This window comes from Ochotona princeps, chromosome 18, assembly GCF_030435755.1.
Source record: "Ochotona princeps isolate mOchPri1 chromosome 18, mOchPri1.hap1, whole genome shotgun sequence".
NCBI lineage: Eukaryota > Metazoa > Chordata > Mammalia > Lagomorpha > Ochotonidae > Ochotona > Ochotona princeps.
The window spans coordinates 36,067,753-36,139,841 of NC_080849.1; the positions used below are offsets into that span (position 1 = coordinate 36,067,753).

Genomic DNA, 72,089 nt, shown 5'->3' on the forward strand with positions numbered 1-72,089 from the left:
ACCAACGTGTCCTAGTTCCAGGTGAGTTGCTGAATATCTTTGGTATTGGTTGTCTGATACATACATCATCCTGATCTCTGTATTCATTTTCATATGGCATTCTCGCTGTTTGCATGGCTGTCCCTATGACAAATTTCTCCTTTCTGTAGGAACACAGTCATATAAAGGAAGATAGATCAACCCATACCAGTGATCATTCTAACAATACCTAAAATGGGTAGGTGGCTTTGGAATCAGGCAGTGGGATGACTGCAAGGATTTTGATGACTGTAGGAATTCTAAACTAAAATATCCCTTCCTGGTATACCTGCATCGATATGAGATTGCTGATTCAAGTCCCACCTCCTCATCTTCTTGCATACCTTGCTGATAATACATCTGGGAAGGCAGCCGGCAGGCCAGACACTCGGGTCCCTGACATCGACATTGGATGCCTGGATGACATTCTGGGCTCCAGGTTTTGGAATGCCCCAGACCTTCTGTTGTAGATATTTGGGAACTGATCCAGTGAATGGAAGTTCTCTGCTTGTGTGTGTCTCTGTGTGTGTGTTTGCGTGTATGTGTGTGCCATTTTGCCTTTGAAATAAACAAATACACGTTGAAAAAAAAGACCTAGCTACTCCATATGGCAAAATTCTATTATTAATTAATGCAATTGAAACAGAGTCAGCAACCAGAGATGCTGTCTCCTCAGCTGTGAGATGTTGATAAGCTTGAAGTAAATGGGACCCATCACACAGAGACAGCCTACCCATAGAATATGACAACATAATCAAAGCAGACCTGGGAGACAGAGAGTCAGTCATGGACAACATAGTTCATGGATCTGTCTGTAGGTATTTTATATTTAAATTTGTCAGTTGATAGGTGCACTTTATTTAAAATACAGTGAGGCTCTCTTTGCCATGTAAAATTGTGAGAATTTAAATGAAACAAAAAGAAAAAGGGGCCAATATTGTGGTGTGGCAACTTAAGCCACGGCTTCAGATGCCAGCATTACAAGTGGGCATCAGTGCCTGTCTCAGCTGTTCTGCTTCCTATCCAGTTCTCTGCAAATGGCCCAGGAAATCAATGAGTAATTGCTCATTTGCTTGAGTCTCTGCTGTCTACATGGTGTACCTCGAAGAAACTCCTGGTTCCTGGCTTCAGCCTGGCTCAAACGCAGCCATTGTTGCCAACTGTTGAGTGAACCAGAAGATGGAAAAATCTTTCCATCTCTCTCTCTGTCTCTCTGTACCTCTGACTTTGAACTAAATATAAAGAAAAACAAAACAAATAGTAAAATGTTTGTTCCTGAAATAAAGAAAAATCTGTTTATTGGTGTATAGGCTGATAAAAAATAGGGCCTTGTACACAAGTCATAGTTTATAATCTTGTAACTTGATGCCCAGAAAGATATAGTCAGCAATGCAATAATTATAACTGGAGCTAGTGTCCAAATCCCTTTCCTGAGTGATAAGGCTTATGTTAAGTATCAGAGAAAGTTTTGGCTTTATTTTTAGTATCTTCGAATTTAGAGTAATGAGAGCTCATGGGGATTTATATAAAAGATTGGGCCTGCAACACCTGTTAGCAAGGTTTTTTCCTTATCCACATTATACTGCTACGTTGATACTGGAAGAGCCAATGTGTTTCTCCTTTTCACCAAACTTGGGTTTTTTCTTAGATTCTATTTGCGATTAATCATGTTAGCATACAAATGAATGACTCAACCCTTAAGGGGATTTAAAATGAGCAATAGGAGAAGTAAAATTATTTCTGTATTTTGATTGAAAAATATGAGTCAATATGAGATTGGGTATTGTGAAAGCCAGCAAGTCAAGGCTGCAGGGGGAGTTTGCCTAGCAATCTAAGTGAACGTCCTTGGACATTTCTCTTTCTTAAAATCAAATTTAGATTTTAAGAAGAATGTTTTTCCACTGAAGTTACTAAAAATAGAGCCTGATAATGTTATCAATGGATAGAACAGTGGGGTGTGATTGCTTACACTGACCCAAGATTGGGCGCAGAGGCTGTTACAAGCCAAACACAGAGTGGAAACATTACAGCCAGCCTCTGCATTCAGATTTGAGCTCATAGTAATTAGTTCTGTGGAAGCACACTAGTGGAAATCATCACTTGCGTGACCATTTCTTTTGGGTAAGCTTTGATGAAAACCATTCCTTTGCAACAAAAGGAGGCCTTATGATATTCCCAAACACAGTATTTCCTCCTTCCTTCTGCTCCCAGCCCCTAGGAATACTTTGAATCATTTCAGTTGTCCCTCTCTAAGGTGGGAAGTATGACTATGAAAATATACATTTAGTACAAAACTAATGAATCTTCACTTAGAATTCAATGAGCACTTGTAATTTTAAAATGTGAATTTTATTTAAAATGTTGAATTGCTTAGGATGAAATCTTTAAATGCCTGTAATAATCCATTTTAGACTTTCTCTAACAAAATGCTGATTTTCTGCCATGTTATTTCTAAGAAATACCATCATTCAGCTGGCTATTGTGTGGAAGACTTGTAATACTTTTTTTCTATGGAATGGCTTGATGCTTTACTATTCTAAAGCAGTTTCCTCCTTTTTAACTTAATAAGGAAAATTAAGGGAAGATAAAACCTGAGGAAAGTGATTATCCTGAGTTGGAATCAATGCTATCATTGCTATTCAAAGGCTGGAAGCAGTCAGACGTTGAGAAACCATTTTACTTGTAATGGATGGAACAAAAGCCAACAACAGGTAATGCATTAGGACTTGAATGAAACACAAGAGGAAACAAAAAGGTTCTTTCTTACTAGTTGCTTTTTACTTTTAATTGTCACCTCTGGAGTATTATATTTCTAAGATGGATCAGACAAACTTATAGGTGGGTTATATGCTGTCAGTCAGCATGTTGATAACACCTGTGAAGCTTCCTAGGCTAATGAAGCATGATCCTCTTTCTGATATGATAAATACTGAATTTTATTCCACTCAGGTTAAAGTATGAATGCTTCCTGTTTCTGAAAGTAGCTTCTTCTCACTCTCACTCATTCTTTTGTGTGCTCATTCATTTAATAAGTGTTATTTGAATGTATAACACATTTTAGATTAAGTTTTTTTAGGGTTTATTTATTTTGTATCGGAAAAGCAGATTTACAGAGAGAGGGAGAGACAGAAAGATCTTCCTTTTGCTGGTTCATTCCCTAAATGGCCCAATGGCTAGAGTTGAGCTGATCTGAAACCAGGAACCAGGAGCTAGGAGCTTCTGGGTCTCTCACATGGATGCAGGGTCCCAAAACTTTGGGCCATCTTCTGCTGCTTTCCCAGACCAAAGAAGGGAGCTGGATGGGAAGTGCAGCAGCCTGGTCATAATTTAGGTGCTCATATGGGATCCCATCAATTGCAGGGGGAGGATTAGCTAATTGAGCCATTGTGCTAGGCCCTACATGGTTAAGTATTAACAGTGAATAAAACAGAAAAATCCATGACCCCCAATAAAAGCTTGAATTCTAATGTTCCTAAATATCACTAAACTGCTAAATAATTTATATCCTAATTACAAAGTGTTTAGAGCACTCTATCTTGGTTCAAAATAAATTATTCTCATAGTTACTCCAAAATTGTTGAACAGCTGGTAAGCAGATTTTCCCAATTAGCATCTAGAACCTTTGAACTGGGCTACTGACCTTTTTGTCTGTACCATTGGTTATGTTCAATGTTACTATTTCTTCTGCTCTCTATTATTTCCATTTGCTACTTTCATTTACAACTGGCCATTTGCATTTTAAACTTCTACTACTGATTAATTTAAAAAGCACATTCTACTTTCCTAAACTGTTTTTTAAGTCTAGTTTTGAACATTAAGCAGTTCCCACATTCAGATGCAGTAACTGAGCCTCAGCATTGCTAAGCTCAAGGAGGCTCCGTTGCTGATACAGAAACCAAAGGACTAAAAAAGACTGACTGTGTTCACACATAGACAAACTCAGTATTGTCAAGATGTCAGTTCTGCTCAACTTGATTTATGGATTCAGTGCAATCCCAATCCAAATGCCAGGAAATTACTTTGTGAATATTGACAAGATGATTGCAAATGAACATAGAGAAGCAAAAGAACCAGAATAGTTAAGTAAATACTGAGAAAGAACAAAATTGGAAGACTAAGAGTATCCTATTTCAAGGTTTAACATAAATCTTCAGTAGCCAGGCAGTGTGATATTGATGCAAAATAGACAGATACATCAATGGAAGGAAATAAAAAGCCCAAAAATAGACCCACATACATATAGTCAATAGCTCTTTGATGAAAGAGAAAGGCAATACTATGGAAGAAACTATCTTTTAGCACATGGTTTCTAGGACGATTGAACACCTCATACAGACTGTACATAGTTCTCAAACACTAAGTCAAAATAGGCAACAGGCGTAATGTAAAATGCCAACCTCTAAAACCAGTTTTTTAGGTAAGAGAAAGTCAAGCTAACTCGGGGTATGATAATGGGTCTTCCAATAAAGCACCAATGGCATGATATGTAAATTAAAAAACTGATGCTCAGGGCATATGTGGCAAGCTAATCCTCCTTCACTCTATAGATGCTGCTTCAATCCCTGGGTACTCCAGTTCCAATTCATACTTCCAGCAGTGGCCTGGGAAAGCAGTGGAGGATGTCCCAATAACCCTAAGACCTGCATCCACATAGGAGACCCAGAAGAAACTCCTTCCTGGCTCGTAGCTTCACGTTATGACCATTGCAGCCATTTGGGGACTGAACCAGAAGATGTAAGATCGCCTTCTCTGTCTCCCTACTCTCTATCACTCTGTAACTATGGCTTTCAAGTGAAATGAAGAAATCTTCTTCTTTTTAATATTCCTGTAAAAGGCAATGTTAAGAGATGTACAGACACACTACAGAATGCAGGAAATAATTATAAAAGACATACCCGATAAAGAATAACTACAAAAGATAAACAAATTGGTGTAGCTCAACAATATGAAGCAAGAAAGCTCAATAAAATGTGCATAAAAGACTTCAGTAGACACTTCATAGGAGAAAATATACTGACTGCAGGTAAATGAACAAACACTCCTTAGATTGGTCATTGTGGTTCATCGGGTTAAACTGCTCCTTTGGGGTCCCCACCACCCTAATTAGAGGACACATTAAGAGTTGTGACTACTCTGATTCTTGCTGAGAATGCAATTTCTTGCAAGCATCATGAAAAGGAGCAGATGATAGCTGCTGGGTTCCTGGCATCCCGGTGAGAAACCCAGATGGAGCTCCTACCCCCGGCTTAGGTCTGGCCCACTGCTAGCTCTAGCAGACATTTGGGAGAGTGAATTAATGGCTGGAAAATTCCTGTCTCTGCTTCTTTCTCTGTTACTCTGCCTCTCAAATGAGTAAATATTTTTAAAAGTAGATGATCCACATCACAATCCATTATGGAGTTTCAAATGTGGACAAAAAGACAACAAGATGTGCCTTGTGGCACAGCTTGTTAAGCGAGTGCATTCAGTGACAGAGTTCCTTGTTCTGTTCTCAGTTCTTCTGCTTCCTAGACGGTTTCCTTTTAATACATCTTGAAAGCAGAAGAAATTTATCTAAGTCCTTTTCCTGCCATCAGTGTGGGAATTCCTGGCTCCTGGCTGTTGGAGTCATTTGTGGAGTGAACCTGCAGACGGAAGATTTATATTTTTCTGTCTCTCTCCTCTCCTTTCTCCCTCTCTCCCCTCTCCTGTCCTGTCCTCTCCTCTCCCTTCACCTCCTCCTCTTTCTTCTTCTTCTTCTTCCTCTTCCTCTTCCTCTTGTTCTTCTTCTTCTTCTTCTCTTGCTCTGTCTTTCAAAAAATTTAAAATGGGAGATACCATTGCACACTTGTTTCAGTGAACAAAATCTTGACCAATGGCAATCCTGAATGCTGGTGAGAATGTGAATCAATAGGCAGCAGGTAGTGAATGCTGGTGGGAGTATAGTATGGAGCAGCACTTGTGGAGGACTATTTGACATTTTCTTACAAAATTAAACCTACTTTTAACATACAACGCTATAATTATATTCCTTGGTATTTATCCAAATGAATAAGAAATGGGTATATGCACAAAAGCATGCATATAAATGCATGTAAAAACTTTCTTTCTAAATGAAAATATTTGGAAGCAAGTAAGATGTCCTTTAGCAGATGAATGGACAGCTAAGATGTGGTACATATACATGATGGAATATTATTCTATGCTTAAAATGAATGGGGTATGAAGCCACAAGGAATCATAGAAACACATAACTGCGTATTAGATGTAAACCAGGCCAATCAGAAAAGGCTACATACTGTGTGATTCCAACCATGCGACATTCTGGAGAAAGCAGAGCTTTCCAGACAGTAAAATGCCAGTGATTGCTGTGGGCTGGAGGAGGAGAGGAGCAACAAAGAGATTGAGCAGGAATTTTTCGGTCGTTGGAAATACCTTGTACACTGTTTCCAGAAAAGCTCAGTGATGCTTTCCCCAGTTTACTATAGAAATAAACAAGCTGGAATTGGTCATAGAGTTTCATTTGTAAAGTGACCTGGTGAATGTTGAAAAAAGAGGGAAGGGGAAAGCACCTCTCAGGAGAGGGCCGGGAGATCGGGTGCCTCTCGGAAGGCAGGAGAGAGACACCAAAGGCTTTGGAAGGGTCTTAGGATTTTAAGTGTTTGTTGACTGCTTCTTATCTCGGTGGGAAGCTGTGAAGAAGATGTTCCCCTTTGGTGGTCTCTTATCCAGTTGGAAAATGGCTGGGCATTTCTGTCACCCACTTGAAGGTATGGCCAAGATTTCAGCAGGCTTGGATGGTTTCATATAGTATTATTATGGTAGATGGATCTGTTTGAGTATATTTGTGAAAACCCAAATATTGCATAACATCATGTAAACCTTAATGCAAACAACATATGTTGAATGGTAATTATCCGTATATATTAACAACATATTATTGTGGCATGGGAGTTTGATGAAGGAGGCACTTAAATGAGCAGGGTGCGGCATGTATGGGAACTTAAACTTTCCACTCAAAACATCAACAATTATCAGCAAAACAAAGAATATGGTGTTTCTGTGAACACTAATACGGATTACTTGCTTCAAGATATTCTACAATTAGAGTTAGTATAGAAAAAAAATGTATTTTTTCCTTGGAAATATATGTTACCCTTCCAGCATCTTAATATATGAGCTTAACTGAACTAGACAAAAATTCTAACAAATTGTTAATCTAGGGCATACTTGGAACCCAAAATGGAAAATGTTGCATATGTATTCACATCAAAGAAATTTTACGTTTTTTTAAAAAATTATTTTATTTTTTATTTGAAAGTCAGATATACAGAGAGGAGAGGAGACAGAGAGGAAGATCTTCTGTCTGCTAATTCACTCCCCAAGTGGCCACAAAAGCCAGAGTTGCGCTGATATGAAGCCAGGTGCCTGGAGCCTCTTCCTGGTCTCCCACGCAGGTGCAGGGTCCCAAGGCTTTGGGTCATCCTCGACTTCTTTCCCAGGCCAGAAGCAGGGAGCTGGATGAGAAGCAGGGCCTCTGGGACACAAACTGGAATCCCTATAGGATTCCAGAGTGTGTAAGGCGAGGACTTTAGCTGCTAGGCTAGCACGCCTGGCTCCACAAAGACATTTGCTAACCATTATAGCATAAAATGTCTCAGATGCAATATTATTTCTATTTTATGATGGCATGAAAGGAATACTCATTCATTATAAATCATACTTAGGTTTTGATCACTTTTTGGGATAGTGATATACAATACTATCTTCTTTCCAGTACTCAACAGTGAATTAGAGCTCTTAGTAGTCACACTAGATTCTTACAGTTTCATCATACTGGGATGAAATTACATGGTTAATTTGTGGATCATCTATAGCATGACTAAGAAAACTATCACAGTGGACATGATAAGAGTGAAACAAAATAAATGCTGTTATAACAACTTATTTAAATATTAAATAATATTTTGTTATCAGTTCCTTCATGTGAATGATGTGTGACTTTGATATTATTTTGTTAAGAGGCTTGGACAGGGAAGCATCATTTGTCAAGACAAAATTTTAGAAAACTTGGAAAAGTAGCTAACTTCTTTCACAATTTGCATCTTTCAATGGAAATTGTGACTTTTAATGTACAGTACATGCCAGCAGTTTGGCTAAATGTTTCTGAGAAAAACAATGCATTTTCATTCTACCACATTTTGTGGTTTCAGTGCTCTCTTCATAGGTGTTGTGGCATGTATGAGAGAATCAAGGAGATGAATTTCAAGGAGAGGATAAGATTCAAGGAGTGTACGGACCTTGACTGCCATCTGTCACAAGGATTGATCTCATTTCATTGATAAGGAAGCTGTGACTGAGAGAATTTGGGTAAACTGCTAACGCTCACACAATCTGCAAGCAATAGAATCAGAATTTGAGTTCAGTTCCCTGTGATTCCAGATGTTCCAATTTTAAAGTTAAAAATAATATTCACAACTGAAGAATGCTGCAGTACAAACATAATGGGATGATTTTCTTGAGTCACACTGGAAATGCCAGTGATGGATTTTACAGTGAACACTGAAGAGTTACAACTTCCTAAGGAAACAGTTCATCATTTTATATATGGAATTCTGGGCACTCCTTTTTGAATAGTTACACCAGGGAAATAAAAGAATTCTGCTACATATAATTGGGGATGAATAATTGATTTTCCAAAGTAGGAAATATTGGATTAAGTAGGAGAAGAAAGCTTCCTGAGTAGATGGTATGCAAGTTTTATAGTTCACTTTCAACATGATGCCAAATGAAATCTGTAAGATGGATCAGAATTGAGAGTAGGGAAAGGACCTTGGGAGCTGCCAAATGCCTCTACGGTGTACATTCTTGATTATGCTACTGATAAACTCCCAGTTTTCATCAAGATAACAGCTACTACATCACTGTTTCAGATGTGATGTGCTTTGGAACACATGAGAGTGACTGTGTCAAAGTAATTCGAGAGGAACTGCTGTGCCAGAAGAAGCACCACAAGCCGAGAGAAGTGGAGCCAAAGAGAAACCTGTGATTAAACCTGGCTGACGTACTTTGACATAGCTAATCAAAAAAGACAGTCTAATGGAGCCAGTTAAGTACTTCCTCCTCATTCTTTTTCTGGGACTTCAGAGCAATTTCAATTTTCATCTGTGTGACAGGTGAACGCATGCAAGTCAGAGTTATTTAGCACTCTAGACAACTTATTTACCTGTGTTGGTTTATAGATTCATCAAGCATTGATTGAATAGTTTTCTGTAACATGATCGATTAAGGCAGAGTGTCCATACTCTGCGGTATGCATCTTTTTAGAGGTCATAAGATGAAATATACTTTATAGTTTAAAATTTAATCCAACCAATATTCAAGTTTTACAACTACCCAAGAACAATAAAAATGGCCATTTTTCATATTATATATCCTATTGTGTTTTGTGACCAATTGTAGCAGTCATTATTTAAAAAAAGTTCCAAATATACATTTTGAAAAGGAGCAACATATTGTCATAACCAATGACAGTGACATGATTTTGTCTTTCTGCTGAATTGTGTGCTGCCCAGATTTGCAGACAATATCTGTTTTCTTGGCATCCAGCACAGTCTCTAGTGCTAATTGCTCTCTCATTAAGCTTTGCTGAAACATATCAGCAATACACAGACATAGAAAAGGGTATAGCAAAAAGATCATGGAAACTTAAATGAATGTAAATGAGTAAATGAGCTGCAATTGCTGGTTCACTCCCTCAATTCCTAAGACAATAGGGCAGGGCCCAGTGAGGCAGCCTAGTGGCACAAGTCCTCACCTTGCATGCGCTGGAATCTCACATGTCGCAGCTGCCTGCTTCCCTTCTAGCTCTCTGTTTGTGGCCTGGGAAAGCAGTTGAGGATGGCCCAAAGCCTTCCTCTTTGCACCCACATGACAGACCCAGAAGAAGCCCCCGGCTCCTCACTTCAGATCAGCTTAGCTACAGCTCAGTTCCCGCTGTTGTAGCCACTTGAGGAGTGAACCAGAGGATGGAAGATCTTTCTCTCTCTCTCCTTCTCTCTGCAGATATGACTTTCCAATAAGAATACACAAGTCTTGAAAACAAAACAAAACATGACTAAGCCAGGTCAAAGCCAGGAGCTAAGAAGTACTTTTCTTATTCATAAAATAAACCCAGCTTTGTAAAGTTGCTTGAATAATAAATGTATTACAATAATGTACATAAAACAAAACAGTGCCTGCCTTTTAATTACAGTTTAATAGTTTAAGATATTAAAACTTTCATAAGGCTATTATAGGAGATTCTTTGGCTTAAACACGTTTGCATAGTAATCCTGCATAGCTGATGTGACTGAAGCTTCTTTTGTTCTACACTTTTCACAGAGTCATTTTTACACTTTGTAAAATTCTCCATAAACACAAAAAATTATCAAAAGCTAAAAAAGACAAGTGCCATTGTACTACATTTATGGGGGCGATGGAGAAAAGAATAACACAACAGCTACACAGACAACTTTAAAAACTGAACAACTAAAGAACTCTTCAGCCACTTCTACTTCCTCTTGTTTTGTTCTGCCTAGGTTAACAGTTTCATTCTGTTTTCTTTTTCCCTCCACTACACTCTCAACTCTGTACTTTCCACAGTCATGTCTGTTTTTGTGTCCCCTTTTCCCAGCCTTGTTTCAAAATCGCGCTAAGCACCATTCATGAAAAATTGCGAAACAACTAGATAAGCTACTGTTGCTGGTAAAAGTTCCCTGCATGGTTGGCTCCTGATCAGAATACTCCAGTGGTGGTAAGGAGAGAGGGGAAAATGATCCTCAAGGCTCTGAGAAGATAGAAAGTTCCTCAAGTGTGAATAAACAGGTGGCTGGCAGAGTGGCTTAGAGGCCAAGCCCCCACTGATGGCTCCAGCACCCCTTAAGGGCACATAGCTAAGTCCTGGAAGCCCCACTTCTGATCCAGCTTCCTGCTTATTATCTGGGAAGTCATGGGAGGAGGGCCCAAGTCCTTAGGTCTGTACCTATCTGGGACACCCAAAGAAGCTCCTGGTTCCTTGTTTTGGACTGGTCCAGCTTAAGCCATTGAAACCATTTGGGAGAGTGAACCAGTGGATGGAAGGTCTCTCTCCCTTTCTCTTTGTTTCCCTGTTGCTTCCTGTCTCTGTAACTCTGCATTTCAAACAAAATAAATGAAACTTTAAAAAAATGCGAATACATGGATGACCAAGGTTGCCAGCTACCACAAAGAATTAGTTCTTCTTTTTCTCAGGTTTTATTTATTTATTTATTTTTCTTGGGAAAGAAGATTTCCAGAAAAGAGATATATATAGAAAAAAATCTTCTGTCTGCTGGTTGCTCTCCAAGTGGCTGCAATGGCCAGAGCTCAGTCAACCTGTCTTCAAAAAGGGTGTTCAGGAGTTGGAGAAGGGTTTATATCGTAAGCAAGTTCTTGAGGTCAAGGGAAGAAGCATTTGGCTTGTATATCCAAGGTTTAGTTTTATGTCTGTGGTTTGAGAAAACTTTTTGTACTTGCAGGCCTAAGTTGGGGTGAGGGTAGGAGCGTGATAAAAACTGATGCATCTAAACTAGTCGGACGTACAACTAATCACTACTTGCAGGAAAACCACAAACCCAACTCGGAGCAAAAGCAAAAACTTGCTCCTTTTGTTTTGGGCCTGGATTCAACACAACCCACTTTCCCCTTTTGCTCGTAATCCACGGTTCCCTGCCACTTCTGAGGGTTGGAAGGAGTGAAATTGGAAAGAGGTGGGCAATGAAGAGTTAACATCTTGAAACATTAAGTAGAGTCTATTTCTGTGTACTCCCAAACCATATACACAACTGTAGAAATATCTGTTACACAAATTTATTACAGTGAAGTCTATTTGTGTAAAGTCTAACCACAGGTAGTGTGAACAGTGTGTTTGAGGGTGGGAAGCAACTGAACAGGATGCGTATCAGCTCTGTAATCAAGCTGTCTGCATTTCAATTCCCCTTCATCACGACCAATTATGTTACCTTTTTTTAAAAAAAAGATTTGTTGGAATTTTACTGTTCTTCTGTTTCTGCGGACCGCTCAGGGATCCTGGCTGTCGTTCCGATGACCCTGGATCCTGCAAGGCAGAGAACTAGGGAGAGGAGCTTCCTCTGGCCCTTGCCTGCTTCCAACTTTGGGTCCCCACCCTCTTTCGTAAGGACCATCAGGATCGCTTCAGAAACCCCTCATAACAAACAAACAAATGAACAAACAAGCTAGAATAGATAGACAGAGAACAACTAGGAATGCTTAGAAACAGACAGGAAGCAGCCAGCCGGGATGCACTTATAACTCACTGGGTGGGACACAAAGATCAGTTACTCCTCTCTGGGGTGTTGAGGATTTCTCTGCATACCCCTCCCAAAAACGTTCACCTAAACTGTTGACATTTGTCCTGTTAAAGTTATAAAGTTAGACTACCCGAAAAACAACCAGGTTCAGCAAAATCATGCTTCAATGCTATAAAATGCTAAATACTAACATTAAAATAGACAAGAGACAGCTGAATAGCAATCTATAGCCATTTTAAAATTTTTTTCTTTTTTATATACATTTTATTATTATTCTTATTATTTTATAGTACAGTTTCATATTCCCTTATCCCCTCCCCGTTCCCTCCCCCCAGTTCCTCTATATCATTACTAACATATAGTTCTTCATACTCAGTCATATGTCCATCATTGCGGGCCTGGACAATGGCAGAGAGTCCAGAATCCTATTGTCAAGAAATAGTAAACAGTTTCATTGTAAGTCCATCTTTGGAAGCAGAAATGCATACCACACTACATCCTCACATCTGAATGTTAGTCTCCATTTCACAGTTACTGTACATCCCCTTAAATGAAAAGTCATGTTTCAAAATCAACAATAGAAAGAGGAAATTTACAATGCCATGAAGTTAAATGACATGTTACTAGATATGACAGTCTCCATTACACAACTACTGTACATCCCCTTAAATGAAGAGTCGTGATACAAAATCAACAAATAGAAATTTACAATGCCTGAAGTTAAATGACATGTTACTAGATATGACAGTCTCCATTACACAGCTACTCTACATCCCCTTAAATGAAGAGCCACAAAACAAAATCAACATCTGGGAGAAAAAAGAGATTAACAACATCAAGAAGTTAAATAACATGCTGTTAAATGACTTATGTGTAGCTGAAGAAATGAAAATCAAGAACCTTCTTGAAGAAAATGATGCTACCTTATGATATACGAGTCATTGAATGATTTAATCAGAAGAAAGTGTTTTGAAGTGATGAAACTAACAGAGAATAACAAAACCCATGTGATATAGTTTCCACTAATCTTTGTTGAAGTGTGTCTCCTCCAGACAATAAGCAGATGGGTTTTGTTTTCTAATCAAGTGTACTACTCTATGATGTTTGATTAAGCTTAAGCCATTTTAAGGTATATAGAACATGGATGAATAGAAATCAAAATTGAAATGTCTATGAGGAAGTCACAGGTTGTGGTTGAGAACCTGCATTTCCCTATTAACATATTGGTTAATCAATACCATGTCAATTAATGCCATAATGTTGTAAATGGTTGTAAATATTATGTTGGGTTTTTTACCTGATTGGGATGATACTCTGCTGGTTCTACCTTCAGACCAGAGATGGTCTCACCAAGAAGCCATTGAACTTAACCAGGACAATAAGATGCTGGACTTTATGATTGGTCAAAACCTCCAATGAAAGAATCTCAACTGAATTTGAACTATGGAAATGCAACAAGGTGGAGTAATCCACCATGGGGGGAGGGAGGGTTTGGGGAGGGGTAGGGGGAATTCCAGTGCATAAAAAAATGTGTCACATAATGCAATGAAATTAATAATAAAAAAAAAGATTTGTTTATTTTTATTGGAAAGGCGGATATACAGAGAAGAGGAGAAACAGAGAGGAAGATCTTCTGTCCAATGGTTCACTCCCCAAGCTGCCGCAACAGCTGGAGCTGAGCCAATCCGAAGCCAGGAGCCAGGAGCTCATCCTGGTCTCCCACACGGGTGCAGAGTCCCAAGGCTTTGGGCTGTGCTCAACTGCTTTCCCAGGCCACGAGCAGGGAACTGGATGGGAAGTGGGACTGCTGGGATTAGAACTGGCGACCATATGGGATCAGGGCACGTGCAACGTGAGGATTTGAACCACTGTGCTATCATACTGGGTCCCAATTATGTTACCTTTTAAAAAAAGATTTATTTATTTTACTTGGAAGTTAGAATAGAAGAGAGAGAAAGGGAGAGACAGAAAAAGAACTCTTCCATCCACTGGTTCACTTCCCAAAAAGGCTACAATGGCCAGAGCTGGGCCACTACAAAGCTGAGAGCCAAGTGCTTCTTCTGGGTCTCCCACATGGATGCTGGAGACCAAGGACTTGGGCCATCCTCCACTGCTTTCCCAGATCGCAAGCAGGGAGCTGTATCAGGAATGGAAGAGCCAGGATTTGAAACAGTGTCCGTAAAGGATGCTAGCACCACAAACAGAGGCTTAGCATGATAAGCATTGTACCAGCCCCTAATTATGTTACCTTATCTTTGCTTTGCTTTAATTCTGTAAAATTTAAAAGCAATAAGTTTACGGTATAATGCAAGGACAATGTAATTTAAATAGCTTTGGGATAATGATAGTACCTATCACATAGAAGTTGAAATGACAAAAGAGGTAATTCATGAAAAGGACCAGACACAATCAACACTCAAACCTGCTACCCACTATAATTGCATTGGAATAGATTATTATATTTTTCAATTGTTTTTTTATAATGCAAGTATTTCTGTATTTTTAGCATGTTACTTCACACTGACTTTTAGGAAGAAATGACTGTATGTTGAATTTTAAAGTTTCCAGGAATAAATTTTGGCAATTTGTACCTTGTACCTCCTGGCATGACAGCACATTTTGTCCTTCCTTCTTCCCAGTCAGTGCCATCCAGTGTGAATGTTCTCTGAAGGGAAGGGAGAAGGCAGGCCACACTAATTAGCAGCACATTCATTCACCACTGCACCTCATCTTTGTAGCAGGTTGGTATCCTCCCCTGATTCTCCACACCAGAAACCACAATTCCCTTTTCTCTTGCTGCTGATCTATTATATATAATATACCAATTATTATTCTAGGAATATGTCAATTTTAAACCAGGTGCTTAATTTGAAGGTTTTTTATTCTACAAGGGGGATGCCTAGTAATAAGAATTATGATATAAAAGTGAGCAACTTATATAATGTGCTGTGAAGTGATACATACACAAAGGAACAGAGCAAACATTGAGTGAAGTGAAAATGAAGTGAGAGAATGGAGCCTGAAGGTGAGCGCAGGCTGTAATTTGACATATGTAAGTCAGGCTTAGCTGAGGTGGCAGTGGAGGGAAGACTCAAAGAAAGTTAAATGCTGTGGTTTGATTCTGTTCATCCCCAAATTAGCATGTTTACATCTTAACCAGCAAGCTGATGATAATAGAAGGTGGGGCTTCGGGAGGTCATTAGGTTACAAGAGCAAAGCCCACATGCATGGAATTATTGCACTTCTAAATGGCCCAAGTGAACATACCTACCCTGTCCATCACGTGAGGTCATACATGATCTGGAAAGGGTCCACCAGAAACCACTCCTCCCAGCAGCTTCTTCTTGGACCTCTCAGTTGCATGACTGTGAGACAGACATTTCTGTTGTATGAAAGTCACCCGTATATAATTCTATAGGGCTGGTCTGCAAGGATTGCAGCAGCATAGAGGCACAATGCAGGATGAAGGCAGAAGCAGGATGCTAACGGAAACCACATCTTTGTACAAAGGCTGTGAGCAGAGCTCCTGCAAGGCCACACTACAGAAGTGCTGCCGGAATGAAAGACAGGAAAGCTATATTATGATGTATTGCAATGTGGATTAGCTCTAAAATATTACAACTTTGGGGAGAAAAAAATTAGGGTAGGAAGATCATGGACTTCGAATTAGAAGACTTACCATTAATTAAATGCTCTTGACAGATATTAAAAAGTCTTAGTCCACAATTGCTTCATTTGAGCAGTTGAATTAATAATCTCAACTTCTATGGCTTTTGTGTGAATTAAATTCAATAATAAATATATAAATTCTATGAATACATTTTACTTATAAATAGTGAACAAAGTATCATGATTTATTCATGTTCTCATTTAGAGATCACTGTTATTCATGTGATGTTGGATTAGCTGTGTTCCATGATTGATCTTCTAAATGTCTTACAATGTATAGTACACACAGCAGAAAAGTTGACTGATCCATAGATGATTAAGAAGGGGAACATGTCTGCATAGTCAGAACCTTGTCCAAGAAGCATAGCATGGGGGTAGGTATGGTTTAGCATGGCTGGTTAAGCCATAGCCTGCACAGCCTGCAATACTGGCCTTCCAGATGACTGCTGGTTTTTCTCTCAGCTGCCCTGCTTCCAATGCAGCTGCTTGCTAAGGTGCCTGAGACCACAAGAGAAGTGCTTAGGTCCCTGGTACTGATGTGGAAGCCTTATCTGGGGTTCCAAGCCATTTGGCTTTGGCCTGCCCTGCCCTGGGTGTTACAGTCATTTGAGGAGTGAACCAGTGAATGGAAGAACTCTTTCTTGCTCTCTCTGTAACTCTATTTCAAATAAATAAATCTTAAGAAAATAAAGACTTGCTGACAAGTCTTTAGAATTCTTCTCAGCTTTCCTTCCATTCACTGGTTCACTAAAGGTAACACGGAGGTTCATATCTTCATGCTTGCCTTTTATAAAAATGTGGTCAAGCAGTCTGTATATTTTTTGAATGTCTGACTTCCTTTGCCAACATTTTGCTTGCGATATTCATACTTGTATTTCACTGATTTTCATTACTGCGGAGGTCTCTACTGGGTGAATATTCTACAGTTTTTTGTCCTTTCTACTGCTGATGAACATTTAAGAGTCTTACAAGTGCTGCTATGATGGGCATTCTTGTATTTTCCCATTTTTCAAAAATGAATATTTCCATTTCTCTCATATTTTTATTTCTAGAAGCAAATGCATATGTGTAATATGTGTGATTAAACATTTTTCTCAAGTCATTGTTCCAAGTTATATTCCTTCAGGTGGTCAGTAGGAATTTTGGTTACTTTTCACTCTTGTCAATGTTTAACAACCTTTTAAAATTTAATTTAAAACATTAGCCGTTCTGATGGAGGTAAACTGTTGTCATACTGTGGTTGAATTTGCATTTCCTGAAGACTAATGAAATAAAGTCACATCAAAATGTTGATTGATCATTTATAGCCTTGTATAAAAAGTTTGCATTTGACTCTTTGGCTAGTTTTTTTTTTCTCCCTAATGGCTAGTTTTTTTTTTTTTCATGATGTTCTTAGAATATCTTAAATACAAGTTCTATGTTTATTATGGTATATGGGTTAGAAATATATTTTCTTATGCTACTATTTTTCTTCATTATGGTATCCATTATTGAACACAAGATGTGAATCTTGATGTAATATGTTTATTGCATTTTTTAATATGTTGTTTTTTTAAAGTCCTTATGTCCTGGGCCCAGCATGGTAGCCTAGTGGCTGAAGACCTTGCCTTGCACTTGCTGGGATCATATATGGGCACCAGTTCATTTCCCAGTGGCCACACTTCCCATCCAGTTCCCTGCTTGTGGCCTGGGAAAGCAGTTGAGGACAGCCCAAAACGTGGGGCTACTGTCTTCAGATCGGCACAGCTCCAGATGTTGAGGCCACTTGGGGAGTGAATTAACAGATGGAAGATCTTTCTCTCTGTCTCTTCTCTATTTACACATATATCCTACTTTCCAATAAAAATAAGATAAGTATTTAGAAAAATCCTTATCTCCTGTTTACCTTTGCTTGCACTAAGTGAATGACTTGCCTTTCTTTGTTTTCTTGCAGAATTTTTTTTTAACGTTTTAGTTCTCATCTTAAGATCTGCAGTCCATCAGGAAATGATATTTATATTTGTTATTATGTAGGGGTCAAAGCACTTAAAATATGTATCTCTAATTCACTTAATGAAAAACTTTTATTCCTCCACTTGAAGTGGCAAAACCACATTGTGATAAATCAGTAGGGTTGGAATGCATAGGTCTGTTTCTTTGACTTCGTTCTTTCAAATTTCCGCTAGTCTATTTTGTACAATATCAGATTATGTGAATGACTATGCTATTGGTTATACAAGTTTTTCAGTATTTTAAAAAAAATATAGGCTCTGGCAATCTCTGTGTCTTAGATTTTTTTAAACAAAAACTTTTTGGGATTTTTATTTGGGCTATGTATAGAACAATTTGGAGAATTGAAATGCTGAGTGTTTTAGTCTGTAAGTGGGGAATATTCCTTGTTTGTATATAAGGGTATGATTTCATGGAGAAAGTTTTATAATTTTCCGTGTAGCAGTCATGCACCTTTTAAATTGATTTATTCTTCAATATATGATGTTATCCATCAACACAGACGTCTTTTAACATGTCTTTTTCTCTTTATTTCTGACTCATTACAATATAACTAATTGTTACACATTTATTCATTTCAACAAATTTTATGCTCATCGACCTTTTAATAATCCATTGTTCTATTAGTCTGTTTTGTTGAAATTGTAGTTATTCAATCATATCTTCTGCAAGTTAAAAGGTGCAAGTATTTCCTTGAAAAATTGGGCAGCACACAGATCTTACAACTCCTAGTCTACTCCCTACACAGCCGCAGTAGTTAGGGTCAAGCTATGCCTTAATCAGGATTCAGGAACTGCATCCTGGTCTCCAACACGGATGGCCAGAGCCCAAGTCTGTAGACTGTTCTGCTGCCTTCCAAGGCACGCTGGCAGGAAGCCAGAGCAGAAGCAGATTTGTTAGGACTCTAGTGTGTGATGCTGGTAGTACCAGTGGCAGCCTATTCTGCTTGTTACAATACTGGTGCCACTATGCCTTTTAATGATTTTTCCTTTTTTCATGCTCTATTTCCCTGGCCACTGCTTTGAGTACAGTGTTGACTATAAATGGTGGTGTGAACATGTTCATCTCAGCCTCAGTCTTATGGAGAAAGGATTTGATATTTTGAAAAAAGGGATTAGTTGTTTATCTGAGAGGGAGAGAGAGAGAATTTTCCATCGCCTGTTTCATTCCTCTGAAGGCCACAGTGGCCAAGGCTGGGCCAGGCCAAAGCTCAGAGCCAGGAGTGTCATCTGTCTCCCATGTGGATACAGAGGCTCACACAGCTAGCTCACTCTCTATTGCCTTCCCAGGCCGCTGGTGGAGTTGGGTTGGAAATGGAGAAGCTTGGACTTGAACCTTCGTCTGAGGGGATTCCAGTCCTGATTCTTGTGTGTGCTTGCCAATACAGGGTTCGGAACAGTCCGTCGTTCCAGTCAGCTTATGCACATGCTGGTAGTTGTAATTGCTGGGTCTCTGTCTCCAGCCCTGTCTTTTATACAAACCAATGGGTGTTGCAGTCCAGCCCAATGTTGCCCAACACATACTCAGCCCCCTCGCAAACCAGTGGGAACTGCAGCCTACTAGGAGCGATCCGCAATAACTCCTACCATTCCATACCCCGCCCTGGTTCCCATGCTTGCCAGTATGTTAAGTAGATTTATTTATTTGACTGGCAGAGTGGTGTGCGGGGAGTTGAGGGGCAGAGATCTCTCCCATCCACCGGCCCATTTTCTGAATGTCCAGACCCCATCTTGGTGTCCCACACTGGCGGCAGGGGCCCAAGCACTTGGATCCCCTTCTGTGGCTGTGCCAGGCATAAGAGCAAGAAGCCTGATCAGAAACAGAGCAGTGGGACTGAAACTGACTCTGTAATCTAGGAGCCAGCCCCACAAGAAGTGCCTTAAAACTGCTCTGCCACAACAGAGACCTCTTTTATCATTTATATAAAAGGATTTATTTTGAAGCATTTTATTTACTTTTACTTATTTGGAAGAGAAATCGCAAGAGACAGTGAGACAAATTGAGAGAGAACTTCTCTTCCCTGATTCACTCCTCAAATACCTGCAACCTACAGGGCTGGGCCAGGCCAAAGCCAGGAGACTGGAACTCCATCAGTCCTCCACACGAGAGGCGGTGTCCCAGGACTTGAGTGCTTACTGCTCTCTCCCCAGGGTGTGCATTTGCAGAGAGCTGGGGAGTGCAGCAGCTGGACTGCAACCAGGCACTGTAATCCAAGACAGGGGCTTCCAGAAGAGCCAATGAACTGCTGTATCAAATGCCTGGCCCCCTTTAATTTCTTCTGAGAAAATTCATTGATCAGCTTAGTAAATAGATTCGCAGTTATTTCTCTTAACACTTAGCTGTCACCCCATTTTCCTATCTTTGAAGACAATTTTATTCTTGAGTTGTTGATTACTGCTGAAGTTAATCTGTCGTATAATTGACTTTGGAATATTGTTGTCGGTTTTAAGGTCTTTTCTCTTTGACTTAGATACGTAATAGTTTAGATATGTACAAAGATGAGCCTGGTCATGGCTTTCTTTGTATTTAGCCTACTTGGAATTTGCTAAGTCTGTGATTCTGTGGGTTTATGTCTTTTAGGTGTTTTTTGTAAAAACTCTTTAGTTTTATTTCCACAATAATTTTTTTTACTCTAATCCTTTCTTCAGCTTCTTCCTGTACTCGAACTTCATATATTTTGTATTTTCCCTTGTTCCGGGTGTGCTGTGTGCATTTATCCATTTTTTCGCTTGATATTTCAATTTGGCAATATTTAGTTTGTCTTTAATTTGTTAATTTTGTTTTCTGTTATTGAATATGTTGAAGTACCTAATTTTAGATAAATGCTTCAGTTATAGAATACCTATTTATATTTTTTCATAATTTCTGGCTGTACCTTATAATTCTTTCACAGGTTTTAATCATTCCCTTTATTCCCTTGAGCTCTGGAGTTCTTCTCTTCAGGGTTTTCCAATATTGGCCTACTTCTACAGAGGATTTTCCATGGGTCTGGGTACCACGGTCTTGTCCCTTAGCACGCCAGTATTCTAAGTCATTTTGAATAAGATTAAATTTTCTCTATGAAGATATGTCCTCTTTTAAATGTTTTATCCTTTTTTTTAAGATTTATATTTATTGGAAAGGCAGATATACAGAGAGGAGGAGAGACAGAGAGGAAGATCTTCTATCCGATGGTTCACTCCCCAAGTGAGCGCAACGGCTGGTGCTGCACCGATCCAGAGCCAGGAGCCAGGAGCTCTTCTGGGTCTCCCACGCATGGGGGCAGGGCCCCAAGGCTTTGGGCCGTCCTCGACTGCTTTCCCAGGCCATGAGCAGAGAGCTGTATGGGAAGCAGGGCTGCCGGGATTAGAACTGGCGCCCATATGGGATCAGGGCACGTGCAAGGCGAGGACTTTAAACACTATGCTATTGCGCTGGGCCCTAAATGTTTTATTCTTGACAAGCCTGTAGTGTTTTTCCAGTTGAAACATTTATGGGACACTGCAGGAACTAATAGGGACCATAGAAGCACAGACAATATCCAGGCATTGGTAGAGATAGCAATCAAATTAGGGAGCAAAAATACTTATAAAATAATTAAGTGTTAAATTTTGTAATAGGAACTGCAAGAGTAATAGTTTGCAGAAAGTAAATATTACTGTAGACTGAGATAACAGATGCAATTACAGTAGTAATATGGAGAGAAAATCCAATTCTTCCATAATGCTTGGCAGAATCACTTGTGAAACGAAGTATGCGTGCAACTTGTACCACTGTCTAGCCAAACTAGCTCTCTTATTATACCAGGACAGATGCTGATGACATTAAGATCTTCAACAGTTCTGATATGTATTTCTGAGTTTAAGACTTCCAATATTGATGGTAAATTTGAAGTCATATTGGGAGTCCAGTGTTTTCAGATTCTTTCTTTCACTAGTTATTTATCTTCCAGTGTCTGCATTTTTGATTATTTGGTTCAAAAATATACTCTGTGTCATGCTGTGAATATTGGGTTGAAATACAATTGCAGTAGGTTGCACTAATTAAGTAATCGGTCTTGGAGTTAAAGATGCTTGAAGATAATATGTAAATTTATGCAGAATGTGCAAATCAGTATTTTGATTCAAGCATCCTGTCACATAAGAAAAATATACAATCCTGAATGTAGAATGCATGATATAAGCCAGGCTTACTTTTCCTATGGGTTGAATTGTCACTGAAGAAACTCTAAATGGGGATTAGTTTGTGTGCGGACAGAATGCAGGAAGATGGACTTAGAAAAATTAAAATTATTTCAAGATTCATATTTCTCAAATGACAGATGGTATTGACTGAATGTAAGAATTTCTGAATTGGCTTTGGAAAATCTGCTTGCCTGTTCATTGATAGCCTTTTTATTACTCTGTCCTGGGGCTAACCTCAATTTTATCCGTTCACTCGAACAGTACTTAGTGTGCGTCCATAGTGTGCCGTGTGCTTGTGATAAGATTGGAGATAGGTGCATTTTAGACTGCAATTGATTCTTTTCTTGAGGATCTCATAACTTGGGGGAATACAGAAGTGAACATGATTAATTATGATGCATTGTAATAATTATGTTAATGGGTTACTGGCAGTTCTGGCTTGAAGCTGTGTTCCATCCATTCCTAAAAGTACAGTCTAATAATCAAATATCAGATCATTACTTGATTAGCTGAGAATGCATTCAGTGACAAATAATAGCACACCCAAGTACAGTGTGAAATCAATAGCAGCTTACCTTCTCACACCACAGAGAACACTAAAGGAATGCTCACAGGCAGGGTCTGAGTGCTCAAACAAGACAGTGCTTAAATCTCTAAAATTTTCTTGGCTTTCGTCTTCAATGATTGGTTGCTTGCTTCATGCACAACCACCAATTTCATTTCAAGGCAGAAATAACGAGGGGGAAAAAAAGGAGGAATGAGGTTTTTTTCTTTTTCTTTCCTAGGCTTACATTTTTAGTTAGGAAGAGAGAGATCCTTCTCTCTCAGGTTTCCTATGACACAGAACTGGATTCCTGCTGCTGCTTAAAAGCAGTAGCTGGCTGAGAACAGGACCAAGGCGGTGCATCATTATCGGGCTTGTTTCATGTGTTGGCATGAGTGTGGTTGCCCTATCGTATCACACTCTCTATCAGCCATCTGGCGTTTTTTGTTAAACCATAGAAGAGGGCAGGTAATAAGGATTTTTATGTAAGGATAGAAACTGCCACTTTTCACTTTGCTAGGAACATTAGTAGAAAAGGCTTCATACCCAATTACATTTCCCAACACCTATTTTCCTTTCTCAGGTCCTGTGTTCTTTCAAAGCTCGTACAGTTGCTCCAAAGCCATTTCTTGGCCCACCAAACATAAACCTGTCTTTGCTGAAACCCAGAGCTGCTCTTCAATGGCAACTGTTCAGATTCTGCTCCGCTTTTCCATCCAAACTGCTATTCTGATCTTGTCATTTCACCAAGCACTTGTGATTACAGCCTCGTTTCCCAAAGCCACTTTTGAAATTCCCAACTGAGGAAGGATCCTGGGACCTACAACCAGGTCCTATACATTCAGTCTTTCCTTGAGAAGCCAGTCTCTACTTCAAGTCTGTACTATAGGTTGTAGTCCCAGACCTAATCCTATGAGATATTTCATTCTTAGGAAATGAGAACAGGAGAGGGTATAGGCAAAATAGGGAATACTTCAATATGAATATTTTTGCTCTTGTTATATGATAAATTCTGCAACAAATGTTTGGATGAATATTAGTTAACCAGCACAGAGGAAAAAAGGGGGTCACATTGAGAGAACAGGCAAATGAATCTTTAAGATGTAAATGGGGGGCCCGGCGGAGTGGCCTAGCGGCTAAGGTCCTCGCATTGAACACGCCGGGATCCCATATGGACGCTGGTTCTAATCCTGGCAGCTCCACTTCCCATCCAGCTCCCTGCTTGTGGCCTGGGAAAGCAGTCGAGGACGGCCCAATGCATTGGGACACTGCACCTGCATGAGAGACCCGGAAGAGGCTCCTGGTTCCCAGCTTCGGATTGGCGTGCATCGGCCCGTTGCGGCTCACTTGGGGAGTGAAACATTGGACGGAAGATCTTCTTCTCTGTCTCTCCTCCTCTCTGTATATCAGGCTTTCCAATAATAATAATAAATCTTAAAAAAAAAAAGAAAGGAAATGGACTGTTAGGGTGGGCAGGCATTATGGCATAGTAGGCTAAGCCTCTGCCAGCAATTCCAGCATCCGATATGGGCACCTGTTTGAGTCCTGCTGCTCCACTTCTAGTCCAGCTGCTTGCGAATGTTCCTGGCAAAGTAGCAGAAGATGCTCAAGGGCTTGGTCTCCTGCCTTTGGCCTGGCTCAGGCTTGGTCATTGCAGCTATTTGGGGAATGAATCAACACATTAAAGATTCTCTCTCTTTCTCTCCTCTCTCTGTAACTCTGCTCTTCAAATAATAAATTAAAAAAATTCTAGAACAAGCAGAAAGGAAATGGGTGCCAGAGAATATAGCACTACAAAGAAGCAAATTTTAATCAAAACAGAAACACAATGATGGGATAAAATATAGCAAAATAATTGACATATCACTTTTTCTCGAGATTTATTCTCTTCTATTTTGTTTTTTATTTCAACAAACTAATAGTTTCCATTTTGCTTCTTATTCCCTTAATTTTATCTCAATTTGTTCAGCTTTTCTTAATAACAACCATTAGCAGATGGTTTCATTTCATATTTTTTCCTTTTATTCACCTCGCTGTATCAATTCTTAATTTAAAAATCTAACATTAAAGTGTTTTTTAGAAGAATAATTGATAATGTGCCCATGTTTTCTACACTGCATGCTTTGAGATGTTTCCTTCTTAATTAATGAAGTGAGTTCAAATAATTTTGGCTCTCTCAAAGTATGATTTTCTTATTGGTTGCAAAGTTTGTAGCCATCCTGGTAAAGGTGCCAATTTTGTAGGAATTTTTGACTTCATTACATTACAATCTGGCTTCAGTGATTTCCACATTGACAATGCCAGAAGTCTTTAATTAGGACTTAATTTATTCATGCATAGAGTAGTGAAACAATCACAAAATTCTAATAAGCATATGGAATATAATGACTTCAATATAGTGATAAAAGTAAATACTTTTCTTCATGAACCATTTAACTCCTATGTATAGACAAGGAACTTCCTGCCTATGGATAAAATTGTGGTTCCATAGATTTTTCTAATAACTCTGAGATTAAAAAAGAGAAATGAGTCTTACAATTAGTTTCTGAATCAACAATGATATCCTAGTAAGTGGCTGTCAATTTCACATCATAATTTAAATTCTGAAACTTCAACTCCAGTTTATGATTTACTTCAGATTGGAAAATCTATAGTGCATTCTTACAGTGGTTGTTAGCAATCCCATTAGTCAAGTCTGGAAGCAAATGAAGAACCTACTCTTGCTTGGTGAACACATTTAAGTTGGATTCAGCTTTGAGGACCTCCTGATCTCTTGTCTTCATGCATTTTCTGAGACTCCTTGATAAGGAGCTCTAACCAAATGTTTCTAAAATGTGCTTGGTCTCTTCTGGACTACTGCATATGTCACGTTGCGTCTTTACTTCTACTTTTTAATGTCCTCTAAGATAGTAAAAAGTTAATGCTTGAACTTTGGGTTCATTTTCTGATACACAACTCCTTAAACCCTTCGGATCTCTGAAGTCCCTTGTCTTTTGATAATGATTACCTTACCTGTGGGATCTTGACACTAACTCCAGGTGGATAGGTACATAGAGTTAGAATTGTAGAATATCCACCTAGTATCCAGAAAAATGGAGAATTGCTTAATGTGCAAAGGTCCGCACATATCTGATGTTAGAAGTAAAGTGTTCTTGAAGCACTGTGTCGTGAGTTAGGGCTTATAGAAACATATTGGTCATTCCTAAACAAATGTCAAATGTCTTGCAAGATTTCACTTAACTCTTGGGGAAAAACGTATATGTGCCCTTACCCTACCATCTGTAGCAGTGCAGTATGGTGTCATGTTTTCCTCTTTAGTCATGTATGTGCTAGTGATGATGTACCATCTGTTTTATAGTTATATGTACATGTAAGATTTCTAATATTATTTTCGCCAAATTCCAGAGGATGTATACTTTTTCTCTTTTTCTTGGGTTGGGTATAAAGCAACTCCATTTTTTCCCTTGTAACTCTTCACAGCTTACTATAAATAACTTACTCTTTCTTGGAGCATGCTGGAGGTCATTGATGTGTTGGGGAGTGCTATATGCATGACAGGCATGCTCATATTTCCCAAGCATGATTTTTCACATTAGGCTTGGAACCATACATGGAAATGTTATGATTTTGACATTGTTTAGGTCAAAACTTTCCAGGTCTCAATAAATCTGCAACAGGGTGAATTGCAGCAAGACATTCTGAATATCTTTATGCTAGGCTTTATGTGTGATGTTAGAAGCAAAAAATTCAATAAACCTTCCTTTATGTTTCTTATGAGTCTGTTTTAATGAATAATTCAAATGTATAAGCAGATAATAATAGTACAGACAGAGGGTTGGCATTGTGACACTATGTTAAGCTGCTACTTCTGGTGCCAGAATCTCATATCTGAATGTCAGTTCAAGTCCTGGATGCTCCATTTTTGACCCAGTTTCCAGAATATTCATGGATCTGAAAGGCAGCAGAAGATAGTCTGAATACTTGGGGCCCTGTCACCCAGGTGGGAGGTCAGGCTGGAGGTCTGGATCATGGCCAGTGGGGTCTGACTATTGTGGTCAGCTGGAGAATGAACCAATGTTAGATGCCTTCTCTGCTTCTCTGTTGTGCTACCTTTTCAATCTAAGTGTATAAATGAATACCTATTGTTGACCTTATTTCATGGCTTCTCATTTAGGGGAATGTATAGTGATGGAGTAATAGAGACTACCATATTCAGATGTGAAGATACAATGCAAAATACATCCCTACTTCCAAACCAAAGATCGACTCCCAATGATACCATTTTACATATCTAAACAATGGGATGTTGGACTGTCTGACATTGTCTGTACCAGCATTGTCGGGGCACACTTAAAAAACAGACAGATGGAATTTTAACTCCTTATGAAGGACTGCACTATTGTAACCATATAGGGAGAATCAGTTGGGGAGTGGGAGTTTGGGCGGCAGGAATCCCAGACTCTATAGAATTGTACCATAAAATTCAAAATTCAAAATAAAAATAAAAAATGAATAATTTTTTTCCTAAAAATCCTTTAAAAGTGCCAGTCAGAAAGAGCTGACTTGGGTATAGAAGCTTTATGGTCAGCTGTGTGTAGGTATAGCATGACAATGCCCCTCTGGTGAGTACATCGTTCTTTCTGGAATGTCTCTAATGCCACAGGTGCACAGTGCCATAAGGAGCCTGGTTGACATGAGGATGTGCTCAGTGTAAAGAAGCAGCACATTGTGTAAGGAGCTCAATCAATTGCAGAGCTTCTCCTTATTCCTGTACACTTGTAAGGTCTACATGTGCACGTGCATGAAGTTCAGCCACCAATTTGTTTTTAGAATATAAATATTTTAATAAACATGATCTGTTGCATCCTAAGTGAGAAGTTTACATCTGTGTACTCTCAGCACACTCAACTACTTTCGAGTAGCTTTTAGAGACATTCCAAAATAGTTTTTGTTAATTAAGGCAATGGCGGTATCATGCTAGAGTACCGATGAGACCCTCTCTCGTTCCCTTCTTTCTTCTTTCCTTTTGATTTAAAGATTTGTCTGTTTATGTGAATATCAGAGTTAGAGAGAGAGAGATCTTCCATCTACTAGCTCACTTTCCATATGGCAATCAGTTTTGAGCCAGGCTGAAGTCAGAAGCCAGATGCCAGCAGCTCCATCCTGGCCTCCCACATTGTGGCAGGGGGCGCTGCTGTTTCCAGGTCATTAGCTGAATGGGCAGTGGAGCAGCTCAGATATGAACTGGCATCCATATGGAATGCTGATGTCACTAAGCACAACACTAGTCCCTTAGACAGTCTATTCACTTAACATGAAGGCATTAGTTTCTGTGAAAATAGAACATAAAGAATTAGCAATGTCAAAGTTGAGGTTTTTGTGTTTTAAATTCAATCTCTGGTCATTTGTCAACTTGTTAATACAACAGTGTATATGAAACAATAAAGTGTGTATTCTCTCACCAGGACTAGTGACCCAAGGTGTTCCTGAGGTTTAAAAAAAGGTAAATGGATTTTATTAATTGTGAATCCTGTTATATAGTACACTTTATTTTCAGTACTTATTTATGTTAACTTTACTGTTGTTATGTAGATGCATGGGCTATTTAGAAGGGGAATAAATAAAGTAATGATAATTCATAACCACTGATAAAATTCTGTTCTATACACAAAACATGCGGCAGATATATAATTAACTAACTCGTTTTCACAGTTTCTTTTCAAGATGTAATTGGTTCTTTGATAACCGAACATTTGAAAGATGTTTTCTCTTTAAGCAAAGGCATGTAGATGACCCAAAACAATTTGAAAGAAAACTATTTCTTGTTTGATGAGTCTGGGTGTAGCCAATCAATAACATATATCTCTTATTTGAGGCTACTATCTAGTTAGTGTGAAATATTCAGAAATACAGCACTGTTCCTAAGTTACTATTAAGCAAAAAAGAACTAACACTTCTACAAGAAAAACAAATAACAAACAGTATATATTTGGAAATACAGCTGAATTTTAAGAAAAGCATCATTTTAGAGAAATTTTAGGTTGACAACAAAACTAAATGGAAAATACAGGTATTTCTCATATACTGGTAGATTCAGCTCTCAAACTTACTTTACCCACTGCACTATTGATGCTCCCCACCAGACGAGTACATTTGTTGCACTTGATAGAATTACACTTGGGGCTGTATGTTCTAAGTGTCTGTGTAAGTGCATAGTGCCATGGACCCATCATTTCAGTGTCATGCAGAATGGTTTCATTGTCTTTGCTCTGTGCTGCAGTATTCATCCTTCATATTCATACCCTCATCATGGTTTTACCTTGTCTAGACTATCAAATGATCAGACTTATACAATATGGAGCCTTTTCGGATTGCTTTCTTAAACTTACATGTCCTTTTATGGCTTCATAGCTCATTTATCTTAAGCACAGTGTAATATTCCATTGTGTAGAGATTTCACAGTTTAGTAATCCATTTTCCCATGGAAGGATATTTTTCTTGCTTCTGAGTTTTTGCAATGATGAATAAAACTGTTAAAAACACTCATACATAGGTTTTTGGTGTGCACTTAGATTTTAATTCCAGTGAATAGATAATAAGTATTGCGATTGCTCACTTTTATGTAAAGAATATGCTTAGTTTTAGAAGAATCTGTCAAACCATATTCCAGTGTGATTGTATGGTTTTTCATTTCTGTGACGTGACTGAGAGCCTCCTTACACTGAGCTGTGCCAGTGCTGGATATTATCAGTAGACTGAATTTTGATCATTGCCATGCGTGTACCGTGGCACTTTAACATTTAAGCTTTGAAGTCTCTGACTTTGTTTTGTTGTTAAATATTACTTCAACTATTTGGAATCTATTGTGTTTGCATATGAATTTTAACATTGTTTTTTGTCCATGTCTGAGAAGAGTGTCATTGGTAGGTTGAACATTAGGTCGTAAATTGGTTTTGTTAGTATGGACATTTTGATGATATTAATTTTTCCAATTTGTGAACATGGAAGATTTTTAATTTTTGTGTCTTTTTCTAACTTTTCCTTAATATATTGTAATTTTATTGTACAGATCTTTCACCTTCTTAGTTAAATTTATTCCAAAGTATTTATTTTTTATAGCTAATCTGAATGAAATTGGTCTTAAAAATTTTTTCTAAGTTACGTCATTTTTGTGTATACAAAGGCTATTGAATTTTGTGTGTTGATTTGATATCCTGAAATTTTAGCAAACTCTCTTATGATTTCCAATATTATGTGTTAGCTGGAGGCATCACAATACCAGACTTGAGGACATACTACAGGGCAGGTATAATCAAAATAGCCTGATACTAGCACAAAAATAGGCATGAAACAGACATGAATCAATGAAACAGAATAAAAACCCCAAAAATGAATCTATGTACTGACAGTCAACTAGTCTTTGACAAATGACCTGAAATCAACCCCTAAGGAAAGAACAGTCTTTACAACAAATGGTGCTGGAAAAATGGGATCTAAATTTGCTGAAATATGAAACAAGACCCAGACCATAATCTTGCATAAAAGCAAATTTAAATAGATCCATGATACAACTCTGCAACGAGACACAATCAAATTACAAGAGCAAAAGCTTGGGGAAAGTCTGCAAGACATAAGGGTAGGCCAAGACATTTTGAAAAGGTGCCTGGATCACAGGCAATTAAAGCAAAAAAAAAAAAAATAGACAAATTGGATTACATTAAGCCAAGAAGCTTCTGCACTTCAAAAGAAACCATCCCTAAGTGAAGAGGCAAATAACAGTAGGAGAGAATTAAGATCCATAAAGAGCTCCAGAAATCCAACAACAAAAAACAACAATTCATTTATGAATTGTTTATGAATTTATAACCTCACCTAGTTAGAGTGGCCATCATTCAAACAAAACAAAACCAGCAGTAAATGTTGATGAAGATGTGGGATGTGGAAAAACTGAATCTGAATCTGTAAATCAGCCCAATCGTTATGGAAAACAGTATGGCGAGTCCTCAAAAAAATCTGAAGGTAGATCTGCCATGTAACCCATCCATTCTACAACTAGGAATTTTCCTAAACACAATGAAACCAGCATATAAGAGAGTTACTTGAAAATCTCATGCTTATTCATTAAAGCTAAGATCTGGAATCCACCCAGATTGAGTCTAGCAACTAACTGATGGCTGAATAAATAAAATCTATATCTATATCTGTATTTATATCTATCCACATCCATATCTATATCTTTATATACATCCTGTTGAATACTACTCAGCCATAAAAAGAATAAAATTCCGGGCCTGGCACAGTAGTCAAGTGCCTAAAGTCCTCGCCTTACACATGCTGGGATCCCAAATGGGCACCGGTTTCTGTCCCTGTAGTCCCGCTTCCCATCCAGCTCCCTGTTTGTGGCCTGGGAAAGCAGTCGAGGACAGCTTAAAATCTCAAGATCCTGCACCCATGTGGGAGATCCGGAAGAAGCTCCTAGCTCCTGGCTTCTAATTGGTCCAGTTCTGGCTGTTGTGACCACTTGGGGAGTGAATCAAAGGATGGAAGATCTTCCTCTCTGTTTCTCCTCTACTCTGTGTATCTGCCTTTCCAATAAAAATAAACAAATCTTTAAGAAAAGAAAAAAAATTGTGTTTTGTAATAAAATGGATGCATTTGTAAACCATTATGCTTAGTGAAATAAGCCAGTCTCAAAAAGACAGATATTTTATGTTTTTTCTAATATGCAGAAAGTGGTATATAATATGGGAATTTGCATGGAAATGAAATGATCGCTTTGGTATATGACTGTTGTTTTCAGCTTATAGTTCTACTCGTGGTCTTCCTACCTGTTCTTGTTAAATACGAAGGGCACTAGTGAGTTAAGCCTTGGACTATAGAATGGATTAAAGCTGTGTCTTTCAAAAACTGATGACAAGATGGGAAAATGCAAGGGGAGTAAGGCAGTGAGGGATGTGTGCTCATCTTGAAACTGTACCTATGAAATGCAAAAAATGTGTTCCATTTGTATTAATACATTTTTCTTAAAAATTTCACTCTAATGTTATGTATTGTAGAGCATTTTTTCTTGTTCTTAGTAGCTACCATCGTATCTCAGATGAGGTATCTAATCAAGTCTTTGACCTATTTTTAAATCAGGATTTTCATTTTCTTATTGTTGACTTGGAAGGACTTGCTCTTTATTTCAGATAACAGAGCTTTATCAGACATGTCTTTTGCAAACATTTAGAATAATTTGTACATTGTTTCCAATTCCCTTGGCATTATCTTTCACAGGAACAAATTTTTGATTTTAATAAAACTTAATTTAATTTTTTGTATCATATCTTTGATGCTTTATCTAAAAAGTCAACACCATAGCCATGAATGTCTAGGATTTCTCTTGTTATGTGTGTGGAGTTTTGTAGTTTCGTGCATTATATTTAAGTTCATGGATCATTTTGCATTTACTGTGAAGCTGTAAAGGCTATGAAGTAGGCATCTAGATTCATTTTGTTTTTGTGTATGGATATACAGTTACTCAAATACCATTTTTTTTAAAGATTTATTTATTTTATTACAAAGTCAGCTATACAGAGAGGAGGAGAGACAGAGAGGAAGATCTTCTGTCTGATGTTTCACTCCCCAAGTGAGCCGCAACGGGCCCATGCTGCGCAGATCCGAAGCCGGGAACCAGGTACCTCTTCTGGGTCTCCCACGCAGGTGCAGTGTCCCAAGGCATTGGGCCGTCCTCGACTGCTTTCCCAGGCCACAAGCAGGGAGCTGGATGGGAAGTGGAGCTGCCGGGATTAGAACCGGAGCCCATATGGGATCAGGGCGCATTCAAGCTGAGGACTTTAGCCGCTAGGCCACGCCGCCGGGCCCATCAAATACCAATTTTTGAAAAGACTACCTTTGTTTTGTTTTTGCTTTAGTAAAGGATTTGAGTAAAGTAATGTTTGGAGAAACTTATCTTGAAAATGTATCTACCTTTGTTAATAATTCTTGAAGTCATTTTTTTCCAACCTCACTCCCTTTTAAAGTTGTGTTAGCTCTTATAGGTTTTCACATCTCCACATGAAAAAATATTAACTTGTATCCTTTAATCTTTTTTTAAAGATTTATTTATTTATTTATTTATTTTTAATATATATTTTTATTATATTGTTTATGTATCTGAGGTGAAGGGGGATATTGAGGGAGAATCCCCACCCAGTCTCCCACCCGCCCAAGGTCCCAGATGTGGGGCATGCTGAGATACTTGCTCAAGTGGTCTTAAAAGTCTTCCAGTTATGGATTGCTGCCAGTCACATTTTTCCCAGCTCGATTAGGTCATTGAAGAAGCCACTGATTGTCACAGTCCATCATGGAGTCTTCGTTTGCCCAGTATTTCGCTGCCCAACGTTTAGCTGAGGTGGTTGATTGACCTGTTCCGTCCTCCGTCCTCTTTTAGCCAGGGCTCTGAGTCCAGTAGTTATTTTTATTGCAAAGTCAGGTATACAGAGAGGAGAGACAGAGAGGAAGATCTTCCATCTTGACTGCAATGGCTGGTGCTGTGCCGATCCTAAGCCAGGAACTTCCTCCAGCTCTCCCAAGTGTGTGCAGGGTCCCAAGGTTTGGGGCCGTCCTCAACTGCTTTCCCAGGCCACAAACAGGGAGCTGAATGAGAAGTGGAGCTGCCGGGATTAGAACCGGTGCCCATATTGGATCCTGACGCATTCAAGGCGAGGACTTTAGCCACTGGAACATCACACTGGGCCCGTACCCTTTAATCTTGTATTCACGTATAGTTCCAGGAGTCCTTTGCTGATTATTATTATTTTTTTTTACATAAACACTTGTCACTTGTGTACAAAGAGAGTTTCATTTCCTCTTTCTCAATCTGCATAGCTTTTATGTTTCCTTTTTGTTTTAGGGTTTCCAGTACAATGCTGAAAATGAATTGTGAGGTAAGACATTTTAACCAGTTTTATTAATTCCTCTTCCCCACCATATAGAGTTCAGAAATTTACATTCAGGCAGCAGACATATGTTAATGAGAATTTAGAGATAGTTGGGCGTGAAGCAGGAAGAGGAACTTTTATGGAAGCAGAGCTCTAAGAAGGTTACTACATTTGGACAGGACAATGATAAACAGTGAGACATTTCAGGCTTAAAAAAGACACATGAGCAAAGACATGATTGCAGTTGAGTAAAAGCGGCACATTAGGTGGGACTATTACAGTAACTAAAAGAGATATTGCTTATTTTGGATTGCTAAGAATAAAATCAAGATGAAAATTCAGATTTGAAAGGGCCATGTGGGTCACATTATTCAGATTTATGGTTTACATGCATATATGTTACTGCCGTTACAGAGGAGGGTAGCTGAATGCTGAAGTAGATGGTAAAATGTTTTTAAGATTAATATATGCAGATCCATTTTGCATGATCAGGGTTTGGGCTATTGCTATGCATAGCTCAATAATAAACAGGAAGGGTTGTGTCACCTAATGTAATAGAAAGCAGTGCAGGGCAACAGACTAGGATTTAGAGAATGACTCTCCTTGGGGGCCCTGTGAAGACCTCCAAATGTGTTCTAAGAAAATTGATTTCCAATCCTCAGATTTCATTTGTATTTGTCCTACCATTGATCTATGGGTGGAAATGTCGTCCTGGTTCCGAGATCCTACCTCTTCCTTCCCCTTGACCATTCTCCCACTGCCCAAGGCAATTCTTCTCTTGTCCTTGCAAGGTGTACTGCTGTGGTGTATTGCTCTAACATAGGCATTTATCAAACAGACGATTCTGAATGCTCTGTGTTAGACGTGAAAGCTTCTAATGATGAAACTGACAATAAATCCTTTGCCAGATAAGTGCTTTCCAATGTATTTCTGGCAATGTATTGGAAGAACTTAACCAGGTTGATACTTGATTATTTTTAAAGTGTACTGTTTGTATGAAATTTGGAGGCTTAAATAGCTGAATACCATCACCGTGGGAAAAGAAAAAGCTTCCATTCTCAAGTATTTATTTGAAAAGGTTATTAAGTGCTTACTGTATATATTTTAAAGATTCATTTAATTTTTATTAAAAAGTCATATATACAGAGAGGAGAACAGTCAGAGAGGAGAAGAGTTAGAGAGGACGATATTCTGTCTGAGATCCCCAAGTGGCCGTGACGGCCAGAACTGTGCTGTCCCGAAGCCAGAAGCCCAGAGACTCCTCTGGGTCTCCCACCAGGGTGCAGGGTTCCACGGCTTTGGGCCGTCCTCTGCTGCTTTCTCAGGGTACAAGCAGTGAGTTAGATAGGAAGAGGGGCTGCCGGGATAGGAACCAGTGCCCATATGTGATTCCGGCATGTGCAAGGCAAAGATGTTAGCTGCTAATATATATAAATAGAATTAGAATATCTTATTCTGCCATTAATTAACTAATATATATATTCATCAATACATGAACTTATTTAAGAAATTTCATCTTTGTTACTAAGATATCCATTCTCACTAATATGCTACTTTGTATGTTTACTAATTATTTATCAAAATATCATATGTATTTGTGTTAGATTTGTAATACAAATTATTAAAATATTAATGTAAATATACTATTTAAAATATTATGGTTCTTTTGCCAACAAAATATTTCATCCCTAAAAATATATCATATTATAGCAAAACTCTTTAGAGAAACAACGTGGAAAATGAACTTACAGAGATAAATGACATAAAAGCAGATTGTTTATGTTTTTAGAATAAATTTTTCTGGTAATTATCTGTTGAATACATATAAATAAACTAGATCAATTTTATTGAACTAATCAATAGTCACAATCCCAGAAATTATATCCTTTGCAACTATATAAGGCTCTGTGGCCTTTAAAAGTTATTTTTGTTACAATATTTGGATGGCTGATAATAATATTTACAACATATACTGTTCTGATTGTACTCTTGGTGGTAGAGCTTCCTCCTTTTGTATCTGTTTTTTTTTTTCTTGTTTCCTTTTTGCTTCTAAATGTAGAGAAAAAAGAAACTCAGTGAAGATATTTACAAGTAGGAAATTATGAAATGTAACTGAAATTTATCTTAAAGTTATACCTGCATGGTCTCTGGAAACTTGTGGAGCTTATTCTTTTTTTTTTTGTTTGTTTCATTTTTTTTTTTTTATTATTTAACTTCATTAATTACATTGTATTATGTGACACAGTTACATAGATACTTGGGTTCTCCCACCCCTCCCCAAACCCTCCCACCATGGTGGATTCCTCCACCTTGTTGCATAACCACAGCTCAATGCTGACTTTGGGCCATTGTCTTTTGCTTCTCATGTTAGAGTTTAGCATTCTGCAACTTCAGAGCAACTTCTCTTCATCTCCCCTGTTCTGGTTTCCAGGTGGATATTTCAACTCATGGCTATTTGTTTTCTCTTTGCTTTTGCGATTCCGTAGATTTTGCACCAGAGCTTTTACATGTGGTCTTTGAAGTTTCACTTTACCTACTCTCATGTTGCTTAGGTCTAGGTTGAACTTGGTGTAGACCTTGTCTTCCTTTTCCACTTAGCCTTTCTTCTTTACTTTTTTTTCTCTATAAAAATGCTATTACTAATTCTGTTTTACTTGGATTACACCTTGCATTAATATCAAATAAATGCTCATGAGCTACTTAGAGCTGGAAAGGAGTTATCTCTCACCTTTCAGGAAATAGGCCAGGTTCTCTTGAGACTTCTCCCAATAGGTTGTTCAAAATCAGAAATCATTGCAAATTAGTTTTACTATCATATAACTTGCTTCTTTTTTCCTTATTCTTTTTTTTTTAAAGATTTATTCAGTTTATTACAAAGTCAGATATACAGAGAGAAGGAGAGACAGAGAGGAAGATCTTCCATCTGATGTTTCACTCCCCAAGTGAGCCGCAACGGGTCGGTGCGCGCCGAACCAATGCCGGGAACCAGGAACCTCTTCCAGGTCTCCCACGCGGGTGCAGTGTCCCAAAGCTTTGGACCGTCCTTGACTGCCCTCCCAGGCCACAAGCAGGGAGCTGGATGGGAAGTGGAGCAGCCGGGATTAGAACCGGCACCCATATGGGATCCCGGGGTGTTCAAGGCGAGGACTTTAAACACCTGAACATACCTCAAGAGCTTTTGTGACTTGTTCTTTTGTCTCAAGTTTCATAAAGACTAATCCTTCTGGCTCTTCAGTAGACTTACAAAATAATATACTTTTATAAACTACATGGTTACATTTCCCAAATAATCTGGTTAATTTTGGAGAAGTATCTTCTATAATACATTTGAAGCAATATTTAGTTTACAAATGTTTAATAACTATAGCCTAAGGTTTTCAGCATTTCCTATGCCTTGTTCAGAATTTCAATTCAATTTTAGTATTAAAGATCTAAAAATAATTTTGTGACTGTGTGAGCAAAGCATTTGTAGGATAATGATGAGAGCAAAACATTTGCAGGATAATCATGATACCAGGAAAAAAAAAGATGCTTAGATTAGGGAGTTTATTTGCATTTGTAAAATATAACACAGTCTCTAGGTTCCTAGCTGTTTCTGCTTGGCATACAAAGGCCACACAGTAAATTGGAACAGGTGATCTAACTGGGTGAACCGCTCTGGGTTTGTGAAAAAACTGTACCCATATTTCATGTGTTTGCAGCTCCGTGTCAGAGCCCCAGTTTTGCCAGGGAAGTCTGCTATTCTTCTGACACAGGCAGCACAGCTGTATTGTACTTCATCGTGAGGTAAATAATTAAACGTTAATCACAGCTTCTGTATGTATATTCTCTTGGCTCAAAAGCAGAAACATTTATCTTGTCAAAAGAAAAATCCAGTAAGTTGCACTGTATTTCTAGACAAAATTGTGTGTATGAGTTTTGTGCTGAATTCATGTTAAATTCATGTCAATGAATTAATGAATTAATGAATTAATTCATGTTAAATTCATCATCCTTGGATGTAAGCTCTATAGTGACAAGTTAGGGAGATTCAGAGATATGCTTGGCTTCAAGTATAGACAGTATGTATTTCATCACCCTGTCAAAAACTTCCCCTTCTGCTTCTTGCTGTGCCTAAAATTCACAAGATCACAGCAAGTCAGTTTGTATTTGACAACTGCTGACGTCTTCCCTGCAGAATGTCACGGTTAAACAACACGCACAGACATATATATTTAAGGATTTATCTTGAAAGTCAGAATTACAGATAGAAAGGAAAAGAGAAAGAGGAAGGGGAGAAACAGAGAGAAAAAGGGAGAGAGAGAGTCTTCCATTTGCTGGTTCACCCCCTAGAGGGCCAAATGGCCAGGATGCGGGATTCGGCTAGGCTGATGCCAAGAGCCAGGAGCTTCTTTCAACTCCTGGCTCTTGGCCCAGCTGCTTGGTTCATCTTCCACTGCTTTCTCCAGGCCCTTGGCAGGGAGCTGGAATGAAAGTAAAGTAGCCTGGACGTGGACCAGTGTCCTTACGGAATGCTGGTATTCTAAGCAGAGGTCTACCTGCCAAGCCACATAGCCAGGCCAAAGAACATATATTTCCATTAGGAAAAGAAAGAAAGCATCAGGGTTTGGTTCATTTATAATGAATGGACTGTCCTGTAGGGAATTTAATGCTGAGCAATGGAGGAAAGTCATTCATTCATTTATGTGCTCATTCAGCCAGAAATCTGCATTTTCTATTTCATATTTTGTTACTGGTGACAGAAAAAAAGAGCACAGAGGGAAAAAATTAATTTTTCCTTTTTGAGTCTTATATTATATATTTTTTAAAGATTTATTTATTTTTTATTGGAAAGGCGGAAATACAGAGAGGAGAGGCAGAGAGAAAGATCTTCCGTCTGATGGATCACTCCCCAAGCGGCCACAACGGTTGGAACTGAGCCAATCTGAGGCCAGGAGCCTCCTCCGGGTCTCCCACACGGGTGCAGGGTCCCAAGGCTTTGGGCCGTCCTCGACTGCTTTCCCAGGCCACAAGCATGGAGCTGGATGGGAAGTGGAGCTGCCGGGATTAGAACCGGCAGCCCTATGGGATCCTGGTGCATTCGAGACGAGGAAGTTAACCACTAGGCTATCGTGCCAGGCCCAGATTCTTACATTCTAAATCTAGTGGCGGGAAAAAGATATTACACTTGGAATATAATACAGGGTTTTCATGCACTATGGTCAGGAATATATATACACAACTATTGCAGCAAGAAGTTTAAAAAAGGGAGGAACTTCTTGTCTTTACAGAGGAAGCACTATCTGTGTTTGTTGTCAACTGATTCAAGTCTGTGTGCGGCCAATAAAAATTGCTGTGTTGGAACTCTTCACTTCCAGTGTGAGCATTTTGGCTTAAAGAAAATCATGAGAGTAGGATGCTCACAAAGGGATTAGTGATCTCCTAAGAAGGAACAGCTTGAAAGCCTACAGCAGGTTGGTGACAGGCTACCCGCAGAGGAGAGAACTTTTCTCTGGATTCGGGGCTGCTGATACTTCCAGCCTCCACAAGTGCGAAGAAAAAAACCCACACTGCTCTAGTCATCCAGTCCATGCTGTTTTTGTTCCGGGAGCCCACGCTGTCTGAGGCAAAGCTGAACTTTGAAGAATGTTAGGAGTTCCCTCTAGAGGATCCACGTCTTATGTCTGCTATTTGGCCCTGTGGAGCTTCTCTATATTTTTTCTGATTTTGTTCTTTGCAGCTCAACACTGACCCGCATGCACTACAATTACGGATCTTCCAGGAGCTTGGAATTCAACCCAGGCCCTCAACATACATGAGCGGAACCCAATTATTTGAGCTATTATCAACCTTCCAGGGTCTACATTAGCAGGAAGTTGAAATCAGAAGCCAAGGCCAGGTATAAAACCCGGATACTCCAATACGAAATGCTGGTGTTTAGTGGCTAGGCTGAACATCTGCTCTCCATGTCTCCCTCAAGATGATGGATACCTGTAATTGTGGATTCCAGGTAAGACCCCTTTTCTTTGTCCCTTTGGGCCTAGGGATGCTAACTCTCCCCATCTTCTTGCTAGCCCCGGGGGGCTGCATTAGCTCTTGCAGTTTATCTACACTCTGCCCACACATTTGCAAATATTCCCTTTATTAAGCCTCACTCAAAGCCTGCTTCTTTGAGTGCACCATCTGTTTCCTGCTGGGACCCTGACTGATCTAGACTATAAATTGTGTGAGGATGAATCTGTCGAACTTACCCAATAAATGTTAGCTATTTTTACTACTGCACTGTGGTAATATTTTGAAATGTAAGAGTTATTTTTTTTCTTTTAGTATTGTTTATTATCACGTTACTATTCCCAATTAGAGAAGTTAGGCTGCTGCTTTCACTTTTTTATTGGAAAGTTTGTTACAGGCATGAGTACGGAAAGAGAAAAAATAACTGAGTGTAAACTGAATAGACACTAAAGAATTGAAGCTTTATGAAAGCCTTAAGGATGGCAGACTAGAGGAAGTTGAGGAGGATTCAATGTGTGTTCCTCAGAAGGGACATTGATCTACTTTTACTCATGCGGAAAGTGATGGTTAAGTCTGAGACAGCAAAGGGGAGATAGACCTCTGCAAAGGACCCGGTGTCCATGCATGGGCAAGGTTACACTGAGGGAGACTGTAGGACCCCAGAGAAGAAATCACCACCAAGGAAACTTAAGCAACAATGTCAGACTGTTTTAGAATTTCAGAATGATGCACAGAGGAAGTCTCAGAACTAACACTTGAGCCATGAGAGGCATGAGAATGCCAGTGAGTTAACAGTGCTGTTGATGGATGACTAAAGGGTAGGCACAAGCAGGTCCATTATCAACAGTACAATCAGGGACTGATAACCATCAGTGAACAGCTGTCCCTTCTAGAAGCCTGGTATTAGGTGAGTGGCTCAGAACTTAGTGTCAGTCTCAAAGAATTCAATAAAAGTGAGGCAGATTTTGATTGATAGAAAGCTTTACCAACTGGAGAATGCGGCTCCATTTGGAAAACTGGTTTTAATTATAATAAATGAAATTATTTTTTGCATGTCTGAAATTGTTGTTACCTGCTCATCCTGTTGTTATTATTATTATTAACAAAACAAGAAAAAGATGTAGAGTTTTCCTGCAATAGTAACAATGTCTTCTGAGCCAAAGGGGCCAAGTGGACTTTTGATGTGTGGGGAGAAGTAAGAGACGTAGAGTTGTCACAGCAGATCATATCGTGCATAAGGAAGGTGACTGCTCACCACATGATCTGTATGTGGGAGATCCTCTGCTTGCTGCTGGATACTCAGTGCTGTACCAAATCCCTCCCACAGTCTTCTGATTAGAAATGTGACATTGCGGCAAAGTCCAACCAACCCTCACCCAGTTTAATTTTTGCTTGCGGCAGTCGGAACAGTTAGACCAGACCAGGCAGGGCTATAACACCTGTGAGCCTCATGTGAGCTAGATCAGGGAAAAGCCAGGTTGGGTTAATTCTGTCAAGTTAAACTCCAGAACCACCTGGAGAGAGCATTATCTGGGAGTGGGAGTGGCCTAGTAGGGAAATAGTGGGCACCTCCCTCTTGGGTTACCACTCCCACTGGAGAGCACCAAAACCAGCATAGGGGCAGGGGTGGCTAGACAGAAAGGGACCCGCTAGTATGTGTGTGGGCTGGATAGTTGGGTGGTTGGGTTGAACTAGGCTTCAATGCCCATTGACATGAGCGAGAACTAAATAGGATGTGGGACAGACTGAACAAGCCTGGATACATACTGGTATGCTTGGGAACCAGGGTAGGGGGCAGGCCTGGTGGGAGTTATGGTGAGTCTCCCCGACTAGGCTGTAGCTACCACTGGTTTGCGTGAGGGCTGAGTATGAAGTGAGCAGGATTGGGCTGGACTACAACACCTATCAGTTCACGTGGAAGACAGGGCTGGAAACAGAACTGATGCAGCAACTGAAACGACCAGCATGTGCATAAGCTGACTGGGGCGATGGACTGTGCCGGACCCTGTACTGGCAAGCACACACAAGAATCAGGTCTGGGATCACCTCAGATGAAGTTTCTTTGGAGATCCCTCCAACTGAACTGCTGATCTCAGAACCCCAACCATGAAGAGACTCTGTAAGGCAGTGAATTCTGAATAGATTTCGTCGCGCTTGGAATGGCGAGACTGGCAGCAATTCAGAACTGTTGAACTATCAAAACTGCTTGAGCAGGGCCCTTGAAGCATGCCTCACATCGGGGTCCTGGGATGGGTGGGAGGTTGGGTAGGGCTTTTCCCTCTGTTTTTCCCCTCACCCCAGCTACAGGGCAAAAATGATGATATTAGTGTGGAAACAATGGTATAACCCACTTTCCTGTAGCCCTTGACCCTTTGTACCCTGATCAACTAAGTAAGATTATTTAAAAAATTTATATATAAAAAAAGAAATGTGAAGTTGAAGTTAAAAGCATCAGCTAACTGCCTACTTTGCTGCTATGATTTGGATATCATTCACCCCTAGAAGTTTATGTGCTGGAGCCATGGTCCTCAGCATAGTAATACTGGGTTCTTCTGAAAGGTAATTAGGTCATGAGCTTTCACTCTGTGAATGGATTAATGCTGTCTTGGAGGGGATCAGGTCTGGTAGGAGTGGATTCTGTCCATCAAGAGTAGGTTGCTACACAAAGAGTGAGTCTTCTTGCTTCTGTTTCTCCTTGTGATCTCTTCTGTTTGTCTGCCCACCATTGTGGGCAGTGGCCAGAGTCAAGCAGGTGCTGGTGCCAAGCTCTTGAACCTCCAAAACTGTGAGCTGAGGTAGTTTCTCCCATTATCAAGCAACCAACCTCGGGTATCTTGTGAGAGCAACAGATTGAAATGGAGACAAATACACAGTTGCCAAGTAGCGGTGCTGAGCTGCAAGTTTACGAGGGTGAGCATGTAAAGACTAACTATGCCTTTTCATGAAGGAATGTGCCTTCTGCCCCAGACAGGGCACTTCACCAAGCATACAGAAGGGAAAAATGTACAAGGCTGGGGATATTATGAGATTCACGCTTTGAAAGAGCATCCTGGAGACAGAGTGGACAGATATTGCTTAGCTTCAGGAATGAGCAGGAGGATCCATGCAGAAATTTAGATAAGTCAGTTAAGGAGTGGGGAGTATCGGAAGATCCTGAATTAAGGGGGTGGGGGAGGGACTAGACTAAACATAACAGCAGATGTGTTTTTTAAATGAGTTGCGATTAAAGATGAAGATAAAAGTGATTCCAAGGTTTCTGTAACTGCATGTATGAGACATTCATGCTTGCTTAGTAATAACTACTTTCAAATGTACAGCTCTATTATCAGGACAGCTATAAAAGCAGAAGGAATTACTCCAAAAGTCTTCAAGGAACAGCTAAGCTCTGAAGTAGAACTTCCAGGATGGATAGAATTGGGACATCCAGTGACAAGAGCAGGGAAGAAGAAAAGAAAAAGGAATGAAGAAGAGGAGCAGATATATCAAAGTTCTACTTCCTAGAATGTCTATCTTTATTGCAACACAATTCCAAAGCATATGTTCATATTTATTGAAATGTATTGCTATTTCTTTATATACAAAATATGACAAGTTTTGTCAAAAAATACTGTATATGAAAATGTACTAAAGACCAAAATGGTAGGCATGACTTTGCTGATTCGTGTCCCAGTAGTTGGTTAATTCCCATTTACTTAATAATTGTGACTACCAAATTCCAATTCATTCTCAACAACAACAACAAAAAAAGACAAGACAAGGCTACTTCACAGAAGCAAAATGCAGATAACTCACAGAAATTCTGTATGAATCTTTGATACCCTTGAACGTAGATTCTGGAAGAGAGCTGTGTAAATATGAGCACAGGCATGTGGTTGCATTTTTTCCATTAATATTAGCAATAAGAAAACATCTTACAGCGACTACCTATCATGTGTTAAAAGCTGTATTGTTAATTTTGTATTCATTATTCCTGACCCTCCCAACATCCTTGAAAACCAGGCATTATTGCCATTTGACAAAGAAGAAAATTGGGGCTCAGATAGCTTGTTACTTGTTGGGAGGTATTTGAAGTTGTATTTCAGATCCTGATCTTCCTGAAACCAAAATTCCTATTTTTTAACTTCTATATTACACACTTCCTCTATTGATAAACTAGCTCATAAATTCACTGAGCTTAAATTGGGATGGGTTTCTCACCAAAAACTGAATCTGAAGTTATCATGTATTCTGTACTATCATCTGCTCTTGAAAAAGAACATTCTGTGAAAGAATAAAACATATGTGCTCTTTCTATATTTCTCCTTCCCATGGCAGACTGAGAACATGCATCTGGTAATACAAGAACCAAACCTAAAACTGAAAGGCCTGGGCTAACAGAAGAAAGGCCCGGGATCACTCCAATCAGCCCCCAGCTGGTCCAGCTCATGAGTTTAGCTCCAAACTTTCATTTTGAACTTTATGCTGTGTCACACGAAGAAAGGTGCATTTCTTCTTAGTTACTGAGGTTTCTAAAAGAAGTGGACTATTTGGCTATTTTAGGAATTGACACAAATTCCAGTTTCTATGATGAGCATTCTCAAAGGAGTAAAGAGATGGAAGATTTATGCTTTTTGCAGACGTTGGATCTTCCTCTTGTCTTAGCCTACAAATTTCATAATCCAACTGAACAGCTCTGAATTCTAGGCACTATTTTTGAGTTTTGGCTCTCATCTGGAAGTCATTTGTTCTAAGCTATATTAGGGAAAGCATTTCAAACATAGAGTCGGTGTATAACTTCAGGTCTGGCTATAAAAGTTTGTTGAAACCTAAAAAATAGACTATTTAAATATTCTGTCTCTCTCTCAAATACTAAGTATAGACTGAGTTTTTTCTTTATCATAAAAGAACTTATGACACTATCATTATATAGCAGTGAAAAGGGAGAAATTTTAAAGACATTTTTCCTATGATCCATATTACTTGCATGACTGCTTGGGGGATATTGCTGGGTCGCTATGTTCAGTTTCTTGGTTCACTCTGGGCAAGAGCTCCGGAGAGACAGCATGGGAAGTGAGCTAGTTCTTAACCAAGAGGCGAGAGGGCAGAAAAGCTTCCTTGCTGCATTCACATGGAAATGGTTCACACATATCAAGTGATGGTACATGCACATATTGACACTCGTGTGGGTGTATGTCTTGTATGTCTTGTTGGATATATACTTATATATCTATCATATCGCTTTTCTCTAAAATATTAAGGCCTTACGAAAACAAAAAAACAAAAGATTAAAAAGGCCTGATACCTTGCAAACAATTTATTTACAAAATTTTCAGAGCCTTCCACATGCATGTTTTTCTTACATGTGTTTTTTCTTAACATTTCAATGATACAGCCCTGCAGCAATTTCACATCAATTTGACCCTGGCGTTTATGAGGATGAAGTGACATGTGTTCATACTCACTGCCACAGGAGACTCATTCGGGATTCTCTTGAGTCAGGAAGAAGCAGGAGAAAAAATAGCAAGAATCTTTCTGAATGTGTGGCTTTGGTGAAAGGAGCTTGCATGGTCAAAAGACAATCACTAGCGCGTCTTCACAAGATTGGGAGCATAGCTTAGTTCGATAGAAAATTCCTGATAATCAGAGACAAGTTCTTTGTTTTCGGAAGTCCATCTGTTAAAGCAATTGACATGTAGCGTGTCTCAGCCAGGAAACTGATCATCCACCTTGCTGTTGGAAAAAAAAAATGAGGTTGAAAACACTCTGTCAGTACTACTGTAATGTCTTTGGGGTTATTATTTCAGCACAGCTATGCAAATTTCTTTACATTTGCCTGAAATTAAATTTGCCTGGTTTCTGTTCATCTGTCTGTTACTAAGAGCTCATTTTTCATATGGAGCAAGAGGGATGAAGTGTATCTCTCCCAGGATAAATAAATAGATGTCGTTTATTTTATTTCTTAAAAAATGATGAAAAAGGATCACACACTGCCTAGAATGTCTGTCCAATATCATATAATATGAAAGAGATTTATGGGAAGTAATTTTAAAGATTAGGGTGCAGTTTAGATGTTAAAAAAAACTTAGAACTGTGACTATTTCCTGATAATGGACTCAGTGAATCTCCCTTAAAATGAGAACAGACACTGTTTCAGAAAAGGAGGGCTCAGCAAATCTTCCTTAAAATCCGTTTTTGCTGGCAGTAGTTTTTGTGTGTAGCAAAAATAGCATGTACATTGTAAATATAGATTAGGGTTAAAGTTGGAATGCTACTGTAATAAAGAAATGATTTGATAACTGAATGACTACAATTATGCCTCTGACATTCATTTTTAAAGTATTGTTGTTGTTATTGTTATTTGGAAAACTGAATGATAATGAGAGAAATTTTCCATCTATTGGTTAATTTCCTAAACTCCCACAACAGCTTAGCCTGGACCTGGCTGAAGCCAAAAACCAGAAACTGCATTTGCGTCTTCCACTTGGGTTTTAGGATCCCAACTATTTGAGACATCAGATGATGCCTGCCAGGTGCACATCAGCAGGAAGCTATGAGGACATTGGAGACAGGGCTTAAACCAGGCAAGTAAATAAGTGATGTAGGCATTCCAAATGGCAGCCAGCTGCTGTGGCACAATATCTGCCCATTCTCTCTGATCTTGAATTGAGCAGTTATGGCAAATGAATAAAAATAAGTAAATAGAGAGTAGGAAGAAAAGATGTGGAAGCAAATGAAAGATAAATTTGGAAAGTGGGAAGCAAAGGAAATTCCATAAAGTAGATTTGTGTTACATAGGAGAAACAGCCAATGTGGCTGGAAAGAAAGGGGAAAGGAGATCTGCATTTTTAATGCCTTTGGTTTCCCTTATTTATTTATTTTTTTATTTCTTGAATCAGTTAATATTCTTTTCACTAACTTTGTTGTCGAGGCCTGAGAGGTTGGGAGGATTTGCCTGCCTGAAACTATTGATGCATAATACATTATATGGAATAATATTCTCAGTGTCCTTTGAGTCTTGAATTTCATTATCACTAGGATACTTTGATAACATTAAGCTTCTTGATGGACAATGAGGAATGCTACTTGCACTGAAGGAGTTATATACCTCAGGTTTTATATTTACGAAGGTATCTAAGCACTTAGGTCCTAACAACAAATCCATTGTCCTAAAAATCAAGTTAAATTCCTTATGTTAAAAGATTTATGTCTAGCTTTCTTTACACCCTCAGTCAGCCAAACTATATATGTATTCATGTGGTATAAGTGGTAATTTCAAATTTTATAAATGAGAGCACCTACATGTGTCTCCGATTACTCAACATGTACTGTTTATGTGAGGTTGCTTTTTTTTCCAAAGATGAATACTATTAATGATCTTTTCTGCCAAATGTATGGCATTTCCATAGGGTCAAATGTTACCTGTGTGAGACCCATGTCCTATAGTATCTTGGTAAATTAGGAAACACCAAAATGCTACACAATAGACTATTAAAAAAAAGTAAAATTCTTTAAAAATGTTCGAAAAAGTGAGAGATGATCACCAACTGGAATAATAAAAGTTAGGAATAAGAAACCAGTGAATTAAAGCCAGAATAATTTAAAGGAGCAGAAATTAGGTCATCAGCATTGTATAGCATTTTTCCTATGATGAATAAAAATAAGCTTTTTATTGCATACAGCATGAATTCATTAAAGGAATGTGCTTTAAGTTTGATTAGCCTGATAGCTTTGTGTGCATTTCCCTGTTCTTTTTTTTATGCAACTTAAAACAAATCTGTGAATATTTTAAATATTGAATGGCTTGGGTAAGGTCTGCTGTTCAGGAATAAAGTAAAGGAAATATTTCTTGAAGGACAAGAATTCTGTCCTTGATCTGCGATAAATTAACCCCTGCACTTACTTCAACTTGTCAAGGAACAAAAATTGTGAGAAAACAAATCTCAATTTGAAACATCTGGAACTCACCTTCTAAGAGATTAAACACAAAGTGAAACTGATGATTTAAAGTAGAAAGAGACAATAAAAATACAAATAAGCCCTGTTATCTGTTTTTTTTACATTTACTGTATGCATTTTCCAATTTTGCTGATATATTTCATTGAGTGTGGTTTGGGATGTTTCAAGTGGTGTTTCATGAAATTAAAAAAATATATATATAAAAGTTTGCTTCTGGAGTTAGTAAACAACCAAACAGATTTAGAGTCTCATAGACACTCAATCTACCATTTTTTTCCCTCTGAAATCTCATTGGAAATGGCCAAGCACCACAGTCTAATTAGAGCTCCCATCTGGAGAGGGTGGCTGAGGCGTTTATTTACTATGTTATGTACTTGTGAAGAGGTATTTTAGAAATCCCAACTAGTGTGACCCCTTTTCCTATTCCACACAGGAAAATGCTTTCTGTCATCATCCACTCATGAGACAAAAAAGCTGAGTTGAGGATTTTTGTTTTGCTTTATAGGGTTCTTTGTAGGAATTGAAATAGCAATGATGTAACTACTTAATGGAAACTGGTATTTCTCAAAATAAATTTACTTCCAAAACAATCAATTCTGAAGTCATAAGTTTTGTGCATGTCTTCAGATCCAGATTCAAATACTTAGTATCACCAACATCAATAGTATCCACAGCTCTGAGCAACCCTCAGTGGTTGTTGGTTGTTCGTGTTGTTAGATAAAATGGTGCTGCTTAAGTGTTTGGGCACATAAGTCACCAGAAAATTTACTGCAATGTAGATCTGAATTCAGCTGTAGGGATAGGGCCCACAACCCTGAATTGCTAACAAATTTCCATGTGATGGTTATGCTGAAAGTCTGCAGTCCACACTCCCAACAGCAAAGGAATAAAGCCATTACATATGCCTGTCCTATGGGAAAAGAGAGGATCAGTAATCTATATTTCATTCACAACTGACTGTAGGGTATTCTTTTGTACTTATGTATTTGATTATGACTTTTATTGTACTTTGGAAATACAGAGCACTTCAGTTGAAGCTTTCAAAGGAACAACTATGAAGACTTGAAAAATTCTAGGACAGAAATTTAATTTCCCGATGTATTACTCCTGACCCCTATAATTTTTTGGGGGGGGGACAAAACAGTCAAATTATGTGTTGGTTCTTGAAAATATAGTTACTTATTTTTCCCTTGGAATGTTGTCTGGCCTGCTAGTTTCTTTGTGTATGCTTTAAATTCCTTTATTTGGGAAGGGATGGTTGGATTATTTATATTTTTACAAGTTTTCTTTGAAGTAACATTAAAGATTATAGATGAATAATTAAACTAACCTATAAAATTATTTAACCCAATTTTGATCAGATCACATAACGGAGATTTGAGGCTATGCAAAAAAAAAAAAATCTAACCTTGCTAGGTTTCTGACATCATCAGTTATGCCCTTTGCACTGATTTGCCAAATAGTCACCCAACTTTAAAATCCTCTCCCTGTCTTCACTAAGGTATCCTACAGCCAAATTTCCTGACTTTATCTAAATAATTGATGTACAGGCCCATCTTTGAGGTACTGACTGTACGGAGTATATTTGTAGGGAACACCAAATCCAATCATTGAAAAGCCTGGCAACAAAATTGTCTAGAAGTATTCATTTCAATGCAGATTCCCAGAGACCAAAGCTGCCCAAGGCCAGGGGTCAGTGGTGCCCAGGCCAGTGTTGCCCCAGGGTCAATGTTGCAGCTCAGCAGGTTAGGCTGTTCTCTGGGACATGAGTAGCCCACATGAGAACCTGTTCATTTCAGCAGCTCCATTTTCAATCCAGTTCTCTGCCAATATGCCTAGAAAAGTCGTCCAAGACATTTCAAGTACTTGGGCTCGCCACCTACGGAGGAGAGCAGACTGGAGTTCTTGGCTCCTGACTGTGGCCATAATCCACTTTGGGCTGTTATGGCAGTTTGGGGAGTGATCCAGGGGGTGGAAGATTCTTATCACTTTCTGTTTTGTTTATATAAATCCCCTTACCTCTCCCTCTGTATATGTAATTTTTCCTCTACAACTTCAAGTAAAAAAATCTTTTTAAAAATGCAGATTCCTGGAGCCAACATAACCCTAATGAATCATAATCTTTAGAGTTGAAACAAAAACTTTGATTTCTAGAATGCTGGGATTTTGAACTTTCATGTCTTAAACTACGAGGATCACTAGCCTACACTTTGCAATGTTTATAATAAATCTGCTTTATTGTACATAGTAATTAGCCAGAATTCCCCAGAAATTAAAAATATAATTTCACTTACATAGTGTGAGATGGTTTAGGAGAAGTGACAGATATAACATTTCTAAATATATTTTCAACTTTAAGAGAGAATTATTATCAACTGAAATGAAACTCTATTTGGCCAAATTCTAGACATTATGACAAATGGCATGAAGCCTAGGATAAGTACAATTAGAAGGAAAGAGATGTGTTGGGGACGTAGGACAAACATAGACAGGATATTTAATGAGATTTCCCACTGGTATTAATCTTCAAAGGTGTTTCTCAAAAGAGAAACAACTTCCTCTCTTCTTAAGAATCCAAAGGTTCCCTAAATAGGCACAAGCCTTCCCCGATCCTGTCACACGAATACACATTGAGCATAGCCATCTTTACAATGATGAATCCAGATCTATCGCTGTTAGAGACCTGGGAGACTATCAGCTATATTCATGCACAGATGATTGTAAACCATGAAAGGAGTGTTTGGGCTCCTTTCCAGTAGACAAAATGGGGATTGGACAAGAAAATAGTTCCTTTGTCCCATAAACATCTGCTTCCATAAATCAACCTATTGGGGTTTACAGCAGGATATGGCTAATATAATTATAATACAACTAATCAGTTAATTAATGTCAAATTTTTCTTTGAATGTGATAACGTCTTTATTTGAGTACAAATTATAGATATAAAACATGCTATGGGCTAATTGAGATTATTTATGATTCTGACCTCAAATAGAGAGAAGTCTAAGGTTGAGATGAAAAAATTTGAACTGCAAATATCTGAGTTTGATTGCAGATAAGGCTTCACACAAGCATCTAATTAGCTTTTAGTCTTCATATTTTTCTTATGCTCCTTATGAAATGATGATGTGATAACAGCAATATTCTCTGGGAGTAATCGTGTTTTCCTTAAGAAATGTGTTGTATGCAAAATGAACACTATTATCCCTTTAATTTTAGCCATGATCTGAGTAAAATACAGCATTAGGTAATTAGGTAATTGGTTTTTTAAGCCTAGAACTGAATATGATCATGTGAAGATGCTCTATTTTATAGAAAAAAATGAGATTAGAATTTGAATATCTGCTGTAGAAATGCACCTCACAGGTTTGAAAAGCACAGCATGGGGTTTAGTGTTTGTTTTTATAGGAATCTAACCATTCATTTCCTGGAAAGGAAGGAGGAAAATCTTTGAGATCATTGGTGATAGAACTCCAAGGCCAAAAGTCACTGTAAAGGCAAAAAAAAAAAAAAAAAAAAAAGACAAAGCAATGATCAAATTTCCCAGTTCTTTCAAACAGCTCTTGTCAGCTGACAGGTTGCCTGTGTCCTCCAGCTGACTCACAGTTGACCATAAGACGTAGCCCAATTGTTCAAGACACAGAAACCTCAGAAGGAAGGCACAGAAGCTTCCTTTAACTTTCCGTTTATATCTACAGCACAAAACAGTTATTTCAGACCTAGAACGGTGTCTTGGGGAAAAAAAGCAGTTAGAAAGACAATAATTTATCAAATGTTCCACAGAAGAAGCTTCTAAAGGTTCTCATCTAAACGTGAGGCTATTTTTAAGGGTGAAAAGTTGAGTAAAAGAGATCGAACGATTTAATTTTGATTTTGACTGATATATGAAGTTATTTAAATTAACACTAATTAAACTTCACCTTTTCAATCATTCTGATATATTCCAAATATGTAATAGTTACACAGCTTAAGGCTGCTTTATAGTATATACAGCAGTAGAACCTGTCCATCATTGCAGAATGTTCTCTCTAACAGCCAGCCATGGACTTGACTTTATGAGTAAAGTCACTCAAAAGAAAAGGTCTTTCTGTAACTGGCAGTTGGTTAGAATACAACAGGATGACCAGGCATACTTCTCTTTCCAATTGTAGCATACAACAGTCTGTACAGGTCCCTCACTATCATTAATCCTTTTACCTCCTTAGAAGACAGAGTGAAATAGCAAATCCACTGCAATCAGATGATATAAAAAGCTGGTATTTGTAGTGCGATGTGGATAATTTTATTTGGTGTCTGTGTTTTCCAAAGGCCAAGTGTTGGAACATTAACCCCCAATAGAACATGATCGAGATGTGGGAATGTCAAGAAGTAGTCAGATTACGAAATCTCTGCTCTAAGGGATGCATGCTTATCATTACTGTGGAGTTAAGTTCCACCAGTCACAGTGAGGCTGCTGAGAAAAAGAAATCCAATTTTTCCATGTTTCCTCTCACTTTATTGAACCCAGGTGATGCCCTCTGCTGCATTCCAGTACAGCACAAAACTCTCACTCACGAAGACTCCTTAAGCTAGGACCAGCCTCCAGAAAAAAGGAGGCAAATTTCTTTTCCACTCTCTGTCATTTTGCTGAAGTGGCACAAAATAAAAACAGAGTTCATACTCTTTCTTATAGCAGGATATAATCACCTGAACGTCAGAATTTAAGGATTTCCACAATCAGCGAAGGCACCTCTGAAACATGGGTCCCAAACACTTGGCTGTTGGAAGTAACAGGCCCCTTCCAACCAACTGATTCCTCATACCGGCAAATCAGCAAGCCAACATTGAACAATCATTTTTCCAGCAATGTTAAAGCACATTGAAGATGGAAAACAGAACGTATTCTTTGTTCTAAAGATGTTCATGAGTTTGTATGCAATGACTTGCAGTGGACAATATGTGCACTTGAGTGTCAGGTAAGCACCAATCTATGCTTAGGATCTTGTATTTTGAAAAAGGTAAGAACATGTCCCGAAAGCATCAGGGTTCTGTTTTTTTTTTTTTTTTCTGGCACAATTGATGATAACATTTTAAAGGGGAAAGAGTAGGATTTGAGGGTAGATATGACAAAGAGTGTAGATTTCGGTGGTTGTTGCCAGATACAGGGTGAGTGTCAAAAGACTGACAGCCTTTCTTCTTTTATAAACATAGAAATGGTTTGGGGAGGTATTTGGTGACAGGTCTAGGATTCTGGGACTGGAATGTTGTTGGAAATCCTTATGGAAACACTGAAAGGTAAAACTTTCTCAGGGACTGCAATCCTTACTCTAAATTCCACAGGCTTCTTGCTAATGGAAACTACAGCAAGTCAACCAATTGTCCAACTTCAGTTTGAATGGGAAACTGAACATTTTGAAAGAGATTGGAAGATTCTAAGATTATTTCCCTCTGTGTGGGGCAGGGGATGGAACAGACATCTGGATGGAACTCTCACACATGAAAAACACACACCAATGTGGTGGTGTCTGAAGAGGCGGATCAATAGTAGTTAAGAGGCTGAGGAAGTTTATAACTTTAGTCAGTTAACATTCTGAACCTCATCAAATTTTATACAATTAGATATAACTGTCAATGAAGAAAAGACTTGCCATAAGATGATACAGATGAAAACACACAAACCAGGAGTTCAAAAAGTAATATAAAGATGATTAGAAACAACAATTGAATGTATTTAAAAGCTGGACATATTTTTCTAGAAGTTGTGTATCAACTAAACAGCAAGACTGCAACTGTCAATGATGAAGTTATACAACAGGTCTGTCAAGTGACATAGACAGATGCTGCCTGGAGAAAGCTACTGTTTCCTACAACAGGGAAAAAAAAGGAAGTGAAAATGGTTAGAGATTTATGTCACATAGCAATGTTTTGGTCAACAGTGGACCACATAAATGACGGTGGCTTAATAAGACTAAATAGACCTGAAAATTTTCTGGCCTCATACTAGGTCCTACATATGAGGGCCAGTATAATTTGTAAACCTTTGCCCATTTTGATATCTTTGGCAAGACTGGCATAGCCTATTATGGTTCCCTTCTTATAAACTAGTAACAAACACGGTGACAGAAAGTGACAGTGATAATAAATGACTGTGTCATTGAGTTTTTACTGTATTTCATGAATATTTTAGAGAGCACTCCTTCTACTTACATATGAAAAAGTTTACTACAAACAATATGTTGTGTTATGTTGCAGCAGCCTCCTCATAGTTCTTGTGTTTACCCTGTCTATTTATTGCACCAGGAAGCTGTGTGTAATGATTTCCCTATGTCATTCATGTTCACACAATGATGAAAATGATGATAACACGGTGACATACTATACAGAGTCAAATCCACTCCACAGTAAGCAACAAAATGGAAATAAGCAAAGTCTCCATGTCTTCAATACAAACATCTTCATGTTTATCTGTGTCCCTCAACGCATAACCATGTGTAGTGCAAATATGCAACTATTGAAAACTAAAATGTAGCTAACCACACCTGGAAGTGCATGATGGAAGGGCTTTTCCTCCAGGCCAGTCACACCACTCTCCATTTTAAACAATGACATCTTTGACGACTGAGCATTCAGCAGCTAAAGGTTCTGGTGGCTTCATCGCTGACTCTTGTGCAGGATGAGGCCCAACATGCAGAGCTCTCCAAGGACTAACACTGGCTGTCTGCCTCACGGGCTCGGGATCTTTATTTTCTTCTTTCGTATCATGTTGTATGTTAAATTACCCATGCTTCTTGATGCATTTTGTAAGTTGCATCACCATTTTTGTCTTAGAAATGAGTGAACTGAGGTATGGCTAGGTGGTCACATATTTGGCAAAGCTCATTTAGCTCACAGCTGAACTAATGTGGGAATTGTTACTAAACTTCAGGCCATGGAAAGACACAACTTGTGTATACAATTTATTTCTTACAAGGGATATCTGATCACAACACACATTTCTGGAAACATTTCTTTATTAGGCATCACCTGAGTGTAATGGAAATTAGTAAATAAAAAGATGGAAGTCCAAAACACAGAAATTTGTTCATTTATTTCTCTGAAGAAGAATCTGAACAAATGATATGGAAGAACTATGCAAAAATATTATGCAAAAATTCACTCCATTTTTCAGCTAGAAATTCAGTTTTCTAATCATGATTTAATAAAAACCCACTTTTCCCTAATGCAACAATAAGAATATCATTTAATATATTTTCAAGTGTATTTTAGTTTATTTCACATTTTCTGTATGTTTCCCACTGGTTTATTCACTACCATTATTTCTTCAAAACAGAGAGATCATAAGAAGAATTAATATATAGTAAGTAAATTTTTCATCATGGCATTTTAAATATTACTTTCTACATATTTTGGTTTGTTTGTTTTATATATCATTTAATTATTTTATTTTGGGAGAGAGGAAGAGATGATATCTGCTGAGTCATTTCACAGATTTCAGCAACAGCCATGACCAAACCTCGGAACTGTGAATTCATCCCAGTTCTCTTATGTGTGTGTCAGAGACTCAGCAACAGGGCCATTGTCTGCTGCCTTCCAGGGTCTGCCTAAGCTGCAGTCACTAGTAAAGCCTAGACCTGAACCCAGGCACTTATATAGAAGATGTCTCATTATGTGTTTTTGATTACTGTGACTTGGTTGTAATTTGGTTTTAGTCTTCCTACAGAATTTTTCCTATGAGGTTTTCATTGGAAAATTATAACTCCAAACAATCAGTACCTCATCAACAACTGATACAATTTTGAATTTCCCCAGTAGTTTTTTTTTTTTTAAAGATTTTATTATTATTGGAAAGCCGGATATACAGAGAGGAGGAGAGACAGAGAGGAAGATCTTCCATCCGATGTTTCACTCCCCAAGTGAGCCGCAACGGGCCGGTGCACGCCAATCCGATGCCAGGACCAGGAACCTCTTCCGGGTCTCCCACGCGGGTGCAGGGTCCCAAAGTCTTGGGCTGTCCTCGACTGCTTTCCCAGGCCACAAGCAGGGAGCTGGATGGGAAGTGGAGCTGCCGGGATTAGAACCGGCGCCCCTAATGGGATCCCGGGGCTTTCAAGGCGAGGACTTTAGCCGCTAAGCCACGCTGCCGGACCCTCCCCAGTAGTTTTAGTTCTCCTGGTTTGTAAACGCTGACAATTAGATTTTCAATATATGAATGAAATACTGCATTGCTCCCTGACTTCTGCCACTGAGACCTGTGACAGAGTTGGGTGCCATGTGCAGGGGAGCGCAAGCATACTTTTGATAATATACAGTGATGCAAATTGATGGGTCTCTTGTGTTGTTAATGGAGACAGGTATTTTCGTATTTACTGGGATGAGGCTGTTTTTGCTTTAAATACAGGTAGAAATAAATTTGCCTTACAGCAACTTGCTCTCTTAAATTCAGTGTTCAAATGCCTTGTGCTACTCTAGGGCATGATGAAACTCTTTACCTAGCAAAAACACAGAGAAGCCAGAATTTCAAAATATAAGCAGGTTTAGTTTCTCATAAGCATCTGTCATGCCCACATTCAAAGATATGCCTGCTCACTCATTATGATGTTCATATCTGGTATTCATCTCCTAAGCATAAATCTTCTCGTTAGGGTTGCCTTCAAGTGGAGTAGAAAGAATGATACATAAGATAATGCCTTGATTTCTTGCTTCTGTAGAGGGTGCCAGCGTGTTAGAGATTTGGCTCTAATGTGGTAGAGCCTACTTGCTTTCAATAATTCAGATCCATTTATATTTTTTCATGCCAAGTTGGATAGGTTTATACTCCTACTTTTCCAATTGTGAAATGAAGCTCTTCGGATGAATTATACCCTCCCTAGGCTACTGCTTAGAAAAGTAGTTTCCATAGCTTTTTAAGAAGTTCAAACACTTCAAAGCAAGGTTCATTCCTTGTAACTTACTAGGGAACTCTGCCCTTTGCCTCTTGACTTTCAGTAGTCTATGCTTGATACTAGCAGTCAGTTTCACTATCTTCAGAAGATTTCTTCTTGGAAAGAACCATATTACCTAAAGCAAGCTCCCTTTTAAAGAAATAATTTTGTGGTTACATTCTGTTACATGACAAAACATAACAAGTAAAAGAAATCAGGATTGATTAGCTCCTCTAGACCTTGGCAGTTCTGTGTGTATTCACAGCACCGTCCAGGGGTGTGCTAATCCACCCTGTTCTGTATTTATTTTTACCCTGAAGTGCTAGGACTGATTGTGATGATGGAGTGACTGGGCTGGCAGGGTGAATTGTGAAATAACCGTCTTGTGTCTGTCCGGTTATGTGGGTAGTACCACACAGCCCTGGCCAGCTGCTGCCCATGGCTCTGTCAGCTGAGTTACACAAAGACATTTTTTCTCTGATTGATTTTTTTTTAAATTTCTATGAAACCAGGATAGGGACTCAGCAGGTCTGGAATGATTCCAACATCCTGTTGAGCCAGGAGAAAAGACGGAGAATAGGAAATATATTGACCCAATTTATTGGATAAAGTGCAACAGAGGTGATAGAACAAGTTGCCAAGGTGTTGCCCTGTGAAAGCCTTTTAGAACAGGAGATTTGAGACAAGAAGCTGCAAATAGAACTAGTGGTCAGCATCTAGGAAAGCCACTTTCAGCTTCTTTGCTGCAATGTATTTTGTAGCAAGAGTTTTGATTCCTGTTGCTGGGCATAATGAAAACGTAGCATTCTCACCACTCTGTGTGTGTGTGTGCCATTAATGGGTGATGCCTTTTTGAAATAGTGGCATTTCCAGCTGTTGTCTTTAAATGAAATGACTTCAGAAAACAAAATTAATTGGTGCTTTCTTTGTTTATGGACATGATAATTTCACATAAAACATTAAACGAAAAGGCCTTGGAATATGTTCTGTCTTATAAAATATACTAAAATTGCCTTAAAGCATAAGGTGCAAAGCATTAAAAAAACCCCATAATCTGCCTTATAGACACAAAGGGCTTTGCAAAAAATAGATTTCATGATTCATTAAATAGCTCTGATTCCAAGTTGCTGTGTCTTCTGATCCATTGCTATGCTACCTATTCTCAGATTCAAGAAATCATGTCAACTTCCCTGGAGAAGTTCTTATGAAGGAAACTTGGCTGATCTATCCTGATAATGAAATCTTGCCCTATGTGCACCTTAGAAATTTTGGTAAAAGGATGGTTATTAAAGAGCTATATTGGGAGTGCTTAGACGAAAGTGGCCACTAAGAACCAATACTCATTTACAAATACGGAATCATGGGGTCCTAGCTTCTTTATCATTGTGTTATGAATAATGAGAAAATAAAATCTGTCCCAATTTTGCAGATCATTTGAGCTGGTGTTTTAAGATAACCTTTTAAGAAATATCTAGGTATATTAGGAAAATTGTGGGGAAACACTATTGGGGCAGCAATTCAGTTGCCAGATGGGTCAGCCCTACCCTATAGCAGAGTCCCTGGATTCAAAGGTAAGACCTAGCTCCCATCTAGTTTCTTGTTAATGCAAACCCTGGAAGGCAACAGGTGATTTTTTTTTAACCATTTGCATTCCTGTCAGCTACGTGGGAAACCACAATTGGATACCCAGCTCTCGGCCCCAGCTGGCCCAGGACTGACTGCCGCAGGTATCTGAGAAGAAACCAAATGAATGGGAGTGTGCATGCTCCCTGCCTCTTGACCTCTCTCTTTATGCTTGTCTGCTTGCAAATAGACAAATAATAAATAAAAGAGCTTTACAAACAAATTTTGGCTAGTTGAATTTTCAGTTGAACCTACTTATGCTGACTAGTGAATTAATGAACTGGGAGGGACATAGAAGGCAAATAAATTAGGACCCCTTTATTTTCTAATCTAGTGAGGTATTTTTACTGATGAATTCAATACTTATCAAAATTTGAAGTGATTCATTATATACAATTAATAACTAGAAAGATCTCAAGCAAAAATTTGATTGAAATTAATAAAATGAAATTAATAGGGGTGATACAGGACTGTATAAACAGAGAAAAAATAATTGCATGAGGACAGGTCTCAAGAGGCTTGGCATGGTTGTTGCAGTACAGGTGAAAAGACCAGCAGATTGTTTTTTCTGATTAAATATGAGCTGTCAATGCTATGTGCCTGTCAGAAGGGCCAACAAGTCGCAGAAGTTGCTGAACAACTACGGCAAGCTTTCTCACAATGCTCAGCTACACGCTTGGAATAGGGTGCCGAATCCCTTCTGTCACGATCATAGAGAATAGACATGTTTGAAATGATTTCAATATACACGAGGTGAATTACGAGAGGCCTAAAAGTCTTTGAATATTTTCCTTTTAACTAATCATGTTCCTTGAGTACTTGTCATTATCAATCTCCACGTCATCTTCCTTTGTAACTATTGTTTTATTTAATTGCTGTCACAAACCTTTGACATGCAACCATTACAGTCAGTCATGATTGCGTTAACAAGAGAGATACATTCTGAAATATCTGTCATTAGATGAGTTATCATTATATGAACACTCCAGATTCTGCCTATACAAATCTAGGTAGTGTGGGTTAATTGGTCTACATGTTTATATATGGAATAAAGTGACAGAATAAACTCAAAATGTATGAGGCTTCTGCTAGTATAATGAAGTGTCATGGATTTTACAGGAAACTTTTTCTTTGAAAACAAAAATGGATGGAACAAACTGAAATAATGATGGACCAGGCATTGTGGCACAGCATGTTAAATTGTCCCTTGGGATGCCCACATCCCATACCAGAGTGGCAGTTTGAGTCCTGACCACTCTGGGTGATGCCTCCTGGGTATAGCGGGTGAAGGCCAGAAGACTGGAAACTTTCTACCTGTGTGGGAAGCCAGATGGAATTTATGGCTTCTGGTTTTGGCTTATCAAAACCCTGACTGTTGAGAACATTTGAGGAATGACTTCTCTCTCTCTCTGTCTTTCTCTCTCTCTCATCTGTGTCTCTCTTGTTGCTTTGATTTTAAGCAAATAAAATAAGCCCTTAGGATAATGATATAAAATATAGTACAGTAAATAAATCAAGCCACGACACATTTGTTTTCTATCATAACCAAATATTATGTGCTATACATAATTGCATGGCTTTTTTTCTGCAACTGGCAGCGTGGTAGATAAAATGCACAGTGCTGTGATGTTAAGATATTATCAGTGTCACAAGGCATATGACATTTTCTGCTCCAATGAAATCTTATGGGATCACCACTGTACATGCAGCAATGACTAACTATTTTATGTGGCATAGATGAAGAAACTGAAGCTTTAAGACACTAAACAACTCAGGATCATCAAACTACTTACTGGCAAAATAAAAAAACTTAATTTTACTCCAATGACCCATCTTTAATCACTGAGCTATACAATACAATAAAGGTTACTCATCACTTCCACTGTTGTTTAAGAATGTAGTGGGTGCTAGTCACAACCTGCCTGTTTACATGAATTCTTCCTGCATTCTTTGATTCATTCACTATTCTGTCCCTCTAACTTATATATATCTTCTTCTACGAGGTCTTCTTGAGATCTAAAAGAAATGGAGCACTCTCTAGACTCCCAGATTATTTAAAAAAAGCTTTTATTGTTGGAATAGTTTCGTATTAAAAATGAACTAATAAAAAATAAACAAACCTCTGTCGCTATTTTCTGTAGCATTTCTGTAGTATTTTCTGTATATCTTACAACTCCAATAAATGATAACCTTCTTGAAACTAATAGTGTTCATTGATTTGTATCTCAGAGGATTCACCTTAGACCTTACACATTTGAGTAGTTCAGGAATGAATATGGCAGGTGACAAGGAGAGAATGCTATCAGAAGTATCACAAAAGATTCAGTTAGATGAGATGCATACGAAATACAAGTTAGCGTCTAATAAGTTGAACCGTAATCTGATACATGTAAATAGGCAATTAAGGACATGAATTCATTCAGTGGCTAGTATAGCAATAAAATTGTGTTTCAAAAGAAGGAAATTTTGTGCCATAGTGGCTGTGACACTTTGGATCATTGGAAGCAGTTTCAGGTATATGACAGAAGTGTAGAATTTGAATTTCAGAATTTATTACTTAGGTTTGTTCTCATGTCAGCAAATATATATAAATCTGCATGAATGATAGGATTGAAGGAAGTGATGAATTTCCAAGTGTAATCACATGAGATATGTGAAAGAGATAACATCACAAACTTAGCTAGTAAAACTAAAGAAAAGATAACTATTGCCAACAAAACACCAAGTTAGATGCAGAATCCAAGATTTGCGGTGTCCAACCAGGCAAATAATTTTCTTCCTTTTTTAAAAATATTTTTTTATTGGAAAGTCAGAGAGGAGGAAGAGACAAAGAGGAAGATCTTCCGTCCTTTGATTCACCCCTCAAGTGGCATCAACAGCCAGAACTGTGCTAATCAGGAGCCAGGAACCCGGAGCCTCTTCTGGGTCTCCCACATGGGTACAGGGTCCCAAGGTGTTGGGCCATTTTTCACTGCTTTCCCAGGCCACAAACAGGGAGCTGGGTGGGAAGTGGGACCACCGGGATTAGAACCGGTGCCCATATGGGATCCCAAAGCATGCAAGTCAAGGACTTTAGCCTCTAGGCTACTGTGCCTGGCCCAGCAAACAATTTTCTTATATACACTCAACAATATCAGGCATAAGGGCTTGTTCTGAGTGTGATACTTGCTGATTTTAATTTATATCTGTGCCTCTTCTTCACTTTGTGACTTTGGGCAGCCTAACTCATTGCTTTGAGACTGTTTCCTCATCTGGAAATTGAAATAATAATGTGTGCTAACTGTAAAGTTATAATAAGAACCAAATAATATGTGCAAGTTTTCAAGAAGAAAATAGCAAAACATATACATACATACATACACACACACATATAGCTGCTGGCTGTTATATTATTATGTATTTGTACCTTAAATGGCCTGTTTTGAAAGCAACGCTTTATGAGAGGTCTAGGTCTTAAACACTTACAATCACATTTTTGATTGCATTGTGGCTTGGCTAGCTTTGTGATCTGTAGTAACTGACCAGACACACGAGTCTCATATTGTTTTATCTATAAAATGAAAATACTGACTTTCATAGGAAGCCTTCAGTACTCCTTAAGCAGCAGAAAAGTAATCCCTAGGGAAATGGTTTACAATTTAGGTGATGCCATAGGCATTTATGGTGTTTGATCATTCAACCCTTGAGAGCCTTTGGGCTGTTTGTGTGGATTCCAACCACTAAACGGCGCAGAGAAAAGCACCTAGAGACCCTATGTGAGATTGTGAGGCAGTATGCTGATGATCCTTCAAGGATAGCCTATAAATATTTCCTTCTGTGTATTGCCACTATGGAAGTCAGCACGCAGAGTGCTAAGACAACTGAAAAGTGATCCACTGTGATCCACTTTTGGGAATATATCCAAAGGAAATGAAATGTGAGAATGTGACCTATAATTCTATATTTACAGCAACAAAATCTACAATAGTGAAGACATAAAAACAACCCAGATGCCATTGAAAGAGGACTTCATAGGGTCCAGCACTGTAGCCTAGTGGCTAAAGTCCTCGCCTTGTAAGTGCCGGAATCCCATATGGGCTCTGCCTCTAATCCCGACAGCCCTGCTTTCCACCCAGCTCCCTGCTTGTGGCCTGGGAAAGCAGTCGAGGACAACCCAAAGCTTTGGGACCCTGCACCTGCATGGGAGATGCAGAAGAAGCTCCTGGCTCCTGGCTTCATATTGATTCAGCTCCGGCCGTTGCGGTCACTTGGGGAGAGAAACAACAGATGGAAAATCTTCCTTTCTGTCTCTCCTCTTCTCTGTTTATCTGACTTTCCAATAAAAATAAAACAAATCTTAGAGAAAAAAAAAAAAGAAAGAGGACTGCCTAAAGAAACTGTGGTACATCTACTGTATGAAATACCACTGAGCCATTAAAAACAGTAAAATTCTACCACTTGCAATAAAGTGGCCCCAACTAGAGACCATTATGCTCAGTGAAATAAGCCAATCACAAAAGGACAAATATATTAAAAAGTGCATGTACATATCTTCACCTAGAGGAACTGTGTGATGGACACTAGCATACCAAGAAGTGAAGATACAATGCAGTATGCATCTCCACTTCTGAATAAAAGATGGAACTCCCAATGAAACTGCTAAATATATTTTGACAGTAGGAAGCTGGACTTTTTCTACTATTATCTATACCAACAGTATCACAATATACTTAAATAATGAATTTGTGACTGTTGCTGAAAATCTATGCTGTTGTAATAATTTTATATTACATTGGGGAGGGGAGTGGCAAAAATAGAGAGGGTGGAAGGCAAAACCCCTGAGCCAAGAAAACTGTATCATGAAAAGCAAAAATAATAAAAAGAACCATATGCTAAGGCTGCTGCCTCCTAAATGAGCTCTTGAACTGGTGCTTAATATATTTATCTGTTGATGCCTAGCTTTTTTTTTTTTTTAAAGATATTTTTCTTTTTTTATTTATTTATTTTTTTTTTTAATTGTTAATTATTTTGCATTATGTGACAGTTTCATAGGCTCTGGGAATCCCCCCCCTCCCTCCCCACGTCCCTCCCCCCTGGTGGATTCCTCCACCTTGATGCAGTATTACAGTTCAAATTCAATCAAGATTCTTTCATTGCAAACATATACCAAGCATAGGGTCCAGCTACTTATTGTCCAGATGGGTTGAACAGTTTCTTGGGGAGACCATTTCTGGTCTGAAGTTTGAGCTGGCAGAATATCATCACAGTCAATTAAGAGTCCCAATATAACATCAACAGCAATTTGCAATGTTATGGAATTGACATGGTTTTGAGTAACCAGTGTATTAAAAAGAAAAAAAAAAAAAAAAAAGGAAAACAAGTCCTAGCCACAACCTATGATTAGCTCATTGACATTTCAATTTTAGTTTATTTACAGGACCGGCTGCTCTATACCTTAAAATGGCCATAAGGCACCATTCAGCTGTCTCGTGTCTATTTCATTTTAGTATTTAGCCAGTTGTTGTGTTGAAGTAAAATTTTGCTGATCTTGGCAGATTTTAGGATAATCCAGACTGGATGCCTAGCTTTTACAACATGGCTATCCCATCTCTTCCTCTAAAAATGGTTCGCAAGTGTGTGAACAGAAAATAAAAAGAAGCATTTCCTTTCTCCACTTGGATCTCAGAAAAGAAAGGTCAGCATTGTAGAGTCAAAAGCAAACTGTCCTTATTTTGCTAATCCTTTGTTATGGTAAAATTCACTTTGAGGAAAGTTAAGTGAGAACTGTGCAGAGGTGAAAGAGTGAGGCGAGGTTAGTAACTAGCTCAGAGTGGATGAGATCTGAGCGAATTCTGCCTCAGATCATGGCAGATCGTTAATTAGCTATACTGTGTGTGTGCTGGGTCTCTGCAAGGAGGTGCCATACAGCTTTGCAAGGGAGGAAAGGAGCGTTGATAATGGATTGAACTTTAAGCATCTGAGAGTGTTGCTGAAAGTTTGTTCAGCAATGGCACAAGAAATCTGTCCTTCAGACCTTGGCAATATCATTGCTAAGTAGACTAGAGAACAGGCAATGCCAGATGTTTTGTTCTATCTCAAATCCCTATTAAAGCTTGCATAACATTAAAGTGATGGAGAAATCCCTCCACACATAGCACAGTACTAAGAGCTAGCCAGATACGCGCATGGTAACCCAGAGTTGATTGATGTGATTTTGTAAGCTGAAAAATGTGCGTTCATTTCTATTTTATGATGATTTTAAACACAGTCTAATAGTGCAGCTTTTATCTTGTGTCCTAATTCTTAGGAGAAACTTAATTACATATACTAAAACATGGAGGGAAAATTCCCAGTCTACAAGCACAAAAAAGCACGAATGTCTGAGGAAGACATACAGATAGTGTAAGTCATGAAGTCCTAGTGCTAATACTACTCCACGGCATTGTGAACTGAAGTGTTGAGTACACAGGGGATAATATCTGCTCCAGAGTTGAGTAGGAAGAGAGAGACATGGGGAAAGGAAACACCGTAACCCCTACAAGGCAAGGTGCCGGGCAAGAACAAGTGGCTGAAAAAAGGCCACCTGGCCTCTCTTGAAGAATGCATGTGTGTAACACTGCAAAGGGGAAAGGACTTACCTGGGAAAGGAAGCCTCATGTACACACTCAAATGAGTCTGAGACAGAGCACACATTTTTGAAGTGCCAAATTTGAATGGATAAATTCTTTACAAATAGATATGAAATTGGTCCTGTTCACTCAGTGAGTTGTTGATGCCACAACTCTCTTTTATTTTTCTTTTGTGGGTAGCCATTGACATTATCCTGCTCAGAAAAACTACTGCCCAAGGGGGGATAATTGTGACATGGTAGGTTTCGATCACAGATCTTGCTTCCAGCCAAGAGCACAAGCAAAGTTAATTGACCTATTAGCAGACCAGAAGGTAAAATACCGTTTCTTCAGCAATACTCCAAATATCTGAGCAGATAAAATTGAATCACAACCAGCATGCATCTTACTTAGGATGTAACAGAACAATTTTTATGCCGTATTCATTGATAAATTGCTTTAGTAAAACATTCCTGGCTCTCTCCTCAGAGGCAAACTATGACTGGAGCTGGACCAGGCAGAAGTGTGCAGCTGGAACTAATTCTAGGTCTTTCATGTGGATTTAGGGCTAAAATGCTGGAGTCATCTCCACTGCCTCCCAGGGTCTACATGAACAGGGATTAGATACTTATATGTGGGGCAGAGCTCAATCAATTGGTAGCTGAACAATTAAGTTAAAATGTACTCTCTAATTCTCATATTTTAAAGCTAATAAAAAACAGGAAATGAAAATTAAAAGTGTGATATATATCTGTGATGCACTCAATCACTTCAGAAGTTCACACAGAGTTGGCACATGTTTTGGACAACACAATAAGATAAAACTTAACATGTAAAAGATGTTTTTAAGATTATTTGGAACAATGGAAAGAGCCAAAGTTAAAATCAACCTTCTATGTGAAGCTGGTAATTTCAACGTTAATAGATCACCAAGAAAAATTAGAAATAATTGGCCTGCATATTTGTATTTTCTCTTGTCAGTCAAGAAAACTTTGGCTTTACATGGTTATGTACAAAATATTTGGCTCCCATAGAAGCTATCTGTTGCATCAAATAAATGAATTAAAACCAAATGTAGGGTTTCTTAGGGAGTCATTTTTTTTCTCCTCCTGGTAATTAGTTATATTAGGAGAACTTGGGGATACTGCAGAAACTGTATCTGAGATCCCTTAAGATTACTCTATAGGGTATGATACACTTAAGTAACTATCGCATGCTATTGGAGCAGTGTGCAGCAGCTGTGAGGAGAGCGACATATGGGGAGAGTTATCATTCTCAGCTACTCATGGCAAAAGCTTGCCTAATTATCCACTGACGAAGGAATGTTTGCACAGCCACATACAGATATATAAAGGTGTAAGGTTTCATTTTTTTTTAATTTAAGTTTTTTAAGTAATCCATTTAAGTGAATAGTATACTTGTTTTTTAAGATTATTCAATTGCCCAGCATTGTAGCGCAAACGGTTAAGCTTCCAATTGCAATACAAGCCCATATACAAATGCCAGTTCTGGTCTTGGATGCTCTGTTTCCTATCCAGTTCTATCCTAATACTCCTGAAATGGAAGCAAAGAAGGCTCATATACATGGGCACCTGTCACCCCAGTGGGAGATCTGGGTGGGATTTTTGTGACCTAGCTTTAATCTGGAACATTTTGAAAGTGGCACAGTGGATGGAATATGTGTCTTTCTCTGACTCTTCAAGAAAATAAGTAATTTAAATTTTTAATTTTTTATTCTTATTTTCTATTTTACAGGTTAGTAGGCCTGTGGCTTTCTCCCTTTTCCTGGCTCTTCTCCACTTCCCAATGTCCTTTGTGTTTATAATAATACAGTCCTTCGGCTGTAGTACAGACTCCAATGTTCTCTTCATTACTCGTGTTATGACATTGTAGAAATAAGCAATGGTAGAAATTCTAGTATTTTGTTGTCTATGTATGCTTAACAGTTTTATTGTGGAACTACTACTATTCAGAAGTACAGATACATACTACAGATCTTCTTTGATTCCTGGTACTCTAGTCTCCATTACATCATTTGTGGGATTACAAGTGCATAGTTGTTTACCTTTGTATGTTTGTTTTGTATTATGAGTGAAAGTTGCTTTATATCAGAGAGAACATATGATATTTTCCCCTTTGGGATTGGCTTATTTCACTGAGCATAATAGTGTCTAGTTGGGACCACTTTGTTTTAAATGGTAGAGTTTCACTTTTTTTAAAGTGTAGAATTGATATTTTATTGTTCTTTATAATCAGATGGCAGTTGCATATATAGTTTCCTATCTCCTACTTTTTTTGTAAATAATAAAAATTTACAGGTCTTCAACAGCTGAAGACTAGTCATGTTTTCAGAAAACAGTATTAGAGTAGTTCATTAATGGTGGCTTCAAGTTTTTCCTTATTTGCTCCAGAAAATTCACCCACCTTCTGATCCTTCTTAAAAAACTGGAAGGTTGGCATGCACTTGACTTCACAGTCTGCAGTGATATCCTGGCAGTCATCCACATCTACTTCAATAAACAGCACGTTGGAATATTTTTCAGAGAGGGGAATGAAAGAATGACTTGATGATCTTGCAGGGTCCATACCACGTGGCTGAGAAATCAACCACAACTAGCTTATCTCCTGCAGAGTCCAACACTTCCTGAAAAGCGGACTTGCTCTCAATCTGCTTCACCATTTTGGCTGTTGGGGGGATCTAAGGAGCGACCGTAGGAACAGATGGAAACAGATGCAATGCGCCGAATCCAGCCGTCGAGTTTCATTCTTTTTAATGGCTGAATAGTATTCCATAGAGTAGATGTGCCACAGTTTCTTTATGCAGTCCTCTATAATGGCATCTAGCCTGTTGCCATGTTTTTAACTCTTGTTGATTATGCTGCCATGAATATAGGGATACAGGCTGCTTTCCCCCAGTATAGATATCACTTCTGGATACATTGCCAGGAATGGGATTACTGAGTCATGGTAGATATATTTTCAGCTACTTTAGCCCTCTCCATACTGACTTCCATAAGGCTGCACAAGTCTGCATGGAGTCCTAGCAACAATTCAGTCGAGTAGGTTTTCCCCACGTCCTCTCCAGAAGGTGTTGTCAGTAGATTTCTGCATGTAGGCAGATCTCACTGGGTTTAAGTGGAAATTCAATGTGGTTTTTATTTGTATTTTCATTATTGCTGGGATCTTGAGCATTTTTCCGTATGTCTGTTAGCCACTTGAATTTGTCCCTTTGAAATATGTCTGCTAATTTGCTTTGCCCATTTTTTAAAATAAATTTTTATTTCGAAGTTTGAATCATGTGGTACAATTTTGTGTAGGCTGGGATTCCCCCCAAAACTCCCTCCCCTCGTCAGATTTTTCCCATTTTCTTACAATAGTAGTCCTTCATAAGGAATCATAATTCTATCAGTCTCTTATTTAAGTGTACCCTGATATTGTTGGTACAGACAATGTCAGACAGTCCAGCATCCCATTGTCTACACATGTCCAACAGTTTCATTGGCATTCCATCTTTTGTCTGGATGCAGGGATGCATGTTCCATTGTACCCCCACGTCTGTATATGATAGACCCCAGTACTCCCATTTCTTAACTGGCTTGTTTGTTTTGCCATTGTTGTGTTTCAGGAGCTCATTGTATATCCTTTATGTTAACCTCCTGTCTGTTGTGTAGTATACAAAGATTTTCTTCTTTTCTGTTGATTGTCTCTTGCTTTGTTGACCATTTCCTTTGCTGTACAGAAGCTTCGTAGTTAGATATGGTCTGATTTGCTTGTTTTGGCCTTGTCTGCCTGTGCTTTTGATGAATTTTCTAGGAAGTTTTTGCCTGTGCCTAGATCTTGTTGAGTACTTCCTGTGTCTTCTTTTAATAGTTTGATGGCTTCTGGATGTAGATTTAGGTCCTTTATCCGTTTAGATTTGCTCATTGTATATGGTATATGGCAGGGATCTTTTTTCTTACTTCTTCAGGGTGCTATCCAATTGTCCCAACAACATTTGTTGAAGACACCAAATTTTTTCCCCAGGATTATTCTCAGTTCTCTTGTAGAAGATTAGTTGACATGTGCATTCCAGTCTTTCCTCATTAAGTATAGTTTTTTTGTATATTTTTTCACACATTGCTTTGATTATGTTGTAGAACGTTCCTTCTATGCTTATCTTTCTTAGGGTTTTTAGCATGAAGTAGTGTTGTGTTATCAAATGCCTTCTCTGTATCTGTTGAGATGATCATATGGTTTTTATTTTTCAATTTATTGATGTGGTGCATCACCTTTATTGATGTATATGTTAAACCATCTCTGCGTGTCAGGGATAAGTCCCACCTGGCCCAGTTGAATTTTTTTTTTTTTCTGATACACTACTGTATACACTATTGTTTGCAAGTATTTTGTTAAGGATTTTTGCATCTCTGTCTATTATGTCACTGTCTGCCTTTGATATTCAGGTCATGTAGACTTCATAGAAAATGGAAGGATTGCCTCCCCCTTTATTATTTTGAATGGCTGATGGAGGATTGGGATAAGTTCTTGAAAGATTTGAAAGAATTCAGCAGAGACGCCATCTAACCCTGGGCTTCACATTTTGGAGAGGAATTTAATTACTAATAGAATTTCTATCTTGGTTAAAGGCCTATTTGGATTTCTTTAAGATCTCTCCTCTGATTTATATATTTTTATTGGAAAGGCAGATTTACAGAGAGAAATCTTAACCTGTTGATTCATCTATTAATTCTCAAAACACCTGTAACAGTCAAGGCAGGGAAAGGTCAGGAGCTGAGAACTCAGTCAGGTTCTTCTACACTAGTGACTGTGGGCCAAGTATTTGAACCATCACCCTTTGCTTCTTAGGGTGAACATCATTAGGAAACATGAATGGACAATGGAACTGGGACTTCAGCCCAGGCACAGTGTAATATGTGAACATTCTAAATGTTGCCAAATTCTTGATTCTTCAACTGTATTTCTATTTGCCAAATATTTTGAGTGTAGAATCTAGAGAAAGTAACTTCAGACAATAATATACAAAAATCTAAAGGCTCCTAACAGATGTTAGTATCGTAATGTAATACTTGCAAAACATCTGGGAGAATCCAAAATATGTAAACAAAAAAAGTCACTTGCTTCTTTAACAACTAACTTACATTTTCTAAAACTGATAATAAAAATTAAAATACTGACCATCTGATTTCACTTTTAACTTAAAGTAGGAGATAGCTGTGTATTGAGTTAATGAAAGTTTTGAAAAAAGTATTCCTTTTATTATAAAAGAATGGATAAATGTAAATTGTACATAGAGACAGATTTTATTATTTGAATTGAATATTACATTTTATTTCTGCTCATTCATTCCAGTGTTTGTTATAAATGTAGTGCCAGAATGCATTTCTGGTCTGGGGAATTATAAGATAAATAGTCTGTGATACTGTCCTCAATTTGATACGCTATAAAAATAGTTACAGAAAAATAGACACAAGCATAGTACGCAAACACGTACACTAATGCATGTATTAACTACATTCGCTGTGCATTGTACAAAGTGAAGGTATTATGTTTCACTAACTACCTCCTCTATTGTTTGTTGTTATAGAGTGTTAGTTAAAGAGCCTTCTCAGGCTACAAAGTGGGAAGAATGTGTATGGGGTGGACCCCAGTCATTTTCTTGTTAATGTTTACTTCTAGTGTTGGTATTCCCATTTAGAGTCTGAAATAAGCTTTCTTTCAAGACTAGAGATACTATCTAGAGAAGGTCTGATCTCAACAATCACTTCCATGGTTAAGTGAATGTTGACAATAATGAAATATTAAGTTACAAAATGTGCTATGATCTTTATATTTGTCTCATCCCTTCTTGTTTATTGTATAGCCTTGTATTAGGATCATAAATAAATCTCTTGTTTTACCCTTTATAAAACACTGTGTTATCTATTGAGCATTGATCATTGTTCTTATCTCTCATGACAGCAACACCGACATTGCCCTGGTTTATGGGACGAGTGTTTGCTGGAAGCACCTTTGATAATGTCAGAAATGATGTCATTATAGTTCTGGGAAGGCTTTATTTTTCCATGAACTTATTTTTCTTCTACATAGCATTGATAAGAAAAAAAGCACAAACATTCATCACAGATAATAGTTTTATCAAATTTTTAAAAATAGTTGAAAATAATTTTTGAAAAGTAGGTGTTTTCAGAGAGCCTCATGAAGGCAGTTTTATCAATTTCAAAAGTACATGCGATGGCCTTCCAAAAAGAGAAGGAAAGTATGTTCACAAGGCATTGAAAACAAATATTTGTGTTTTCCTTTAATTTATTCAGTATCCCATAATTGTAATTTACACATATGAATCCCAGAAGCATATATCAGCAATAGATTGTATTTATTAAAAAATCTCCATATGCTCTTGATAGTGCGTGTGTCTATAGGGGTTGGAGGCTTGAGTACTGGCAGCTCTACTTCCAGTCCAGCTCCCTGCTAATGTACCTGGAAAGGAAATGAAAGTGTTGTAAATGCACTGATCCACATGGGAAACCCAGAGGAAGCTCCTGGTTCCTGGCTTCAGACGAGCCCAAATCCGGCTATTGTGGTCATTGGAGGAGTATACCAGCAGATTGGAGCTCTCTCCTGCACTAATTTGGTGTGTAACTCTGCTTTTCAAGTAAATAAATAAATAAACAAAACTTTAAAAATTATCCTTTGTTTTGTGTTTTTGTCAAACTGCTGGCTAAGAATATTATTTAAACGTCAATAATAATATTACTTAAAAATTACTAGGTGAGGTTGGATTGTTAATTTTCTATTCAATTATTTATAGCTGTTATCATATTCCCACTAGAATAATATTTTTAAAAAAACAAATTGCATATTAAACATAAAAATAAAAGCAAGCCTAGCAAGCCTTATCAAATCCAAAAAAGATCGAAAACCACTTTTTGAAATTAAAGTGAAAAACTCTCCAGATGAGAGTTGTAAGGAATGTGTTTCTTAAAGACACAGCAACATCAACAAGCTAAACTGTAGCTCTTCTCTAAAAGCCAAGATTTATAGAAAGGACATTTTTTAATTAAACTTAGAAATTTTATAGCAAATAGTAATTTTGGGCACAGCAGAGGTTTCCGCTGAAATTTTGTCAATTAATGACAAAAGTAGGAATAGGGACATGGAAATAACACCTTTCCAGGCCTTGCGAGATTATTAGTCACACTAGTTGCTCTAACATGACTTTTATGAGATATATTTTTAAATATTATCTTTGAAAAACTGTCTGGGATCTTTACAAAATTGAGAACTGATTATATACTAGAAGTTAATTGGTTTCATATCCTCTCTCCACATTGTTACAAATCTCTCTTCCTCTGGCTCACATGACAACTTGGGAATTTGAAGGATCAAAGCTCTTCTATTTATCTCATTTTTCTCTTTTCAAAGCCAGAAACGAAAGATTAA

At 38.4% G+C, this 72,089-nt stretch overlaps 2 long non-coding RNA genes and 1 pseudogene across 2 annotated transcripts; 2 read left to right on the plus strand and 1 right to left on the minus strand.

Annotated features, from left to right (window-relative positions):
* Window positions 1-2,497: 2,497 nt before the first annotated feature.
* Window positions 2,498-51,947, plus strand: LOC131482549 (uncharacterized). The gene is made up of 3 exons (XR_009247097.1): window positions 2,498-2,729; window positions 43,919-44,084; window positions 51,848-51,947. It is a non-coding gene; the product is annotated as an uncharacterized LOC131482549 (long non-coding RNA).
* Window positions 51,948-51,974: 27 nt separating this feature from the next.
* On the plus strand, window positions 51,975-53,203 carry LOC131482550 (uncharacterized). Its single transcript, XR_009247098.1, has 2 exons — window positions 51,975-52,536; window positions 52,859-53,203. It is a non-coding gene; the product is annotated as an uncharacterized LOC131482550 (long non-coding RNA).
* Window positions 53,204-66,867: 13,664 nt separating this feature from the next.
* LOC101524536 (thioredoxin-like) lies at window positions 66,868-67,337 on the minus strand (annotated as a pseudogene).
* Between the last annotated feature and the right edge of the window lie 4,752 nt (window positions 67,338-72,089).